The sequence below is a fragment of the Phaseolus vulgaris genome, chromosome 10 (assembly GCF_051622355.1).
Source record: "Phaseolus vulgaris cultivar YP4 chromosome 10, ASM5162235v1, whole genome shotgun sequence".
Classification (NCBI taxonomy): Eukaryota; Viridiplantae; Streptophyta; class Magnoliopsida; order Fabales; family Fabaceae; genus Phaseolus; species Phaseolus vulgaris.
In genome coordinates this window covers 4,214,804-4,271,007 of record NC_143507.1, presented here as the reverse complement: position 1 = coordinate 4,271,007, position 56,204 = coordinate 4,214,804, and the positions used below count along the sequence as shown (strand labels likewise).

General features: G+C 34.3%; 2 protein-coding genes across 2 annotated transcripts; one reads left to right on the top strand and one right to left on the bottom strand.

The window, feature by feature from the left end:
• Positions 1-36,102: 36,102 nt before the first annotated feature.
• LOC137818983 (DHHC-type zinc finger family protein) lies at positions 36,103-41,511 on the bottom strand. The gene is made up of 7 exons (XM_068622664.1): positions 40,986-41,511; positions 38,458-38,550; positions 38,275-38,376; positions 37,886-37,966; positions 37,701-37,799; positions 37,517-37,612; positions 36,103-36,766 (listed from the first exon to the last, which is right to left on the bottom strand). The coding sequence occupies exons 1-7, from the start codon at positions 41,268-41,270 to the stop codon at positions 36,656-36,658; spliced, it is 867 nt and encodes a 288-aa protein (XP_068478765.1). The 5' UTR covers positions 41,271-41,511; the 3' UTR covers positions 36,103-36,655.
• Positions 41,512-48,957: 7,446 nt separating this feature from the next.
• Positions 48,958-51,343, top strand: LOC137819133 (protein FAR-RED ELONGATED HYPOCOTYL 1). The gene is made up of 3 exons (XM_068622894.2): positions 48,958-49,111; positions 50,328-50,971; positions 51,119-51,343. Exons 1-3 carry the CDS (start codon positions 49,074-49,076, stop codon positions 51,190-51,192), a joined length of 756 nt encoding a protein of 251 aa, XP_068478995.1. The 5' UTR covers positions 48,958-49,073; the 3' UTR covers positions 51,193-51,343.
• The last annotated feature ends 4,861 nt before the right edge of the window (positions 51,344-56,204 follow it).

Here is a 56,204-nt window from a genome sequence, read left to right as displayed (position 1 = left end):
TTTGACCTCATGGACATCAAAAATTTGTTCACATTTAGCCTCCCAATCTAAGTATACATTTGGATCACTATCCCCATTAAAGCTAGGAACTTTTATAAAAGAAAATTGAGACTTGGCTTCTTGGTGATATCCATCTTCACGGTAATGTCTATCTCCATGAGCATGAGGTCTATATCCATGAAAATGGTGATGATGTCCCCTTCTTCTATGTTCCTCTTCACGGCCATGATCATTGGAAGAACCTCTAGATGAAAGTCTATGAGAATGACGCTCTCCATTGATAGAATTAGAGGACCTAGTTTGCTTCATGTCAACTCTTTGTAATTTTTCCTCCAACCTTCTTATAGCTTCATCTTTGAGAGTAATGGTTCGTTTTGCCTTTTTTAATTCACCAAGAACAGAAGCTTTGCTAGGAGAATTCTGTTTAGAAGAATCACTGCTGGAATATGAAGCCATGTATGAAAGAAAACAGCAAAGAAAATAGCACACAAATGTGAAGAAACAATGTTAGCAAACACAAATTGTAGACAAATGCCGAAGTGAAGTGTCACTTAAAACACTCCAAAGAAAGAATACTCCCCTTTACCAATCTGATCTTGAGGCCTTTAGTAACCTCAAGTGAAAAATGTCAAAGCAAAAGCACACAATCTCAAAGCTAATCACCACAAAACCAAAGAAACAATGAAGGACAAACAAGAAAAGGTATAAACAATAAAAGGCTATAACAAAAGGAATACAAGATGTATGACAAACTCAAAGAGTAATGAAGAAAAGACAAGCAATAAAATAAGGTATTCAATGAAAAAGAAGGCACACAAAAGAGACCTAGAGAAAAGCACTAGAGTAGATGAAGAAAACAAAAACAGAACTACTGGAAAAATATTTTTGTGCAAACTGTGCGTGATGTTTGCAGATTTATCTGGAATGATATAAAACGAACTGGATTATGAAATTGTAACCACAGAAAGTTCAAGATCTTAGCTCAACAATGGCACTGGAATTACTCAAAAACAGTAAGCCAATTAATTGAGATAAATTTTCCAAAATTACTGCCAGATTACCGTATTTTTTTGGGCAGAATTACACACTGTTTGTATTTGATTTATCATTTTTTTTGTACTTGGAATTTTGAAGTACTTTTTTTTTCTATGCTTTTATAACACTTTGAAGAACTCAAATCCAGAATTTCAGAAATTTCCAGTAAGTAAATCAATTACAATAAGGCAAAACAGTTTAGCACGTTTTCTGGAAAAACAGAGGAATCCTAATAGGAATGAAAAACAGAATTAAGAACTAGCAAAGACATAATAGAAATGATGTATAAGAACTTGTATAAATCTAAAATACAAGTATGAACTCAAAACTAAAAGGAAAATGCAACAAAGGATCAAGAATCAAACACAGAAAACTGTATGACACAAAATCAAGAAACAAAAATCACAACAAAAGGACTACAAAGAATTGATAACATTCTTGGAAAAACATGACTATGACAAAACTTATATGGATTGAAAAATGGAAAAAACACAAACACATGATAGGCATAAAAGGAAAACAGCAAGAAAAACTCAAAAATATCCTAAAAACAGAAAGGAAACAACAAGAATATAGAGTTCTTGAATTAAAAGTGCAAAACAACCCAAAACACAAACAAGAAGAAACCTAAACTCATGATACCACATGATATGGTATCAATAGCAAAATATAGATGATTCTTTGAAATTTTATGGAATCAACTTGAGTTGGAGAATGAATAGGCACTTTTAATAGAAATGGATCAATGTTCTATGTTTCAAGAACTCACCAAAACTTGCACCAAACACCAAACTCACTTGGAAGACCCATTTCTTGCAAATTGAACCGATTAAAAGAAGTAAGAAAACAAATGAACCGTTTAAAAAGCTTAGAAACTGAACTGCACCGAACAAATTAATAGGAAATGAAGAAGAACCAAATGAAACCAGCCAAAGAGAAGAAGAACCGAACCATAACAAGAATTAAGCTAAAGCACCGAATGAAATTGCAAGAATAGGAACCTAAGACATGTTTTAGCTTCGTATGAACATGGAAATGAAATGAAAATATGGAGAAGAGAGGAACTTATGTGAATGAAGAGCTTGGTTGATGGACACGCCACTTGAAGTATGAATGCTCCAAGATAAGTGTGAATTGCCGCCACTTGAGGGAACCAAGGCTCTCAAGATGAGACTAGGAAGAGGAGAAGACAAGTTCTCACACACTCAATCACCAATTTGGGAGAGTTTTGATACTATAAATTCAAAATCTGAATTATGAAGGACCTAAGCCTTCCTTATATAGGAGAAGGACCGGTCAAAGAGTACACAAAGCTTACATAAGAAGCTAACCAAAGGTCCCTTCTCTTTTACCTACTCTAGCGCTAATAGTGAAGACATGAAGAGTTACCTTCTAGAAAATTCTAAACTAATGCCTAAAGATGCTTTACAAAAGAGGTATCTTAAAGTTTCCCTCTAAGCACCTTCCTAAACACTATTCTATATTATTTACAATTTTATACAAAAGAAACTATAAAGAGAGATATTTAAATGAAGCCCATTCTTGAAAGCTTGTAGACTTCTTTGGCTTTAGGCTTCATCCTCTCTTTATTTTATGTCTTCTTTTAATTTTGAGAACACTAGAAGGAAGAACTTCAAATGTGTGGGTGAATGACCTCTTCCTTTATTAATAAAAGCCACTCTTATCTGTTCTTCATCACTATTTCAGGACAATTTTTCAGAAATTTTGTACAAACCAAGGCTATCCTCTACCAAAACTTGAGAAATTTCGCCCTACATTCTGCAATTTTATTCCGGGTCCGTATTGCGCTGAAAAAATTCACACAAGTACTTTCATATGTTGTTTGCACCCAGGTGAGAAGGCACGTCCATAAACAAATCATAAAAAGAACATACGGGGAAGAAAAGCCAGGACGTTTTGTTTTCGGAAAACCAGTTTTGTTCACTCTCAGTTTGAGACTTACCACGCCTTACCCCTTTGGTATTTTGGTCTGAAATTTTTACCAGACGTTCGTCATTGTGTCTGTTGAGTTTTGACTAAGATTTGAGCCCAAGATTCGTCCCACAAGATTGGCAATAAATTTTTTATTCATCACTGCCAGGGCTGAAAGGAAGGTTCATTTGTGTGCCAAACTTTTTGATTTTTTTCGTGGGTGAATACTCATCCGGTTGATATGAAATTTGTCGCGTTTTGTCCCAAATTCAGTGGAGATAATTACGTGGATTTTCAGGAAAAAACTATCTCGGGACAATTTTTCAGAAATTTTGTGCAAACCAAGGCTATCATTTACCAAACCTTGTGAAATTCGCCCCACTTTCTACAATTTTATTACGGGTCCGTATTTCGTTGAAAAAATTCACACAAGTACTTTCATATGTTGTTTCCACCCAGGTGAGGAGGCACGTCCATAAACAAATCACAAAAAGAATATACGGGGAAGAAAAGCCATGACGTTTTGTTTTCGGAAAACCAGTTTTGTTCACTCTCCGTCTAGGACTTACCACGCCTTACTCCTTGGGTATTTTGGTCTGAAATTTTTACCAGACGTTCGTCACTGTGTCTGTTGAGTTTTTGCTGAGATTTGAGCCCAAGATTCGTCCCAAAAGATTGGCAATAAATTTTTTATTCATAACTGCCAGCGCTGAAAGGAAGGTTCGTTTGTGTGCGAAACCGTTTGACTTTTTTCGTGGGAAATACTCATCCGTTTGACCTAAAATCTGCCGCGTTTTGTCCCAAATTCAGTGGAGATTCTTACGTGGATTTTAAGGAAAAAAATATTTCGGGACAATTGATCATAAAGTTTGTGCAAAGCAAGGCTATCCTCTACCAAAACATGTGAAATTTCTCCCCACTTTCTGCAATTTTTTACGGGTCCGTATTGCGCTGAAAAAATTCACACAAGTACTTTCATTTGTTGTTTGCACGGAGGTGAGGAGGCACGTCCATAAACAAATCACAAAAAGAATTTACGGGGAAGAAAAGCCAGGACGTATTGTTTTCGGAAAACCAGTTTTGTTCACTCTCGGTCTGGGACTTACCACGCCTTACTTCTTGGGTATTTTGGTCTGAAATTTTTACCAGACGTTCATCACTGTGTCTGTTGAGTTTTGGCTGAGCTTTGAGCCCCAGATTCGTCGCACAAGATTGTTAATAAATTTTTTATTCATCACTGCAAGGGCTGAAAGGAAGGTTCGTTTGTGTGCGTAACTGTTTGATTTTTTTCGTGGGAGAATACTCATCCGTTTGACTTGAAATTTGTCGCGTTTTGTCCCAAATTCAGTGGAGATTCTTACGTGTATTTTGAGGAAAAAACTATTATGGAAATTTTCTTCAGAAATGTTGTGCAAACCAAGGCTATCCTCTACCAAAACATGTGAAATTTCGCCGAACTTTCTGCAATTTTATTCCGGGTCCGTATTGCGTTGAAAAAATTCACACAAGTACTTTCATATGTTTTTTGCACCCAGGTGAGGAAGCACGTCCATAAACAAATCACGAAAAGAAGATACGGGGAAGAAAAGCCAGGACGTTTTGTTTTCGGAAAACTAATTTTGTTCACTCTCGGTCTGGGACTTACCACGCCTTATTCCTTGGGTATTTTGGTCTGAAATTTTTACCAGACGTTCGTCACTGTGTCTGTTGAGTTTTTGCTGACATTTGAGCCCAAGATTCGTCCCACAAGATTGGCAATAAATTTTTTATTCATAACTGCCAGCGCTGAAAGGAAGGTTCGTTTGTGTGTGAAACCGTTTGATTTTTTTCGTGGGAAATACTCATCCGTTTGACCTGAATTTTGTCCCGTTTTGTCCCAAATTCAGTGGAGATTCTTACGTGGATTTTACGGAAAAATCAATTTTGGGACAATTTTTCAGAAATTTTGTGCAAACCAAGGCTATCCTCTACCAAAACATGTGAAATTTCGCCCCACTTTCTGCAGTTTTATTCCGGGCCCGTATTGCGCTGAAAAAATTCACACAAGTATTTTCATATGTTGTTTGCACGCAGGTGAGGAGGCACGTCCATAAACAAATCACAAAAAGAATATACAGGGAAGAAAAGCCAGGACATTTTGTTTTCGGAAAACCAGTTTTGTTTACTCTCGGTCTGGGACTTACCACGCCTTACTCCTTGGGTATTTTGGTATGAAATTTTTACCAGACGTTCGTCACTGTGTCTGTTGAGTTTTTGCTAAGATTTGAGCCCCAGATTCGTCCCACAAGATTGGTAATAAATTTTTTATTCATCACTGTCAGGGATGAAAGGAAGGTTCGTTTGTGTGCGAAACTGTTTGATTTTTTTCGTGGGTGAATACTCATCCGTTTGACCTGATATTTGTCGCGTTTTGACCCAAATTCCGTGGAGATTCTTACGTGTATTTTCAAGAAAAAACTATTTCGGTACAATTTTTAAGAAATTTTGTGCAAACCAAGCCTATCCTCTACCAAAACTTGTGAAATTTCGCCCTACTTTCTGCAATTTTATTCCGGATCCGTATTGCGCTGAAAAAATTCACACAAGTACTTTCATATGTTGTTTGCACGCAGGTGAGGATGCACGTCCATAAACAAATCACAAAAAGAAGATATGGGGAAGAAAATCCAGGACGTTTTGTTTTCGGAAAACCAGTTTTGTTCACTCTCGGTCTGTGACTTACCACGCCTTACTCCTTGGGTATTTTGGTCTGAAATTTTTACCAGACGTTCGTCACTGTGTCTGTTGAGTTTTTGCTGAGATTTGAGCCTAAGATTCGTCCCACAAGATTGGCAATAAATTTTTTATTCATAACTGCCAGCGTTGAAAGGAAGGTTCGTTTGTGTGCGAAACCGTTTGATTTTTTTCGTGGGAAATACTCATCCGTTTTACCTAAAATCTATCCCATTTTGTCCCAAATTCAGTGGAGATTCTTACGTGGATTTTCAGGAAAAAACTATTTTGGGACAATTGTTAATAAATTTTTTCCAAAGCAAGGCTATCCTCTACCAAAACATGTGAAATTTCGCCCCACTTTCTGCAGTTTTATTCCGGGTCCGCATTGCGCTGAAAAAATTCACACAAGTACTTTCATATGTTGTTTGCACCCAGGTGAGGAGGCACGTCATAAACAAATCACAAAAATAATATACGGGGAAGAAAAGCCAGGACGTTTTGTTTTCGGAAAACCAGTTTTGTTTACGCTCGGTCTGGGACTTACCACGCCTTACTCCTTGGGTATTTTGGTATGAAATTTTTACCAGACGTTCGTCACTGTGACTGTTGAGTTTTGGCTGAGATTTGTGCCCCAGATTCGTCCCACAAGATAGGTAATAAATTTTTTATTCATCATTGTCAGGGCTGAAAGGAAGGTTCGTTTGTGTGCGAAACTGTTTGATTTTTTTTCGTGGGTGAATACTCATCCGTTTGACCTGAAATTTGTTGCGTTTTGTCCCAAATTCAGTGGAGATTCTTACTTGTATTTTCAGGAAAAAACTATTTCGGTACAATTTTTCACAAATTTTGTGCAAACCAGGGCTATCCTCTACCAAAACTTGTGAAATTTCGCCCTACTTTCTGCAATTTTATTCCAGGTCCGTATTGCGCTGAAAAAATTCACACAAGAACTTTCATATGTTGTTTGCACCCAGGTGAGGAGGCACGTCCATAAACAAGTAACAAAAAAAAGATACGGGGAAGAAAAGCCAGGACGTTTTGTTTTAGGAAAACCAGTTTTCTTCACTCTCAGTCTGGGACTTACCACGCCTTACTCCTTGGGAATTTTGGCTGGAATTTTTACCAGACTTTCGTCACTGTGTCTGTTGAGTTGTGGCTGAGATTTGAGCCCCAGATTCGTCCCACAAGATTGGCAATAATTTTTTTATTCATAACTGCCAGAGCTCAAAGGAAGGTTCGTTTGTGTGCGAAACTGTTTGATTTTTTCGTAGGTGAATACTCATCCGTTTGACCTGAAATTTGTCGTGTTTTTTCCGAAATTCAGTGGACACTCTTACGTGGATTTTCAGGAAAAAACTATTGTGGGACAATTTTTCAAAAATTTTGTGCAAACCAAGGCTATGCTCTACCAAAACTTGAGAAATTTCGCCCTACTTTCTGCAATTTTATTCCGGGTCCGTATTGCGCTGAAAAAATTCACACATGTACTTTCATATGTTGTTTGCGCCTGGGTGAGGAGTCACGTCCATAAACAAATCACAAAAAGAAGATACGGGGAAGAAAAGCCAGGACGTTTTGTTTTCGGAAAACAAGTTTTGTTCACTCTCGGTCTGGGACTTACCACGCCTTAGTCCTTGGTTATTTTGGTCTGAAATTTTTACCAGATGTTCGTCACTGTGTCTGTTGAGTTTTGGCGGAGATTTGAGCCCCAGATGTGTCCCACAAGATTGGCAATAAATGTTTTATTCATCACTGCCAGGGCTGAAAGGAAGGTTCGTTTGTGTGCGAAACTGTTTGATTTTTTGTGTGGGTGAATACTCATCCATTTGACTTGAAATTTGTCGCGCATTATCCCAAATTCAGTGGAGATTCTTACGTGGATTTTCAGGAAAAACTATTTCGAGAAAAATTTTCAAAAATTTTGTGCAAACCAAGGCTATCCTCTACCAAAACTTGTAAAATTTCGCCCTACTTTCTGCAATTTTATTCTGGGTCTGTTTTGCGCTGAAAATATTCACACAAGTACTTTCGTATGTTATTTGCACCCAGGTGAGGAGCCACGTCCATAAACAAATCACAAAGCGAAGATACGGGGAAAAAAAGCCAGGACGTTTTGTTTTTGGAAAACCAGTTTTGATCACTCTCGGTCTGGGATTTACCACGCCTTACTCCTTGGGTATTTTTGTCTGAAATTTTTACCAGACGTTCGTCACTGTGTCTGTTGAGTTTTGGCGGAGATTTGAGCCCCAGATGCGTCCCACAAGATTGGCAATAAATTTTTTATTCATCATTGCCAGGGCTGAAAGGAAGGTTCGTTTGTGTGCGAAACTGTTTTATTTTTTTTGTGGGTGAATAGTCATCCATTTGACTTGAAATTTGTCGCGTTTTGTCCCAAATTCAGTGGAGATTCTTACGTGGATTTTCAGGAAAAAACTATTTCGGGACAATTTTTCAGTAATTTTATGCAAACGAAGGCTATCCTCTACAAAAACTTGTGAAATTTCGCCCTACTTTCTGCAATTATATTACGGGTCCGTTTGCCACAAGACTGGCAGTAAACTTTTAATTGATCACTGCCTGAGCTGAAATGAAGGTTTGTTTGTGTGTGAAACTGTTTGATTTTTTTCGTGGGTGAATACCCATTCGTCTAACCTGAAATTTGTCACGTTTTGTTCCGAATTCAGTGGAGATTTTTACCAGGAATTTTAGGAAAAAACTATTTTGGCAGAATTTTTCAGAAATTTTCACGCGAACCAAGGATATCCTCTACCAAAACTTGTGAAATTTCGCCCTACTTTCTGCAATTTTTATTTAACGTCCGTATTGTGCTGAAAAAAATCACACAAGTAATCTCATATGTTTTTGGCACCCAGGTAAGGAGGCATGTCCATAAAAAAAATCACAAAAAGAATATACGGGGAAGAAAAGCCAGAACGTTTTGTTTTCGGAAAACGAGTTTTGTTGACTCTCGGTCTGGGACTTACTACGCCTTAATCCTTGGGTGTTTAGGTCTGAAAGATTTACCAAACATTTGTCACTGTGTCTATTAGGTTTTGGTTGAGATTTGAGCCCCAGATTCGTCCCACAAGACTGGCAATTAAAGTTTTATTGATAACTGCCAGGCCGTAAAGTAAGGTTCGTTTGTATGTGAAACTGTTTGATTTTTATTGTGGGTGAATACTCATCCGTTAGACCTGAAATTTGTCGCGTTTGTCCTGAATTCAGTGGAGATTCTTACGCGGAATTTCAGGAAAAATCTATTTAAGGAGAATTTTTCAGAAATTTTCGTGCAAACCAAGGCTATCGTCTACCAAAACTTGTAAAATTTCACCCTACTTTCTCCAATTTTTATTTTGCGTCCTTATTGTGCTGAAAAACTTCAAGCAAGTACTTTCGTATGTTGTTTGCACCCAGGTAATTAGGCACGTCCATAAACGAATCACAAAAAGAAGATACGGGGAAGAAAAACCAGAACGTTTTATTTTTGGAAAACCAGTTTTCTGCACTCTCGGTCTTGGACTTACTACGCCTTACTCCATGGGTGTTTTGGTATGTAATTTTTCCTAGATCTTCGTCACTGTGTCTATTGAGTTTTTGCTAAGATTTGAGCCCAGATTCGACCCACAAGACTAGCAATAAACTTTTTATTAAACACTGTCAGGGCTGAAAGGAAGGTTCGTTTGTGTGCAAAACTGTTTGATTTTTTTTGTGGGTGAATACTCATCCATTTGACTTGAAATTTGTCGCGTTTTGTCCCAAATTCAGTGGAGATTCTTACGTGGATTTTCAGGAAAAAACTATTTCGGGACAATTTTTCAGTAATTTTATGCAAACGAAGGCTATCCTCTACAAAAACTTGTGAAATTTCGCACTACTTTCTGCAATTATATTACGGGTCCGTATTGCGCTGAAAAAATTCACACAAGTACTTTCATATGTTATACGCACCCAGGTGAGGAGGCACGTCCATAAACAAATCACAAAAAGAAGATACGGGGAAGAAAAGCCAAGACGTTTTGTTTTCGGAAAACCAGTTTTGTTCACTCTCGGTCTGGGACTTACCACGCCTTAGTCCTTGGTTATTTTGGTCTGAAATTTTTACCAGACGTTCGTCACTGTGTCTGTTGACCCACAAGATTCGACTCACAAGACTAGCAATAAACTTTTTATTGAACACTGTCAGGGCTGAAAGGAAAGTACGTTTGTGTGTGAAACTGTTTAATTTTTTTCGTGGGTGAATACTCATCCGTTTAGCCTGAAATTCGTCACATTTTATCCTGAATTCAGTGGATATTCTTACGTGGAATTTCAAGAAAAAACTATTTCACGCAAACCAAGGTTATCCTTTACCAAAACTTGTGAAATTTTGCCCTACTTTCTACAATTTTTATTCTGCGTCCGTATTGCGCTGAAAAAATTCACACAAGTACTTTCATATGTTGTTCACACCCAATAAAGGATGCACGTCCATAAACGAATCACAAAAAGAAGATACGGGGAAGAAAAGCCAGGACGTTTTGTTTTCGGAAAACTAGTTTTGTTCATTCTCGATCTGGTTCATACTACGCGTTACTCCTTGGGTGTTTTGGTCTGAAATTTTTTCCAAACGTTCATCAGTGTGTCTATTAAGTTTTGGATGAAATTTGAGACCCAGTTTCGTCCCACAAGACTGCCAATAAAATTTTTATTGATCACTGTCAGGGCTGAATGGAAAGTTCGTTTGAGTGTGAAACTGTTTAATTTTTTTTGTGGGTGAATACTCATCTGTTTTGCCTGAAATTTGTCATGTTTTGTCCCGAAATCAGTGCAGATTCTTATGTGGAATTTCAGGAAAAACTATTTTGGGAGAATTTTTCAGAAATTTTCGCGCAAACCAATGCTATCCTTTACCAAAATTTGTGAAATTTTGCCCTACCTTTTGCCATTTTTATTCTGCGTCCGTATTGTGCTGAAAAATTCACACAAGTACTCTCATATGTATTTTGCACCCAGGTAAGGAGGCAAGTCCATAAACAAATCACAAAAAGAATATATGGGGAAGAAAAGCCATAACATTTTGTTTCCGGAAAATCAATGTTATTCACTCTCGGTCTAGGACTTACCACACTTTAGTCCTTGGGTCTCTTGGTCTGAAAGTTTTACCAGAGGTTCGTCACTGTGTCTATTGAGTTTTGGGAGTGATTCGAGCCCAGATTCATCCCACAAGACTGGAAATAATCTTTTTATTGATCACAACCATGACCAAAAGGAAGGTTCGTTTGTGTGTGAAACTGTTTCATTTTTTTCGTGGGTGAATACTCATCCGTTTGACCTGAAATTTGTCGCATTTTATCCCGAATTCAAAGGAGATTCTTACGTGGAATTTCAGGAAAAAAACTATTTCAGGAGAATTTTTCAGAAATTTCCGTGCAAACCAAAAACTATCCTCTACCAAAACTTCTAAAATTTCACCATACTGTCGCCAATTTTTATTTTGCGTCTGTATTGCGCTGAAAAACTTCAAGCAAGTACTTTCTTATGTTGTTTGCACCCAGGTAAGGCGGCACGTCCATAAACGAATCACAAAAAGAAGATACAGGGAAGAAAATGCAGAACGTTTTGTATTCGGAAAACCAATTTTGTTCACTCTCGGTCTGGAACTTACTACGCCTTACTCCTTGGGTGTTTTGGTCTGAAATTTTTACCAGATCTTCGTCACTGTGTCTATTGAGTTTTTGCTGAGATTTGAGCCCAAGATTCGTCCCACAAGACTGCCAATAAACTTTTTATTGATCACTGCCAGGTCTGAAAGGAAAGTTCGTTTGTGTGTGAAACTGTTTGATTTTTTTCGTGGGTGAATACTCATTCGTTTAGCCTGAAAGTTGTCACGTTTTGTCTCGAATTCAGTTGAAATTCTTACGTGGAATTTCAGGAAAAAATTATTTCGGGAAAATTTTTCAGAAATTTTTGCGCAAACCAATGCTATCCTTTACCAAAACCTGTAAAATTTAGCCCTACTTTTTGCAATTTTTATTCTGCGTCCGTATTGCACTGGAAAAATTCACACAAGTACTTTCATATGTTGTTTGCACCCAGGAAAGTAGGCACGTCCATAAAAGAAACACAAAAAGAAGATACGGGGAAGAAAAGCCAGGTCGATTTTTTTTTTCGCAAAACAAGTTTTGTTCATTCTCGGTCTGGGACATACTACGCCTTACTCCTTGGGTGTTTTGGTCTGAAATTTTTCCCAGACGTTCTTCACTGTCTCTATTGAGTTTTTGATGAAATTTGAGCCTCAGATTTGTCCAACAAGACTGCCAATAAACTTTTTATTGATCACTGCCAGGGCTGAAAGGAAAGTTCTTTTGTGTGAGAAACTGTTTGATTTTTTTCGTGGGTGAATACTCATCCGTTTAGCCTGAAAGTTGTCACGTTTTGTCTCGAATTCAGTTGAAATTCTTACATGGAATTTCAGGAAAAAATTATTTCGGGAAAATTTTTCAGAAATTTTTGCGCAAACCAATGCTATCCATTACCAAAACCTGTAAAATTTAGCCCTACTTTTTGCAATTTTTATTCTGCGTCCGTATTGCACTGGAAAAATTCACACAAGTACTTTCATATGTTGTTTGCACCCAGGAAAGTAGGCACGTCCATAAAAGAAACACAAAAAGAAGATACGGGGAAGAAAAGCCAGGTCGATTTTTTTTTTCGCAAAACAAGTTTTGTTCATTCTCGGTCTGGGACATACTACGCCTTACTCCTTGGGTGTTTTGGTCTGAAATTTTTCCCAGACGTTCTTCACTGTGTCTATTGAGTTTTTGATGAAATTTGAGCCTCAGATTTGTCCAACAAGACTGCCAATAAACTTTTTATTGATCACTGCCAGGGCTGAAAGGAAAGTTCATTTGTGTGAGAAACTGTTTGATTTTTTTCGTGGGTGAATACTCATCCGTTTAGCCTTAAATTTGTCACGTTTTGTCTTGAATTCAATAGAGATTCTGACATGGAATTTGAGGAAAAAACTATTTCGGGAGAATTTTTCAGAATTTTTCGTGCAAACAAAGTCTATCCATTACCAAAACTAGTGAAATTTTGGCCTACTTTTTGAAATTTTTATTTTGCGTCCGTATTGCGCTGAAAAAATTCACACAAGTATTTTCATATGTTGTTCACAACCAGGAAAGGAGGCACGTCCATAAAAGAAACACAAAAAGAAGATACGGGGAAGAAAAGCCAGGACGTTTTTTTTTTTCAGAAAACAAGTTTTGTTCATTCTCAGTCTGGGACATACTACGCCTTACTCCTTGGATGTTTTGGTCTGGAATTTTTCCCAAACGTTCTTCACTGTGTCTATTGAGTTTTTGATGAAATTTGAGCCCCAGATTTGTCCAACAAAACTGCCAATAAACTTTTTATTGATCACTGCCAGGGCTGAACGGAAAGTTCGTTTGTGTGAGAAACTGTTTGATTTTTTTAGTGATTGAATACTCATCCGTTTAACCTTAAATTTGTCACGTTTTATCCTGAATTCAATAGAGATTCTGACATGGAATTTGAGGAAAAAACTATTTCAGGAGAATTTTTCAGAAATTTTCGTGCAAACAAACTCTATCCAGTACCAAAACTTGTGAAATTTTGCCCTACTTTTTGAAATTTTTATTCTACGTCCGTATTGCGCTGAAAAAATTCACACAAGTATTTTCATATGTTGTTCGCACCCAGGAAAGGAGGCACGTCCATAAACGAAACACAAAAAGAAGAAAAGGGGAAGAAAAGTCAGGACGTTTTGTTTTCGGAAAACCAGTTTCATTCAAATCCTTGGGTGTTTTGGTATGAAATTTTTTCCAGACGTTTGTCACTATGTCTATTGAGTTTTGGATGAAATTTCAGCCCCAGATTCGTTCCACAAGACTGGTAATAAACTTTTTATTGATCACTGTCAGGGCCTCAACGAAGGTTCGTTTGTGTGTGAAATACTTTGATTTTTTTCGTGGGTGAATACACATCCGTTTAACCTGAAATTTGTTGCGTTTTGTCCCCAATTCTGTGGAGATTTTTATGTGGAATTTTAGGAAAAAACTATTTTGGGAGAATTTTCATAAATTTTCACGCAAACCAAGGATATCCTCTACCAAAACTTGTGAAATATCGCCCTACATTTTGCAATTTTTATTCTACGTCAGTATTGCGCTGAAAAAATTCACACAAGTAATTTCATATGTTGTTTTCATCCATGTAAGGAGGCATGTCCATAAACAGATCAAAAAAAGAATATACGGGGAAGAAAACCCAGAACGTTTTGTTTCGGGAAAATCTGTGGTATTCACTCTCGGTGTGGGTCTTACCACGCCTTAGTCCTTGGGTGTTTTGGTCTGAAATTTTTACCAGACGTTCGTCATTGTGTCTATTGAGTTTTGGGTGAGATTTAAGCCCAAATTCGTCCCACAAGACTGGCAATTATCTTTTTATTGATTATTGTCAGGACCGAAAGGAAGTTTCGTTTGTGTGTGAAACTGTTCGATTTTTTTCGTGGGTGAATAATCATCGCTTTGACCTGAATTTTGTCGCGTTTTGTCCCGAATTCAATGGACATTCTTACATGGAATATCAGGAAAACACTATTTCAGGAGAATATTTCATAAATTTTCGTGCAAAACAAGGCAATCTCCTTACTCCTTGGGTGTTTTGGTCTGAAATTTTTACTTGATCTTCGTCACTATGTCTATTGAGTTTTTGCTAAGATTTGAGCCCCAGATTCAACCCACAAGACTGGCAATAAAGTTTTTATTGATCAATGCCAGGTCTGAAAGGAAAGTTCGTTTGTGTGAAACTGTTTGATTTTTTTTGTGGGTGATTACTCATTCGTTTAGCCTGAAATTTGTCACATTTTTTCCTAAATTCAGTGGAGATTCTAAAGTAAAATTTCAGAAAAAAAACTATTTCGGGAGAATTTTTCATAAATTTTCGCGCAAACCAAGGCTATCATTTACCAAAACTTGTGAAGTGTTGCCCTACTCTCTGCAATTTTTATTCTGCGCCCGTATTGCGCTGAAAAAATTCACACAAGTACTTTCATATGTTGTTCGCACCCATGAAAGGAGGCACGTCCATAAACGAAACACAAGAAGATACGGGGAAGAAAAGCCAAGACGTTTTGTTTTCGGAAAACCAGTTTTGTTCATTCTCGGACTGGGACTTAGTACACCTTACTCCTTGGGTGTTTTGGTCTGAAATTTTAACCAGACGTTCGTCACTGTATCTATTGAGTTTTGGAAGAAATTTGAGCCCCATATTCGTCCCACAAGACTGCCAATAAACTTTTTATTGATCACTGTCAGGCCGTAAAGTAAGGTTCGTTTGTATGTGAAACTGTTTGATTTTTTTCGTAGGTGAATACTCATCCTTTAGCCTGAAATTGTCACATTTTGTCCCGAATTCAGTGGAGATTCTTACGTGTAATTTCAGGAAAAACTAATTCGGGAGAATTTTTCAGAAATTTTCGCGCAAACCAAGTCTATCCTCTACCAAAACTTGCAAAATTTCGCCCTACTTTCTGCAATTTTTATTCTGCGTCCGTATTGCGCTGAAAAAATTCACACAAGTACTTTCATATGTTGTTTGAACCCACGTAAGGCGGCACGTCCATAAACGTATCACAAAAAGAAGATACAGGAATAAAAGCCATGACGTTTTGTTTTTGGAAAATCAGTTTTTTTCACTCTCGGTCTGGGACTTACCACGCCTTAGTCTTTCGGTGCTTTTGTCTGAAATTTTTACCAGACGTTCGTCACTGTGTCTATTGAGTTTTGGGTGAGATTTGAGCACCAAATTCGACCCACAAGACTAGCAATAAACTTTTTATTCATCACTGCAAGGGCTGAAAAGAAAGTTCGTTTGTGTGTGAAACTGTTTGATTTTTTTCGTGGGTGAATACTCATCCGTTTAGCCTCAAATTTGTCACGTTTTGTTCTGAATTCAGTAGAGATTCTGACGTGGAATTTGAGGAAAAAAACTATTTCGAGAGAATTTTTCTGAAATTTTCGTTCAAACCAAGTCCATTACCAAAACTTGTGAAATTTTGCCCTACTTTTTGGACTTTTTATTCTGCGTCCGTATTGCGCTTAAAAAATTCACATAAGTACTTTCATATGTTGTTCGCACCCAGGAAAGGAGGCACGTCTTTAAACGAAACACAAAAAGAAGAATCGGGGAAGGAAAGCCAAGACGTTTTGTTTTCAGAAAATCAGTTTTCTTGAATATCGGTCTGGGACTTACTACACCTTAATCCTTGGGTGTTTTGGTCTGAAATTATTATCAGATCTTCGTCACTGTGTCTATTGAGTTTTTGCTGTGATTTGAGCCCTAGATTCGACCCACAAGACTGGCAATACACTTTTTATTGATCACTGTCAAGGCTGAAAGGAAAGTCTGTTTGTGTGTGAAACTGTTTGATTTTTTTCGTTGGTGAATACTCATCCGTTTGACCTAAAATTTGTCGCGTTATGTCCGGAATTCAGTGAAGATTCTTACGTGGAATTTCAGGAAAAAACAATTTTGGGAGAATTTATCAGAAATTTATGCGCAAACCAAGGCTATCCCTACCAAAACTTGTGAAATTTCGCCCTACTTTATGCAATTTTTATTCTGGGCCCATATTGCGCTGAAAAAATTCACACAAGTATAGGTTGTTTGCACCCACGTAAGGACGCACGTTCATAAATGAATCACAAAAAGAAGACACGGGGAAGATAAGTCAGGACGTTTTGATTTAGGAATTCATGTTTTGTTCACTCTCGGCCTGGGACTTTCTACACCTTACTTCTAGGGTGTTTTCGTCTGAAATTTTTACCAGACGTTCGTCACTGTGTCTATTGAGTTTTGGGTGACATTTAAGCCCCAGATTCGTCCCACAAGACTGGCAATTATCTTTTTATTGATCACTGCCAGGACCGAAAGGAAGGTTCGTTTGTGTGTGAAACTGTTCGATTTTTTTCTTGGGTGAATACTCATCCGTTTGACATGAAATTTGTCGCGTTTTGTCCCGAATTCAGTGGAGATTCTTACGTGGAATTTCAGGAAAAAACTATTTCAGGAGAATTTTTCATAAATTTTCGTGCAAAACAAGGCAATCTTCTACCAAAACTTGTAAAATTTAACTCTACTTTCTCCAATTTTTATTTTGCGTTCTTATTGCGCTGAAAAACTTCTATCAAGTACTTTCGTATGTTGTTTGCACCAAGATAAGGAGGCACGTCCATAAACAAATCACAAAAAGAAGATACGGGGAAGAAAAACCAGAACGTTTTCTTTTTGAAAAACCAGTTTTGTTCACTCTCGGTCAGGGACTTAGTACACCTTACTCCTTGGGTGTTTTGGTCTGAAATTTTTACTAGATCTTCGGCACTGTCTCTATTGAGTTTTTGCTGAGATTTGAGCCCAGATTCGAACCACAAGACTGCCAATAAACTTTTTATTGATCACTGCCAGGGCTGAAAGGAAAGTTCGTTTGTGTGTGAAACTGTTTGATTTTTTTCACGGGTGATTACTCATTCGTTTAGCCTGAAATTTGTCACATTTTCTCCTGAATTCAGTGGAGATTCTTATGTGGAATTTCAGGAAAAAACTATTTCGGGAGAATTTTTCACAAATTTTTGCGCAAACCAAGCTATCCTTTACCAAAATTTGTGAAATTTTGCCCTACTTTCTGCAATTTTATTTTGCGTCCGTATTGCGCTAAAAAAATTCACACAAGTACATTCATATGTTGTTCGCACCCATGAAAGGTGGCACGTCCATAAACGAAACACAAAAAGAAGATATGGGGAAGAAAAGCCAAGACGTTTTGTTTTCAGAAAACCAGTTTTGTTCATTCTCGGACTGGGACTTAGTACGCCTTACTCCTTGGGTGTTTTGGTCTAAAATTTTTACCAGACGTTCGTCACTGTGTCTATTGAGTTTTGGATGAAATTTGAGCCCACGATTCGTCCCACAAGACTGCCAATACACTTTTTATTGATCACTGCCACGGCTGAAAGGAAAGTTCGTTTGTGTGTGAAACTGCTTGATTTTTTTCGTGGGTGAATACTCATCCGTTTACCCTCAATTTTGTCACGTTTTGTCCCGAATTTAGTGTAGATTCTTACATGTAATTTCAGGAAAAAACTATTTTGGCAGAAATTTTCGTGCAAACCAAGTCTATCCTCTACCAAAACTTGCAAAATTTCGCCCTACTTTCTGCAATTTTTATTTTGCGTCCGTATTGCGCTGAAAAATTTCACACAAGTATTTTCATATGTTGTTTGAACCCAGGTAAGGAGGCACATCCATAAACGTATCACAAAAAGAAGATACGGGAATAAAAGCCATGACGTTTAGTTTTTTGGAAAATCAGTTTTGTTCACTCTCGGTCTCGGACTTACCACGCCTTAGTCCTTCGGTGTTTTTGTCTGAAATTTTTACCAGACATTCATCACTGTGTCTATTGTGTTTTGGTAAGATTTGAGCCCCAAATTCGTCCCACAAAACTGGCAATAAATTTTTTATTGATCACTCCCAGGGTTGAAAGGAAAGTTTGTTTGTGTGTGAAACTGTTTGATTTTTTTCGTGGGTGAATACTCATCCGTTTAGCCTAAAATTTGTCACGTTTTGTCCTAAATTCAGTGGAGATTCTGACGTGGAATTTCAGGAAAAAACTATTTTTGGAGAATTTTTCATTAATTTTCATGCAAACCAAGGCTATCCATTACGAAAACTTGTTAAATTTCGCCCTACTTTCTGCAATTTTTATTCTGCGTCAGTATTGCGCTCAAAAAATTCACACAAGTACTTTCATATGTTGTTTGCACCAAGGTAAGGAGGCACGTCCATAAACGAATCACAAAAATAAGATACGGGGAAGAAAAACCAGAACGTTTTGTTTTCGGAAAACTAGTTTTGTTCACTCTCGGTTTGGGAGTTAGTACGCCTTACTCCTTGGGTGTTTTGGTTTGAAATTTTTACTAGATCTTTGTCACTGTGTCTATTGTGTTTTTGCTGAGATTTGAGCCCAGATTCAACCCACAAGACTGGCAATAAACTTTTTATTGATCACTGCCAGGGCTGAAAGGAAAGTTCGTTTGTGTGTGAAACTGTTTGATTTTTTTCGCGGGTGATTACTCATTCATTTAGCCTGAAATTTGTCACATTTTTTCCTGAATTCAGTGGAGATTCTTACGTGGAATTTTAGGAAAAAACTATTTGGGAAGAATTTTTCATAAATTTTCACGCAAACCATGGCTATCTTTTACCAAAATTTGTGAAATTTTGCCCTACTTTCTGCAATTTTTATTCTGCGTCCGTATTGCGCTGAAAAAATTCTCACAAGTACTTTTATATGTTGTTCGCACCAATGAAAGGAGGCACGTCCATAAACAAAACACAAAAAGAAGATACGGGGAAGAAAAGCCAGGACGTTTTGTTCTCGGAAAACCAGTTTTGTTCATTCTCGGAATGGGACTTAGTACGCCTTACTCCATGGGTGGTTGGTCTGAAATTTTTACTAGACGTTCGTCACTTTGTCTATTGAGTTTTGGAAGAAACTTGAGCCCCAGATTCGTCCCACAAGACTGCCAATAAACATTTTATTGATCACTGCCAGGGCTGAAAGGAAAGTTTGTTTGTGTGTGAAACTGTTTGATTTTTTTCGTGGGTGAATACTTATCTGTTTAGCCAGAAATTTGTCACGTGTTGTCCCAAATTCAGTGGAGATTCTTATGTGTAATTTTAGGAAAAAACTATTTCGGGAGAATTTTTCAGAAATTTTCGCGCAAACCAAGTCTATCCTCTACCAAAACGTGCGAAATTTCGCCCTACTATTTACAATTTTTATTCTGCATCCGTATTGCGCTGAAAAAATTCACACTAGTACTTTCATATGGTGTTTGAACCCAGGTAAGGAGGCACTTCCATAAACGTATCACAAAAAGAAGATACGGTAATAAAAGCCATGACGTTTTGCTTTTGGAAAATCAGTTTTGTTCACTCTCGGTCTGGGACTTACCACGCCTAAGTCCATCGGTGTTTTTGTCTGAAATTTTTACCAGACGTTCGTCACTGTGTCTATTGAGTTTTGGGTGAGATTTGAGCACCAAATTCGACCCACAAGACTAGCAATAAACTTTTTATTCATCACTGCAAGGGCTGAAAAGAAAGTTCGTTTGTGTGTGAAACTGTTTGATTTTTTTCGTGGGTGAATACTCATCCGTTTAGCCTCAAATTTGTCACGTTTTGTTCTGAATTCAGTAGAGATTCTGACGTGGAATTTGAGGGAAAAAACTATTTCGAGAGAATTTTTCTGAAATTTTCGTTCAAACCAAGTCCATTACCAAAATTTGTGAAATTTTGCCCTACTTTTTGAACTTTTTATTATGCGTCCGTATTGCGCTTAAAAAATTCACACAAGTACTTTCATATGTTGTTCGCACCCAGGAAAGGAGGCATGTCCATAAACAAAATACAAAAAGAAGAATCGGGGAAGAAAAGCAAAGACGTTTTGTTTTCGGAAAACCAGCTTCGTTTAATCTCGGTCTGAGACTTACTACGCCTAAATCTTTGGGTGTTTTGGTCTGAAATTTTTTCTAGACGTTTGTATCTGTGTCTATTGAGTTTTGGATGAAATTTGAGCCCTAGATTCGTTCCACAGGAATGGCAATAAACTTTTTATTGATCTCTATGAGGGTTCAACTAAGGTTCGTTTGTATGTGAAACTGTTTGATTTTTTTCGTGGGTGAATACACATCCGTTTGACCTGAAATTTGTTGCGTTTTGTCCAAAATTCAGTTGAGATTTTTATGTGGAATTTTAGGAAAAAACTATTTTGGGATAATTTTCATAAATTTTCGCGCAAACCAAGGATATCCTCTACCAAAACTTGTGAGATTTCGCCCTACTTTTTGCAATTTTTATTCTGCGTCCGTATTGCGCTGAAAAAATTCATACAAGTACTTTCATATGTTGTTTGAACCCAGGTAGGGAGGCACGTCCATAAACGTATCACAAAAAGAAGATATGGGAATAAAAGCCATGACGTTTTGCTTTTGGAAAATCAGTTTTGTTCACTCTCGGTCTAGGACTTACCACGCCTTAGTCCTTCGGTGTTTTGGTCTGAAATTTTTAGCAGACGTTTCTCACTATGTCTATTGAGTTTTAGGTTAGATTTGAGCCCCAAATTCGTCCCACAAGACTGGAAATAAACTGTTTATTGATCACTCCCAGGGCTGAAAGGAAAGTTCGTTTGTGTGTGAAACTGTTTGATTTTTTTCAGGGGTGAATACTCATCCGTTTAGCCTGAAATTTGTCACGTTTTGTCCTGAATTCAGTAGAGATTCTGACGTGGAATTTTAGGAAAAAATTATTTCGGGAGAATTTTTCATAAATTTTCATGCAAACCAAGGCTATCCACTACGAAAACTTGTGAAATTTTGCCCTACTTTCTCCAATTTTATTCGGCGTCAGTATTTTGCTCCAAAAATTCACACAAGTACTTTCATATGTTGTTTGCACCCAAGTAAGGAAGCACGTCTATAAACGAATAACAAAAAGAAGATACGATGAAGAAAAGCCAGGACAGTTTGTTTTCCGAAAACCAGTTTTGTTCAATCTCGGTCTGGGACATACTACGCCTTAATGCTTGGGTGTTTTGGTCTGAAATTTTTATCAGATCTTCGTCACTGTGTCTATTGAGTTTTTGCTAAAAGGAAAGTCCGTTTGTGTGTGAAACTGTTTGATTTTTTTCGTTGGTGAACACTCATCCGTTTGACCTAAAATTTGTCGCGTTATGTTCGGAATTCAGTAGAGATTCTTACGTGGAATTTCAAAAAGAAACAATTTTGGGAGAATTTATCAGAAATATATGCGCAAACCAAGGCTATCTCTACCAAAACTTGTGAAATTTCGCCCTACTTTATGCAATTTTTATTTTGCGCCCGTATTGCGCTGAAAAAATTCACACAAGTACTTTCATAGGTTGTTTGCACCCACGTGATATGATAAAAATAACAAGATATAAATGATTCTTTGACATTTTATGGAATCAACTTGAGTTGGAAAGGTAATAGGCACTTTTCTGGAATTGGATCAATGTTCTATGATTCAAGAACTCACCAAAACTTGAGCCAACACTCCAAAACTCATATGGAAGTCCATTTCTTGCCAATTGAACCGATTAAAATGCTTAAGAATTCAAATGAACCGATTAAATTGCTTAAGAATTCAAATGAACCGATTAAATTGCTTAAGAATTCAAATGAACCGATTAAAATGCTTCACAAATGAAATGCACCGAGCAAAAGCAAGGAAGAAGGAAGATGAATCGATTATATTCAGCAAAGAAGAAGATGAACCGAACAAAACATAAAAGTAAGCTAAAACACCGAATAGAAAGGACCTAAGACATGTTTTAGGAGTTCATATGGACATGGAGATGAAAGAAATAGATGGAAAAGAGAGAAGACTTATGTGGTTGAAGAACTTGGTTGCTGAACACGCCACTTGAAGTGTGAATGCTCCAAGATAAGTGTGAATTGCCGCCACTTGAGGAACCAAGGCACTCAAGATGAGACTAGGAAGAGGAGAAGGCAAGTTCTCACTCACTCAATCACCAATTTGGGAGAGTTTCATTACTTCAAAAATCAATTCTATTATTTGAAGGACCTAAGCCCTCCTTTTATAGGAGCAAGGGTCGGTCATGAGGCTACAAAGCTTGCACTACAAGCTAACCAAAAGTCCCATTTCACTCACTTCTAACGCCTATAGTGAGTCATGAAGAGTCACCTTCTAGAAAATTCTAAACTAAAGCCTAAAGATGCTTTACAAAAGAGGTATCTAATGTTTCCCTCTAAGCACCTTCCTAAAAACTATATATTTAAACATTCTACAAAAGACACTATAAAAAGAGAAAACATTCTACCACTACTTCCTAATTCTTAAAACTTGCTCCTTGTAAGCCTTTGAGGTAGGCTAATGTCTTCTTGAACCTCTTCAACTTCGGCCTCTACCTCCTCTTGATCTTGATCTTCGGCCTCTACCTCTTCTTGATCTTGATCCTCATCATACTCCCCGAGTTGGAGAGAATTCGACCACGAATTCTAGAGACCTACAGAAAAAGGAGTTAGATCACTGATATTAAATGTATGACTACCAAAGTATGTATCAGGCATATTTAACTCATAAGCATTTACATTAATCCTCGTTAGGACTTGGAAAGGTCCATCACCACGAGGCATTAGTTTGGACTTCCTTTGAGTAGGAAAACGATCTTTCCTCAAATGAAGCCAAACCCAATCACCTTCATCAAATAACAATGCTTTTCTCCTTTTGTTGGCAAGTTCAGCATACTTGCCAACCTTCTTCTCAATTCTCAAATTGATGTCTTTATGCAAATTTTTCAAAAAAGAAGCCTTTTCATCCCCATCTTTGCACAAGACATCATCAAGTATGGGAATAGGAAAAAGGTCAAGAGGTGTTAAGGGATTAAACCCATAGACAACCTCAAAAAGAGAATGTGAGGTGGTAGAATTTACTACACGATTATAAGCAAATTCAACATGTGGTAGTAAATTCTCCCAAACTCTAGGATTCCCGGAAATAAAGCATCTCAGCATTTGTCCCAAAGTTCTATTTACCACTTCGGTTTGACCATCGGTTTGTGGGTGACAAGTGGTAGAAAATAAAAGTTTAGTACCAAGCTTACCCCACAAGGTCTTCCAAAAGTGACTCAAGAACTTGGAATCTCTATCGGACACAATAGTTCTAGGAATACCATGTAAACGAACCACTTCTTGAAAGAAGAGGTTTGCAATATGACATGCATCATCCACTTTATAGCAAGGAATAAAGTGAGCCATCTTTGAAAAACGATCCACAACCACAAAAATGGAATCCTTTCCCTTTGATGTCTTGGGTAATCCTAAGATGAAATCCATAGAAATGTCAACCCAAGGCATTGAAGGGATAGGAAGAGGAGTATATAAACCATGGGGATGCAATCTAGATTTAGCTTTACGGCAAGCTATGCATTTTTCACACAAACTATGAACATGTTTATGCATATGAGGCCAAAAGAAATGTTCATGTAACACATCCAAAGTTTTTGCAACCCCAAAATGACCCATTAATCTTCCCTCATGTGCTTCTCTAACAAGAGATAATCTAATGGAGCTTTGAGGAACACAAAGACGTTTTCCTTTAAAAAGAAAGTCATCTTGTATAAAAAAATCTTTTTGTCCTCCTTTGATACACTCTTGATAGATAAGAGAAAAATCAAAGTCATTATGATAAAGATCCTTAATGTGATCAAAGCCAAGAAATTGAGAACCCAAAAGATTGAGCAAGGCATAGCGTCTAGAAAGTGCATCGGCCACAACATTATTTTTGTCTTGCTTATGTTTGATCACATAAGGAAATTGCTCAAGGAATTCCATCCACTTAGCATGCCTCTTGTTAATTTTGTTTTGGCTTTTCAAATATTTAAGAGATTCATGATCACTATGAATCACAAACTCTTTAGGAAAAAGATAATGTTGCCAAGTAAACAAAGCTCTAACAAGTGCATATAATTCCTTATTATAAGTGGAATAGTTGAGATGACTTCCTTTCAATTTCTCACTAAAATAAGCTATAGGGTGGCCCTCTTGAAGGAGAACAGCCCCAATGCCTATACTTGAAGCATAACATTCAATCTCAAATGTTTTAGCAAAATTAGGAAGGGCTAAGATGGGAGCATTAGTCAATTTTTCTTTTAAAACATCAAAAGCTTTTTGTTATGTTTCTCCCCACTTAAAAACCACATCCTTTTTTACTATATCATTGAGAGGTGCAGCTATGGTACTGAAGTTGGGTACAAATCTTCTATAAAAAGAAGCAAGACCGTGGAAACTTTGGACATCATTCACATTGGTAGGTGTTGGCCAATTTTGAATGGCCACTACCTTAGATTGATCTTCATGCACCCCTTGTTTACTCACAACAAACCCTAGGAATTCTATATGATCAAGTACAAACATACATTTAGCAAGGTTAGCATACAAATGTTCTTTCCTAAGGGTTTCCAAGACTTGTCTAACATGCATCCTATGGTCACACAAAGACAAGCTATAAATGAGGATATCATCAAAATAAACAACAACAAACTTGCCAAAGAATGGTCTTAAAACATGATGCATGAGGCGCATGAAAGTACTTGGAGCATTAGTTAAGCCAAATGGCATAACCAACCACTCATACAAACCAAAGTTGGTCTTAAAGGCCGTCTTCCATTCATCACCCGGTTTTATACGGATTTGATTGTAGCCGCTTTTAAGATCAATCTTTGTAAAAATTTTGGAACCATGCAATTCATCCAACAAATCATCAAGCCTAGGTATGGGATGCCTATACTTAATTGTAATGTTATTTATAGCCCTACAATCCGAACACATCCTCCATGTGCCATCTTTCTTAGGGACAAGGATAATAGGCATAGCACAAGGTCTCATGCTATCTAGAACCCAACCTTTAGCAATTAATTCCTCAATTTGTTGGCGATTTTCCCTAGTCTCACTTGGATTTGTCCTATAGGCCGGACGATTGGGTAAAGAAGATCCCGGAATTAAATCAATTTGGTGCTCAATCCCTCTCAAAGGTGGAAGGCCTTTTGGAGGATCTTGAAACACATCATGAAACTCCTTTACAAAATTATCCAAACAATGAGGACTATCTACAAGTGGTTCTAACTTAAGAGGTCTAGGAATAGCTAAGAAGATAGGATTGTGAGCCACTATATCCCTTTGGACCTCATGCCTAGAAATAAAAAGTGTAGGCTTATGACTCTTTTCTTTTTCATTCTCCCTCTTTTTCTTCATAAGAATTTGGTCCTCATGGACTCCTCTTGGAGAGGGAGATTTCAAAATGACCTTGTGACCATGGAAATCAAAAGAGAGTTTATTGGTAAAGCCATCATGAAAAACTTTTCTATCATATTGCCAAGGCCTTCCCAAAAGAACATGTGTTGCTTCCATGGGCACAACATCACATAATACCTCATCCTTGTATTTTCCAATAGAGAAATGAATGAGGACTTGCTTATTCACAATGATTTCGCCTACTTCACTTAGCCATTGCAACTTGTAGGGCTTTGTATGAGAGATAGTAGGCAATCCAAGCTTATCTACTACTCTTGTACTAGCCACATTAGCACAACTACCTCCATCCACTATTAAAGAACAAATGTTGTTTTGAATAAGACATCTTGTATGAAAAATATTTTCTCTTTGACTTTCATCAAAAGGTTGTAAAACTTGTCCAAGAAGTCTTCTCACAACCAACAAATCTCCTTCAAGTGGACTCTCACTCTCATGCTCACTAGACGATCTAGAATGTGAAGAATGCTTAGGTGAATCTGAATCATGCTCACTAACTACAATGCCATTATGCCCAAACATATTCCTTTTAGAAGGACAATTAGCCGCAATGTGACCATAACACATACACTTAAAGCATTTCTTACTAGACGATTTGATTGGAGATTTAGGAGTAGAAGTCGAAGGCCTAGATTCCTTAGGTTTGAAAGAAGACTCTTTAGAAGGGTTTTTGGAAAAAGATTTTCTATTTTTCCAAGAGTTGTTGTAGTAACCATCATTGGAAGAATTTTTAAAAGCATTTCTTTTAGCAATTTGGGCCTCAACCTTCATTGCAAGATGAACCAAAGATCCCAAAGATGAATACTCTTGAAACTCAACAACATCTTGAATATTCATCCTTAGACCACTTACAAACCTAGCTATCAAGGCTTCCTCACTCTTTCTCAAATTAACCTTAAGCAAAAGTGTTTCCAATTCCTTGAAATATGCATCCACACTTAGCATGCCTTGTTGAAACCGTTGGAGCTTCAACATGAGGTCTTTCCTAAAGTGTGGTGGTACAAACCTAAAGTGCATACACTCAACCAAATTGTTCCAAGAGACCACGGGAGGTCTCTTGTTATAGCAAATGTCTGTTACATAACTATGCCACCATTTCATGGCATAATCAACAAATTCTAGGGTGGCTATCTTCACCTTTTGGTCCTCCTCAACCTCATAGGTGATAAAGATTTGTTCACATTTAGCCTCCCAATCTAGATATACATTTGGATCACTATCCCCATTAAAACTAGGAACTTTGAGAAAAGGAACTTGAGGCTTGGACTCTTGGTGAGATCTTTGGTCACAGTGATGGTGTCTTTCATTGGAATGATGATGATGCCTCCTTCGTCTATGATCATCTCTAGAGCCGTGAGCAGATGCAGAACCTTTTGAAGAATGTCTAGGAGAAGGTTGCCTCTCATGCAAAGAATGGACAACTCCTTCTTGTTGCAATTCAATCTTAGCCAAACGTGCTTCTAATCTTTGCAATTCTTCATCCTTTTGAGCAAGAGCCTTCCTTGCTTCTTTCAATTCATTAAGATCATAAGCTCTATGAGTAGAGCATGGCTTTGAAGATTCAGCACTTGAATAGGTATCCATTTAGAAAAGAAAAAAAACAGCAAACACAAGAACAAACAATGTTAAGAAAACAAAGTTAGCAACAATCAATTAGAGCAAAATGCCGAAGATAGGAGTCACTCAAAACACTCCAAAGAAAGAATACTTCCTTTTACCAATCTGATCTTGAGGCCTTTAGTAACCTCAAATGAAAGATGTCAAAGCAATAGCACACAATCTCAAAGCTAAACACCCTAAAACCAAAGAATCAATGAAAGACAAACAAGAAAAGGTATAAACAAGAAAAGGCTAGAACAAAAGGAATACAATATATATGACAAACTCAAAGATTAGTGAATAAAAGACAAGCAAAAAAATAAGGTACTCAATGAAAAAGAAGGCACACAAAAGAGACCTAGAGAAAAGTACTAGAGTAGATGAAGAAAACAAAAACAGAACTACTGGAAAATATTTTTATGCAAACTGTGAGTAATGTTTACAGATTTATCTGGAAAGATATAAAGCGAACTGGAATATGAAATTGTAACCACAGAAAGTTAAAGATATTAGCATAACAATGGCACTGGAATTACTCAAAAACAGTAATCCAATTAATTGTGATAAATTTTCTAAAATCACTGCCAGATTACCGTATTTTTTTCGGCAGAATTACACACTGTTTGTATTTTATTTATCATTTGTTTTGTACCTTGAATTTTGAAGTACTTCTTTTTTTCTACTTTTCTACAACACTTTGACGAACACAAATCCAGAATTTCAGAAATTTCCAGTAAGTAAATCAGTTGCAATAAGGCGAAACAGTCAGCACATTTGCAGGAAAACAGAGGAATCCTAACAGAAATGAAAAACAGAATTAAGAACTAGCAAAGACATAATAGAAATGATGTGTAAGAACTTGTATAGATCTAAAATACAAGTATGAACTCAATACTAAAAAGAAAATGCACCAAAGGATCAAGAAACAAACACATAAAACTGTTCTTAACACAAAATCAAGAAACAAAAATTACAACAAAAAGACTACAAAGAATTGATGACATTCTTGGAAAAACAAGACTATGACAAAACTTATAAGGATTCAAAAATTAAAATGACACAAACACAATGTAATATAAAAAAGAAAACAGCAAGAAAACTCAAAAAATAACCTAAAAACAGAAAGGAAACAACAAGAATATTGAGTTCTTGAATTAAAGAGCCTACAAACAACTCAAAACAAAAACAAGAATAAACCTAAACTCTAGATACCACATGATATGATTCCAATAACAAGATATAGATGATTCTTTGACATTTTATGGAATCAACTTGAGTTGGAAAGGTAATAGGCACTTTTCTATAATTGGATCAATGTTCTATGTTTCAAGAACTCACCAAAACTTGAGCCAACACTCCAAAACTCATATGAAAGTCCATTTCTTGCCAATTGAACCGATTAAAATGCTTAAGAATTCAAATGAACCGATTAAATTGCTTAAGAATTCAAATGAACCGATTAAAATGCTTCACAAATGAAATGCACCGAGCAAAAGCAAGGAAGAAGGAAGATGAATCGATTATATTCAGCCAAGAAGAAGATGAACCGAACAAAACATAAAAGTAAGCTAAAACACCGAATAGAAAGGACCTAAGACATGTTTTAGGAGTTCATATGGACATGGAGATGAAAGAAATAGATGGAAAAGAGAGAAGACTTATGTGGTTGAAGAACTTGGTTGATGAACACGCCACTTGAAGTGTGAATGCTCCAAGATAAGTGTGAATTGCCGCCACTTGAGGAACCAAGGCACTCAAGATGAGACTAGGAAGAGGAGAAGGCAAGTTCTCACTCACTCAATCACCAATTTGGGAGAGTTTCATTACTTCAAAAATCAATTCTATTATTTGAAGGACCTAAGCCCTCCTTTTATAGGAGCAAGGGCCGGTCATGAGGCTACAAATCTTGCACTACAAGCTAACCAAAAGTCCCCGTTCACTCACTTCTAACGCCTATAGTGAGTCATGAAGAGTCACCTTCTAGAAAATTCTAAACTAAAGCCTAAAGATGCTTTACAAAAGAGGTATCTAATGTTTCCCTCTAAGAACCTTCCTAAAAACTATATATTTAAACATTCTACAAAAGACACTATAAAAAGAGAAAACATTCTACCACTACTTCCTAATTCTTTAAACTTGCTCCTTGTAAGCCTTTGAGGTAGGCTAATGTCTTCTTGAGCCTCTTCAACTTCGGCCTCTACCTCCTCTTAATCTTGATCTACGGCCTCTACCTCTTCTTGATCTTGATCTCCATCACGTAAGGAGGCACGTCCATAAATGAATCACAAAAAGAAGACACAGGGAAGATAAGTCAGGATGTTTTGATTTCGGAATTCATGTTTTGTTCACTCTCGGTCTGGGACTTACTACGTCTTACTTCTAGGGTGTTTTGGTCCGAAATTTTTACCAGACGTTCGTCATTGTGTCTATTGAGTTTTGGGTGACATTTAAGCCCCAGATTCATCCCACAAGACTGGCAGGAAACTTTTTATTGGTTATTGTCAGGGCTGAAAGGAAGGTTCGTTTGTGTGTGAAACTGTTTGATTTTTTTCATGGGTGAATACTCATCCGTTTGACCTTAAATTTTTCGCGTTTTGTCCCGAATTCAGTGAAGATTCTTACGTGGAATTTCAGGAAAAAACTAATTTGGGAGAATTTTTCATAAATTTTCACGCAAACCAAGGTTATCCTCTACCAAAACTTGTGAAATTTCGCCTTACTTTCTGCAATTTTTATTCTGCGTTCGTATTGCGCTGAAAAAATTTGCACAAGTACTTTCATATGTTGTTTGCACCCAGGTAAGGAGGCACGTCCATAAACGAATCACAAAAAGAAGATACGGTGAAGAAAAGCCAGGAAGTTTTGTTTTCGGAAAACCAGTTTTGTTCACTCTCATTCTGGGACTTACTACGCCTTACTCCTCGGGTCAAATGGATGAGTAGTCACCCACGAAAAAATCAAACAATTTCACACACAAACGAACCTTCCTTTCAGCCCTGGCAGTGATCAATTAAAAATTTATTGTCAATCTTGTGGGACGAATCTGGGCCTTAAATCTCAGCCAAAACCTAATAGACACAGTGAGGAACGTCTAGTAAAAATTTCATACCAAAACACCCAAGGAGTAAGGCGTAGTAAGTCCCAGACCGAGAGTGAACAAAACTGGTTTTCCGAAAACAAAACGTCCTGACTTTTGTTCCCTGTATCTTCTTTTTGTGATTTGTTTATAGACGCGCCTCCTTACATGGGTACAAACAACATATAAAAGTACTTGTGTGGGTTTTTTCAGTGCAATACGGATTCAGAATAAAATTGCAGAAAGTAGGGCGAAATTTCACAAGTATTGGTAGATGATTGCCTTGGTTTGCACAAAATTTCTTAAAAATTCTCCCGAAATAGCTTTTTCATTAGATTCCATGTAAGAATCTCCACTAAATTTAGGACAAAAGGAGGATCATTATTCTTGTGTGAGTTACTAAAAAAAGCTATTACTCACACTTGAGGGACCATGATGTGTAGCATTATTCTTGTGTGAATTCAAAAGCTATGTAGAATCTTAAACTTGTTAAGGATAACCCTATAATATGTAGAGCATAAACTATGGTTTTCTTACCCGAATTAGAGGACCATTTTGTCCCAAATACCTGTTCACAACAAAATAAAGAGAGTTTTAATATATTTATACTATAAAAATATTAAATAAAAACTAATTATATAGATTACAAAATAATTACTTAATGAGTAAATTAGATATTATTTTAATTACTAAAAAAATTATTAATATTTAAAATAATTTTTAATATTAATAAATAGTTTTTAAATTGGTATCTAATTAGTTACTAAGGTTTAGTTACCAATTTTATAGTTGTTAACTAGATACTAATTTAAAAATTATATTAATAATATAAATTATTTTATATACTAATATTATTTTTTTAAATTAGATATCAATATATTAATTAATTATTATTTTTATCCAAAATTATTTTTTATTTAATAATATTTTTTAGTGCATTGTGCATAAATACCTTTTAGGAGAGAAAAAAGTGAATGAAATTCTATAAGTTAAATATATTTTCTACAATTTAAAAATATGAAATAAATATATAAGGTAGTTTCTATCAATTAATTTTAATTTATAAAATAAATTATTCTATTTTTTTAATTTTCTCCCTGACTTAGATAAAAATTTATCAAAACATATCCTTAATCGGTTGTTTAAGAATATTCTTAGTTTAGGTGTATGTAATAATTTTACAAGTAATTTTTTTCCAGCATGTCATTGATATCCACCTCATTTTACCACTCTTCTAAAAAATCATTTTTAATTTATTTTGTTATTATAAATTAATACAAATTAATATATATATATATATGTGTATCAACTTATATTAAATATTTAAAAATACCTTAAACTATAATTTTATAAAATTTAACATAAATAATTATGATAATGTGAAATTAATATTTAGCAATTAAATTTAAAAAATTAACATATACAACACAGGTTTGTTCTTATTATTGATGCAATGATAAATCTGTATGATGCATAGGGTTGTGACATAGACAAAGATCTCATCAGTCAAAGATAATGAGTTGCAGTCAAAGCACTGAATGGCCCAGATTCCATCCTAGCCTTTGCTCCTTCTACCAGTTGGATTAAAAAGCAGTAAATATTCTTTTAAATATATTAATAATTAAAAATATTAAGTGTTTTTATGATTTTTTTGTTAATCTTTTATTGAAAAATATTATAAAGACATTGGTTAGTATAATTATTCCCCCTAAAAAAATCTTTTAGTGTTTGTTTTGCAGGTAACATTATATTTTTATACACTTTTTTTTTTAATCAGCATATTCTTATACACTTATTTTTATTATTTTTAATAATTTGATAATAGATATGAAATAAATAAAATTACATATATATATATATATATATATGTGTGTGTGGAAACGTATGAGAATCTATAAATTATATATTTTTGTTAATTAAAGAAACTAAATTGAAATAAGTGTACCTACGGTTTCTTGTTCAATGGTACTGGACTTAAACATTATGAAATAAAATAAATAAATTATTGATCCGTTGAATACTTTGTAACAAAAAATTATTAAAAAAATTAAAATAAATGTCTAATTATGAAAGTGTGTATGATATACATAATATCTAATTTTTTTGTATTTATTAATGAAATAAATGTTTGATTTTTTAATTTAATAAAATATTATTTTTTAAACAATTCATTATGTATGTCGTTCAAAATGTTTATCCTTTGGTATATATATATATATATATATATATATATATATATATATATATATATATATATATATATTATGCATATGTAAATTAAATAATAAATTACTTTATATATATATATATATATATATATATATATATGTGTGTGTGTGTATTAAATATTTAACTTAAAGGAATAGCTTATTAATATAATATAATAGAAATAATTAGTATTACAATTGTTGTTGTTTACTATAAATTAATAAAAAACTAATTATTTATCTATCATCATTTTTATTAACAATTTATATTAAATCTAAATTAAGATTTCCGTTCGTGATTTATTTTTTTGTCGTTAAGTGATAAAATATATTTTGTAAAAATAGGTCAAATAGATAATAAGGATGATTGAGTTGTTTTTTTTTTTAATTTTAAGAACTGTTTTTGCAAAACTTCATCTATTAGATGGGAAGAGAAGAAGTTTATACTTAGTATATGCACTATCAAGCAAGTTTGTTAAGAGCCATATTTGATAAAGTGTCGTCAAATATGCAATTTCAATAGAACATATGCATTGGGTAAAAAGTTTTTTTTTAAAGATCATTTTCGTAAACTCTCCTTTCAAAATTAATTACAAATTAATAACATATAATGTTAGGAAATGAGTATTAATTCACAAAAAAAAAACAAATAAATCCACAAGTGCTAAAAGATATAAGGTAAACAGTAAAAAAAGGAAGAAAAGAAAATCACATACATAAACTTAACATGGTTCAATCGAAGTATTAATGAACTTCAACATATTTCCACACAAAAATTCATTATAAGATAGATATTACAACTTAACAATTTCTTTATAAGTTAACTCTCACTCATAATACAACTTTAACGTTTTAACTCTCATTTGATTTCTACTGAAGGTACAAGATCCTATTTATAAAACAAAAATTGTTATAACTGACACACATGACGATCTACTAAGATCATTTGGTGCAAATTAACACTAAACAATCTAAGCAATTCTTCATAAATCTCCATCTTAGTTCAGCACAAACCTTCTAAGCAAGAGTTGTTATCTACCACTAAGCTCATTACAGGCTTAATCTTAATATCCAGTCAGTTTGATCAAATCCAAGCAATGAAAGAACTTGTTGCCCGTCAAAACCTTCATAATCATATCGGAGGGATTAGGATTTCTTGAGACCTTCATCACCTGCACAGACCCTCTTACAATCTTGATGTAGACATATCATTGCGAGATCTTATTGAGATGGATGAATAGTCAAACATTTTCTCCATAAAAAGAATAAGTTTTTATAAATCTTTTATATGTACTATAAATGTTCAAGGCTTATCAGACGAAGAACATAAGCAAGTCACTTGCATATATTAGGCTAAAGAAAGTACTTGCGTCTAACGGGAAAGACATGTTTTGCACTTTATTTTTTAAGCACACAATCAAAATCAAACAAAATGGTCATTTGAACTTTGATCTAACATATTTTTACATGTCCAAATATTTACTAAATAGATTTTTTTACATAACAAGAATTCAATGTTAAAAATGCACACATCTTCTTCTCTTCATTACCAAATATCCTCGCTCCCATTTTCGTACTGAATTTAAAAAGTTGAGTATTATCCATACCTACACTCAATTAATCCAAATATGCAGATATACATTTATTAGTAACCTTATTTAGATAACAACTATTATTATAAAAGGTCCAATTATAATGGCTAGACCCTCTCGATAATCTATTCAAAATGGAATAAAGTTATATTTCTTTTATTACAATCCCTTAACAAGTGAGTTCCTCTATATACATAACATCCAACAAGATGATCTTGTCTATTAGTCAAATATATAGAAAAAAAAATATCTTAATTAATAAAAACACTTACCACATGATGCTAAAAAAAGAAATCAAATATAATTTGTGATGTTATATATTGCATATTATTTCCATTTTCGTCAACACAAGTTAAAAAAAGAAATACAACTTCTATATAAAAGAAACAAAAACATGTATGCTCAAATATTACATTATGAAGAATTACAACAAAGATAGAGTTTGCTCCACAATGATCATATTTTGAGCACTTATATGTAGGAAACAAAGACGCATACAAAGACACAAAATATCTGTTACAGTCTACCCTATGATAAAGCTTTGTTGGTATATTTTCTTTGTATCTTAGTGTTTACATAAGTGAGAGTGAAAAACCTATTATATCCTTCATTTTTGTGAACTAAACACCTATGTAACAAAGCCTTATTATGTATCTCTCTATGAGATTTATTCCTAATGTCCTGCCATTACTTTTTGTTTGTAGCCAACAAATAAAAATACTTGTAGTTCTTATTTTCCGGAGAGATTGAAAAGGAATAAAATTATGTAGGACTTTCTTAACAATGACACTATATACCACAAATTTTTTGTAAAAATCACAACAAAAAATAACTTAAGAAATCCTTCTGAAAATGTCAACAAATAATAATTTTAAGAAACTCATTTATAAAATCTAAAATACCTTCTAGTGCACTTTTTTCCTTTCTTCATTTATCTTATTTTATACCACGACTTGGTATTATAATGGCACAATAGAAATGCTTATGCTAAACTTTCTTTTCACGTTTGTCCTTGACCCTTCTATTCTAATGGCATCAACTCCAAAACTAAAAGCAACCCTGTTCTTAAGATTGAAGTTAGGATAGGCTTGTTGAATCTCGTGGACATCCTACTATGTTTGATGGGTTTAAGGCATTTTCTACTGTAGTAACATAGCAGCACCTACGGAATATGCTGAGAATCTCGAATGATGGTTCTGTTTTGAAAGACTGATTGAGGTGATAATACTGATCCCAATTAAGTTGTGATGAAAAAGCAATGGAACGCAAGGTTGCTTGTTCTCTCCTTTGCAGGGCTTCAATGGATAAAATTAGGTGTGTCTTGACTGATGGTGATGCAGCAATCTGTAAGCAACTTGTTCAATTTCCTGAATTATTGAGAAAGAAAAAAAAAACCTTTTAATCCCCCATCTCAGATCCTTCCTCTGTTTTTGTGAGTTTGGAATTCGAGCTTGCACCAAATCTCCTTGTTGAAAGTCTTGGTGCACCTTTTTCTAACTTGCAGCATACTTCATGATTGCTTGAACTTGCATCATACTTTGCATTGGATGGAGACACTAGAAGCCATTTCTTATTTACCTATGAATATTAACCAATTGACAAATCCACTTGTAACCCCAAGAAATGAAGGCACTGTCTAACACTACTTTCTCTGCATGTTTACTGTTTTGCTAGTGCCATGTTCAATGTAGTACGACAGTTTAAGGATTAATTGCCACGGTATTAAATAGGAAATGGAAATGTTTCTCAGCAAAATGATTACAGAAATAGAGAAAAACAACTAGATTGTTAACATTGAGTTATTATTGTTTCTTTTACTGCAACTACCGAAATTAATGTTTTGAAGACCAAACCTAACGATGCCGAACAACAATGACAATACAGCTAACACGTGCTAAGGTTGTATTTGTTGATACACCTGTTGCAACGACCGCTAAGAAAGCAAGGATTAAAATCCAGTTCATATCCTCCCCCCACGTGGCACGAATTAAAAGACACAAATTACGAAAAAATATGAATAACTGTCGAAAAGCAAACAAAAATGTATAATACATGTATTAAAAAAATGGATAATACAAATAATATCTCATCCAAGATACAGAAATACAGTTCTAGAATACAGAAGTACAACTTTTCACAGGGGTTAAGGAGTCCCTTTAGGCACTTCCTTGCCTGTTTCAGAATTTCTATTTGTACAATAGGTTTATCCGCAGATCTCTACAGCTGTAACCCCACATCATCCAAACCGTAACAAGACCGGAAGAAGGGGAAAGCAAGAAAGAAAGTGTATATTCTGAGCCTAGCAAATAGGCAAAGCAAGGAAGGAAAAAGAAAAAAGTAAAATATCCACAAGGGCATAAGCATTATGCAGTCAATTTCATCAGTTATATGCAGCAGCAAGCAGCTCTTGACCAACTACACTTCAGCAATTGAGGGTGATTGACATCAAGAAAAGCATATACTTTGTATTGGACTAGAGATAGAACACTACCGGTCATTCAGTATTGTCATCATTCAAACTATTCATCACAAGGGTTATACGAATAACATTGCAAATGCCCACTGCAAAGAAATGCCAAAATTTCATTTGGATGTTGAACCTTTTGGGAGATCAAAGATGGTCCGGTATCTAAGTCCAGAACCTATATGATTTGCAGAAGGCCACAGCCACCTAAGGATATTCGGTCCCAAAACCTGCAGCAATTAAACAGAAACTCAAGTCCATAGTTCATACAAGCAGCTTCCAATTTCGTTTATGATAGAAACAGAAAAACACCCAACAGAAAAACAATGCAATAGTAGGGACTGACTCGTCCTATTTTCACATAAACAGAAAATATTTTACAGCCTTAATGACCAAAAAGTAGAGATTTTGATCATTACTGCCACTATTCTTATATTAAAACAGTTAAACTTCAGCATATAGTAAAAATGGAGTTATGTTTCAGCATTGTCGTTGAAGAACAGCCAGGGTCCACCCTTACATAAAAAATTAAATGTAATTGGGGCTAATAAAACAACTTATGAACCATTTAGTTGAGGGTTGACTTTGGTCACGAACCAACAAAAAATCTTATGATGTCGAGGTTGATAAACTTTCTTTTTCCCTGATAACTAAATTGAACCCACATGCAAAAGGAAAGAGAAACATTGCATATTTCAAAAACAATGTGTGGTAACAGCTGTTAGGGAAAAAACAGTTCAAACCAAAATGAATTCTGGATATCAATTCTAGAATCTTAATATCATCTATATTTAAGATAGCTTAGTTCCTTAACAGTTAACACCATATAAGGCAATATTTAAAACATACACTTCTAGGTAAACGTAAAGAAATGCATGATAGTTAATAAATGTAAATACTAAATATCATATGGTTCTTTGTGCAAACCTAGAAAAGACACTAAACAACAAAGACGGTGCATTATAGTCTTCAATTCTTACATATGTCAAATTCTCATACGGGCCAAGGTCATATGGATGTTTGTAGATACTCCCACCTTTCTCTGCAAGCCATAGAGCTCTCACTCCTTCGTGATACTGCTAACACAATTTCTTATTTCAGAAAGTTGACATCAACTTGGTCAAATAAACTACAGTTTTTAACTAAACTTCTAACAAGTATAACCTCTATTGTGGTCTTGTTATGCAGGACAAGATAAATATGCCACCCTAAAAGCACACATAATGCTATGGATAAAGGGACCAGCAAGAGCCCAGAAACAACCTGCAAAAATAAAGAAAAAAATTATGAAAAAACAAATAGTTGAGTTTGCTTAATCAAAATAAGTAGTCATTTTTAACAGAACTTACATATACAGTACGGAAAGAGCTTTTTCCAATTTTTTCTTCATCCTGTATGCCATCATAAGCTAGACTACCCACTAGTAAGACCTAAAGCAATAAAGAAATGAAAAAAAAAAAAAAAGATTGTCAGCACAAGCATAACCATTAAATATAGCTTCCTGCTTTGACAAATACAGAAAGAAAGAAAAATAAATAAATAAATAAGGCTACAGATTTCATTCATGCAAATGTAACTTTTGGATTAGCTTATTTTAGAGAAATAATTGCTTCTTTGGAAGCTTTTAAAGAGAACTTTTGAAAAAAGAAAAACAAAGTAACTATTTCCAAATATGCACTACAGGGAAATCACAATAACAACCTAATCATAGTGATAATGAAAAAAGATTCAAACATACCAGGGAGTAGATGCAGGAAATTACAGCGTACAGGACAAAAATGAAGAAGACTTTATAGTTGGCATGACCCACGCAGTTATTTATCCAAATGCAGTGATGATCCTTACAACCAAGTGACAACAGATTTGTCATTATCATGAAATCCAAGATAACATTGATTAATAATTTAGAGATCATGCATACCATTCGTAGAACACATCTTTTACAAACCCGGCAATGATGTGCACGAGGAGGCTTATAGTGAGAACATTTTTGGCAGTATCGTAAATCACCGCCCTGCATGCAGATCCAAAAGCAAATTACTTGAAAAGTTATTTTTCATGATGCTCAAAATTAATATACAAACAAACATTTATGGAAATCTTTTGTAGATCAGAAAAAATACATCCTTTTAAGCCAAGGGATTAATTCAAACAAGTTGCTAAATAAAATAAGCCATCTTAATACAGTATGATATGCAGCAATTTGAGTATACAAATTCACTTAAGAACCCAGAAGAACCTGACTTAAAAAACTCCACAATTTCCATACAGTTTATAAGTACATTGATCATAAAAAATTAAGAAAGAGACGGGACAAAGACAACTCAACAAGGCTAGGCCAAAAACCAAAGCATTAACCCACTTAAAAACCAGTGAAATTCTATAGCTACATCAAACTTGACTGAATAAAGGATACAAGCAATTTTAAATCAGCATACAAGGTTGCAAAACCATCAAGTTCTTATGACTCCAGAAGATAGTTTTTCTAATTTCAGAACTAAAGACAAAGTAGGTATTGGAAAATATCAACAGCATGCACACAATCCAGATTTCTGAGTTTGTGGTTGCATTGCAGCTGTTGCTTGCAAATTGATGTGGGTCAATTGTGACTGATGTGGTCCCAACCTCAGCCTAACGTGGTGTGGCTGCATCATGAGATGTGGGTGCACACTTTACATCCTTGACTAGGATATTTTATAATACAAATTTCACAACCCAGGGTCCCAAACAACTCAGGCTAGAAACAAATAGAACCAGAAGATTCAAATTGACATGAGTATTAAAACATAAGTGAAATGTTAATGATTCAAATGAACAAAATAAGCTTCACAGACAAACGTGAAAACCAGCATAGGCCCTTCTTTTTCATCTTAGCCTCTCAAACTTTTGGCTTTAGAAGCAATAAACAAGAGAAAACAAAGAAAAAAGAAACTTAGTTCAAATTAGCCAGACCCATAAACTAGCCTTCAAACCAGCAACTTTACCTGAGTTTATGACAAATCGTTCAATTCTCTACTTAAGACCTAAGATTGTATACCTGTAAGTTCTAGGAGTTAACTCGAGTTTGAAGAATATGCCAATGAGATGCTGGTTAATAGTAAAAGACAATATCATTCAAAGGAAGACAACCATATACAATATAGTCTACTTTAAAATGAGTAGGTTTTGATGTTCTATATTCCACCAAAGCAAGCATATTTTCAAAATTATAATGCCAGTCTATATACACCATTCAAGACAATGAAAAAGAACCATAGCTTAAGATTTAACCTCTTGGAAATTAAATCCAAAAGGGGGAAGAAAAAAACTTGGCCTGCTAAACAATATGGATCAGTTCATAAGAAAAAGACTATAAATTTTAGTTCCTACCCAATGTATATATCGTATTCAAGCTTATTTTCAAATTATAATGCCAGTGTATTTACAGTATTCAAGAAAATGTACAAGCACCATAGCTTAAGCATTTTAACCTCTTGAAAATTAAATCCAAAAAGTAGAGAAAGAAACTTAGCCTGCTTAACAATATCTATCAGTTTATAAGAAAAAGACTACAAATTTTAGATCCTACCCAATCTAATAATCTTGATATCAACTGAATTTCCATCTTAATAGTCACAGCTCATAAGGAAAATCATTCATTCTAGACATCAACAAACCATCGCAACTGCAATGCAAGCTTCTTATACAGATAAAACATTACTACCACAACACCAACCTTTCTTGCTTTACAAACACAACAATGAGAATATTAAAGTTCACAAAAAACTCATACTTTTAATCTAGAACAACAAAAAACATAAACTTCATCATATAAACCTTCATCTTAACCGCCACATACACCGAAACCCTCAAGCAAACACAAGGGACGGTTTCAGAAAACCACAAAACTCTCCAGCTAAAGGTCAAGTTGGCTACATGAATCACAAGACACTATTCAACTCGGCTAAAAATCGAAGTTTCAGCAATGTTATTCATCATGGGATCTCTATTGATCCCTTTTTCCCAATGTCGTTTGTTACCTTTCTCTCTCCCCCTCTTCTCAGAGGACCACAAACCATACCATATTCATTCTTCAAAGGGGCCTCCTCGTTGTAAGTGTTCAAACTCTCCTACTGAAAACAAAGCTCTAAATACACTAGTCTTGTAACAGCACAACACACAGACACAGACACTACACCTCAAAACGAAAAATCAAAATGCCACTCTTTCCGCAGCCCCCAGATCACAGAACGACACGAACAACAAACCCCTACGTAACCAAGCTAAGTGTCAACCCCAACAGATTCCATTCAATTCAAGCTCCTAACAATGCAGCATCAAAACAAACACGCCGAACACAAAAACAAAAGCAAGCAACAACGAACGACAAACGAAACCCCCAAACGCAGAAGCCATTATCACTTTCGTGTTTTATATTCTAAAGTAAACGACAGAGAAAAGAAAGAAGACCTTGCGTTTGATCTCGTGGATGGGGCTCTCGGCGTCTTCTACGTCGGGCATGTAGGTGGCGGGGACGCGACCCGGATCCGTAGAGATGGCGGCGCGGTAGGTGATGCCGCAGACGGCGGCGAGCGCGGTGAAGACTGCGGCGTTCATGATCCCCGGTGAGGAGAAGAGACCGAGCCAGCGGTCGATGAAGACGAAGACGGTGGAGACGTAAATGTATGCGATGGCCAAAACGACGACGCTCACGGGGAGCGATAAGGCGAAGGGCTTCCCCTTGTCGACGGCCATCGTGGGGAGAGGCGGAGGCGCCGCCGGCTAGGCCAAAACGACGGCGTCTCCGGTAACGCGCGCGAGAGAGAGAAAGCGCTTTGAATTCGCAGGTTTGTTTGTTGGGTTGTACGAGAATTCCAGTCGCTTCCTTTGCCTTCAATTTTACCTCTTCTAACGATTGGCCAACAAACATAAATAATAACTTTTCTCTCTCTCTATATTCTATATCTGTCTAATTCCTTTTTCTAACTATAATTTCTGGATGTTTTTTTTTTCTTTTCCATTAATATGTGCTTTAAGGTGTTTTTTTTCAACAAATCAAATTATATAAATAAATAAATATTTTTCAAAATTATAATCAAAATTTAACTATCTTTATTGTGGGTGTCTGGAAAAACTTTTACCTCAACCCACTTGTTCAAAGTTTAAATAAATTTAATTAAAATAGCAGAATAATTTGGTATAAGATGAAGGTGTAGAAAAAAATTTAAAAGAAAAGAAAAAGTATTTGTTAAACTATTGATTTTGTTGTTAAAGAATTCTTAGTGTTAAATTTTAAAAGCAATTTAAGTTTTAGATTTTGAATTTTTTTGGTGTGATTTATTATTTGTAGTTTCATTCAGCAATTCTATTTATTAATTAATAGTCTATATATATAAAGGAAGAGAGTGTGAAGAAATAATTAATGTATCCTCTTTTGGAAGCATTTTGCAAATTAAATTGCGCTACTATGTTAATTAATTACAAATTAAAAATCATTGATTATATTAAATTTCCCTACTGTGTTAATTAATTACAAATTAAAAATCATTAATTATATTCTTAAATACAATGAATGTATTCAATTGAAAAATAAGTTGAAGAAATATCAGTTACCATCCGCACCCCACTCTGTCACTCTTTTTTTACTTCTTCTTTCTTTTCCCAGTCAAATCTCTTCTCTTTTTTCTTCCTATTTTTTTTTATATTTTATCTATTTCAAACTTTAATTGTATTATGTACTATAGTTAAAAGCCATGGATCATTTCTACTTTATAAAAAATTTAAATAGAGTAAATTTATGTTTATTCTAAAGATTTTCTATTATTTTTATTTTTTTATTATTTTTAAAGGGGTCAGTTGAGTAAAATGTGATCTCAATTTAGTTAAAGTTATATTAAAATTTGATTATAAAGTTGTTTATGCTTTTTTTATACAACCATAGACAAAAAGTTAATCTAGTAACTGAATTATCATGTTAAAGTTTAAAGTTAATTAAAGTGAGTTTTGATTATGGTTTGATGAGGAAATGAGTTTTAATAATTTAAATTGAACTAAAATGATTGGAGGATAATGTTTCAACAAATCATAGTTTGGATTGATCATTTTGAAATGTTTAGAAATTGTACTATTGGAATATTTTTGAAAAGATCCTTGAAAACACATTTGATTATGTTATTGAGGTTGATTTTCTATTATTTTTTCTCAAGCAAGACAATCATCGTTCAAGAAAAAAATAGACCTAGTCAAACTTGTTATCAACCCTATTTTCGCTCAAGCGAAAACAACACTAAAAATCAACCTTCTCGGCCAATTTTTTGCTCAAGCTAAAAAGAAAACCTTCTTTCTTTCTTTCTTTTCTTTTCTTCTTGTCTCTTCAATGTATTGGATTATGTATGAACGTTTTTATAAATGAAGTGAATATTACTTTGTATATTCAATTGATTTGTAAAAGTTTTAAATGATAAGTATTGTATGAAAATTGTCACTACGAAGGATGAAATTTGTATGAAATTAAGGTCATATATTTGAGATATTGTATGGATTATTGTTTGATTTGTTTGTTAAGTATTGACACATATGTTGTAACATACATCCTCTAACTTCAGTAATGGTCTAAGTCATATAAACTAATAAGATATCGGGTAGTGAGAAGTTGATGAGGGAGTTCTTACACACCGCAACCATATGTAGATACACAACTTGGGTTGTAATGAGATTATCCTTATCCTTTCTCTTGTAAATCTAAGTCTTGGGTATTGGATTAGATGTTAGTCTTGGATGAGGATACTACTTAATAAGATTCTTTCAGAAGACGTCAATTGATATTTTGTTTGTTAAATATCTTTGATGTATAGACTCACGTGTGATCTATATAGTTGTTGAATGTTATGGATGTATAGATCCATATGTGCTATATATGGTTGTTGTATATTAGTAATTGAATGAAATTGGATTATTGTGGTTAGTACACGAATTTTGTATGTCTATGATTGATTGGAAAAATTTAGATTATTTATGAATTACTAATCTAATTGTTTATTTATACTTATATTTTTGTATTTTAAAAATTTATTTTAATAGCATATTCTTGCCTGTGTTTGTTTTTATGATGAACTATGGTAATGGTATTATGTATACGAATAAATATGTTTATGTCTTTACAATGGTTTTACTCGACATAACATTTATATGTATTAATAGTCCTAACACATAATATATATATATATAAATAAAGAGGAAGAGTGAGTGCAAAATTTAATTATCCACTATAGACACTCGCAAAGAATGTTTGTCTCTTCATTTCTTATAAGAAGATCTCACAACGAAGTGTTAACATTAAAGATTTCTCTAAGAAATCGTCTAAAGTTGTTCCATGTAAGCAACTTTTATGAAAAGGTGAAATGTTAATTAGTGAAGACAATCATTCTTGTTAGGCTCTACAAGTGGTTGTGTTCTAAAGAATATGTGTTAGCCAAAAGTGGTTGATGTTTAAATAATATTTGCGTTGTTATCTAAGGAGTAGTTGTGTTTCAAATAATACTCATATTAGTTGGAAGTGGTTGCGTTACATGTAATATTCAATCTTAGCCAAGAATGGTTGCATTCCAAATAATATTCCATCTTAGCCATGAGTGACTACAAACCAAATAATACTCAGTGTTGAGTTATGAGTGGTTAAGTCCAAAGCATACTCGTCTGGTATGTTGCAGTGTTAATCTATCAATGAAACTTGACAGTGATGATTTAGAATTGAGCGTAGAATGGGTTTTCAGACAAATCAATATAAAAATTTTAGTGTAAATGATGGAGGAACATTTACCAAAACACATATAGGATCACTCACAAATGGCACACTATTCACCCCATTTCTCGAAGTTTTCTACGACAAATCATCCTTTCGTTCACATCATCTAGCGTTGGACATTAATCATTATACACTGTCATAAGGTTTTATTTGAGATTTTAAAGTGAACTTCCGAAACAATAATTTGAACTTTAGACACCAACTAGAAAGTTTTTTTTATTAAATATTAGCACATGAACCACAATTATTTCTTCACATTTTTTTATAATAAAATATAATGAATATAGTTTGATATTTGTATATAACTATTATATAATAAAAATAAATTACTAAAATATAAAATAATAACAATAATAACAATAATAATAAAATATGTATACAAAGTAATTATTTGTCTATAAAAACTATTTATTAAACTACAGAAAAATACATGTTTTTTTTCTCATTTGTCTTATTTTTATTCTTTAAACAAATATACATGTATAGTGCTGATAAAATAAAGCTTAATTTTCAAAACATGTAATTATTATTAATAATCATTATTATTATTATTTATTTCAATAAGTAAATAACTATCATAATTTTAATTAAAAAATTGTAAAGAAATGTTGTACATTAAAAAAAACGTTTTGCATTAATAAAAATATTTTCAATGTTTTTTAAATCAGTAGAATGTGATGAAGTGAGTTCTAATAACGTTGAAACACCAGTTTTTGTGGTGAACTGTTTACAAAAAAAAACTATCATTATTATTTATTCAATTTTTAGAAGATTTAATTGACAATTTATATTTTTTTAAGTAAAATAAATTTATATCTATGAATTTCGTCAACAAAACATAAATTTGTAAATATTTAAATAATGAAATATCTTTCGATATTCATTTCATCCTTTATGATCACGAGCTTATATATTAATTTTTCATAGACTAAATATTCATAAAAATAAATATATTACTTAAAAATAATTTAAACATGTACAAAATAAAGTAGAGAAATCTAGTAAAACGAATATGTAAAATGCTTAAAATAAATTCTTGGAAATGAATTAGTTCAAAGAGATAAAATGCAAGAAAATAAAATAAAATAAAATATTAAAGTATTAAAAGTAAATTATTAAATCAAATATCTAAAATAAAAAAAGTTCTAAGAAAGTGAGAAAGTGTTGAAACGATATTTTAGCATAATGCCAAAGAAGTGTGGAGGTATGACAAAAAGCATGGTCTTCATTCTCATCCATCCCTATCACTTCCATTCCATACTTAGTGTCAACCATTTCTCTTTATTAGTTTGGTGCCAAGAGTCATATTTAATTTTCAAAATCCATACAATATTATGATATTAAAATAAAATGTAATGAAACTCTCTTTTTTAAATCAACATATAAATTGAGACTAAAACAAAATAATATTATGAAAAGGAAAATATAAAATATAAAAATTTAAAAATTTAAGAATTTTTTTATAAGTAAACAATTAAATAATTTAATTATTATATATTTAATGTAAATGAATAAAAAAATTGAAAATTTCATTTAAAAAATACAAAAAATTTCATCCATTTTTAAAATTTAAAATTAAAAGTTTACTTAATCTACAATTTATACTAAATAAAAATATTAACATACATGTATACGTGTGTATGCATTATGTATGCATTGTACAAACTTGTAAATCGAGAAGATTTAGGAAAACACAGATTACAACCTCATAAATTGAGATGATTTAGGCTAATGTATCGTATGAACTCAAACTAAGGTGTAAAATAGTCTTGTTGAGAAGTATCAAGCAAGAATAAGAAGTATCAAGAAAGGTCGAGATCGTCTCGCACAATCATATACAATGTTTATATAACCAATCAAACAATAATAAGCATATAAAACTAATCATTATGCCTAAACAACAAAGTAGAACAAGACTAAGAATGACATTGGTCATCCCCAAGGGGTCACAAAGGTAAAAATTCATTAAGAATAGTATAATTAGACAACTATCCTAAGGTATTTATTATTGATATGATTGCTAATTTATTACTGTAGTAATTGTGATCCCTAATTACTGACTTGATGGTCAAAGTGTCTTTGTAGGTACACCATTCTTATAGGGTCAAATTCAAGATTTGTAAAAGAAGACTGAAAATTTCCAAGCATCCTAAGACTAATAAATAAGAGATCTCATGGTTTAATAGCAACCTTGTCAGAACATTTTGGCGCCACCATAAGACTAAGAAAGACTTTATTGAAAGACCACATGGTTACCACGCACAAAACAACAAGCAATAGAAAACCTCCAATAAAAAGTATAAGAAAACCACATAGACCAAACAGTGTTATTGGTGGAACTCTAGAAGTGAATGGAAAACCTAAAGAGAAAAAACACTGAAAAAATGGATACGTTGACAACTTAAATTCTCGTATGAGGCAAAAGTTGGAGGAAGGCAACATAATATCATACACTTCGACCAAAAAACATAAAGAACCTATTGGCTCCAACTTGCCACCCCTTTTTAGGTATATGAAGTTGATAGCTACTTGAGAGTACAAACCCATCCTCAACCCTCCATCCACACATATTTCGGTGCATCTTCCCGCCGACGTCTCTTCATGGAGGGAATTAGGGAGACCTCTCTCTCGGAGAGCTAGAAAACCCCACTTTAGATAGGTATGATGACACCATAGACCTAAACAAACATGTTGACATATACTCCACAAAAATTAGTATGTACATGATGGAGGACCATCCGGAAGGACACATATTGGACATTTAACAAGGGTCATTGCTAAAAGAATGGAAGAAGAAAAAGGAGTCTAGAAAACTCTATTTTTATGGAGAATTAATTTTTAATTAGGCTTCATTTTGGGCTTGTATTTCAGCCATTTCTTGGGCCATGTTTTAGGCCAATTTCATGGGCCATGTATTGGGCTAATTAGAGTAAGGTGTAAATAGAAAAATAAAGAGTCTATCTAGAGTTACAATTGGGTCTCCTTGGACCCAATGCAACTTTAGACCATCTGAAGAGTTTTTATCGTTAAAGCTTGCACCTTGGCTGCTCATAGCACTATAAATACAAGTGTTAGCCCCCTTGTAAAGGAGATTTGAATTGATAATGGAATGGTGCCCATGTTGCTAGCTCATTTGTCTTCAAATTCTCACTCTCAAGTTTGCACTTCTATTAGTGTTTTGCTTGAATCTTCTTAAGAGTTGGCCTAACCTCTCTTAAGCTTCATCATCATTCTCCAGATACCAATACTTTAAAATTTCTTTCACTAATTTTAGCCACCCAATCCCTCCAAATTCCGCACCCCAAAATACAAAACAAAAGACTCATAGCAATGCAAGCTAGGAAAAAGTCTTTTGACAACAAATTGTAAAGAATATGGAAGTATATGTTGATGATATGGTGGTCAAATTCAACATCGTGGAACAACATCTAACATATCTAACCGAAATATTCGCACAAATAAGAAAACACGATATGAGACTAACCTTGAAAAATGGATCTTCGAAGTAAAAGGGGGAAGTTCCTAAAAGTAAACCTTAACAAGTGTCAAGCGTTGAACACCATGAGGAATCAAAAAAATGTAAAGGAGGTTGAAAGGATAGTAAGAAGGCTTACTTGCCCCTCCATTTCCTTTTTAAGGTAGTTGATATTGCATTTGAAGAGAAAAGTGAAAGCCTTCAAATGGGAAAATGACTGGGATAAAACATTCCATAATCTTAAAAATTTCATATCATCACCAAGACATTTTATATCCTCAACCTTCATACAAGAATATAAGGAAGAACAAAGACCTACTTACTTCATTAGCCGACTATTATAAGACACCAAAATAAGATATTAAGTGAAAGAGAAAGTTATCTATCTTCCATTATCCATTAACTTGATAGGGAAATTATGTACACTATAAATAAAAATATTTGTAATATTTTTTCAAAATAATGATTGTGAATAATTTCTTTACTTATTATGTAATCAATAAAGTTAATTATATTTACAAGAATAGAAAAGCAGAATGTAAACATAATAAAATTAAAAAAAAATCAACATTGTTAATGGCTATAAAATAGTTGTGTACAAGCAAATCTATATTATTAATTGTTATTAATATATATATATATATATTAATAAATAAGCTCAATCATTTTTATTTATTATTTGTAAATTTAATTTAATTTGATCTTTATTAATAAATTCAAGTCCCTGAATATTGAAAATATAATAATATATATCTTTCAAAATAAATCATGCCCCCAAATTCTTTAAATGTAACAAATTGTGGTATTTGTTATAAATTGTATTATATTTGTTATTCATTTTACTTCTAATTGAATAAAAAATATTAAGGTTTTATTAATAAATTGAAGAATTTGATGTAACATTTTATTACCTGAAAAACCAAATTAAAATAAAGAAATAATAAAATTATAAAATAATTTAACCTAAATAAATAAATAGAATGAAGTATACATAAAATAAGTTACAGTCAAATAATAAGATTTTGTGTTAAATTTATTCTTAAAACTAAATTTTTTATGCATTGAATTTCACAATATTTCACACCTTCATACATATTTTTCTTATATAAGCCTAGTGCACATGATACTCAAATTAATTTATGTGGAAAAATGCATAAGAAAAGGACAATATTAAAAAATAGTGTGGATATTATATCATGGGAAGTAGTAAACATGAACATGCTGTGTCTCTCAGTCTCTTTCTGAGCTGTGAAGACCCTCTTTGATATTCTTGATAAAGATGGACGCAGATATTCAGAACCCATCTCAAGGTTACAGGTTTGGCAATCTGGGTTTTCCCAATTTTTTGTTCTTCTTCTCGTTTGCTATCGTTTTTTATCTCTGGATTGTTTAAACCCTTTTCAGCTTTTCATGTCAGATTTGATGATACTGCTCCTGTGATCATCCATGTACTTTTGCGTTTTGTTTTAAGGATTTGAGGAACATGTACTAAGACATCTATAGAAGAAAAAATGGAATAAAAATTTGAAATTTATTGTTTTATCTTTTTAAAACTAATTTGTGGACTATCATGAAGTTTTTCCAATTTTTATTTTAAATTATGCACTTTGCTCAATTTTCTTTTAAATTATGCACTTAGTTTATAAGGAACTTATTTTACTTTTTTAGAAACTTTTATGAGAAAACTCCTCCAATCAACCCTAAAAATCAGATTTTTGTGGCTTGTAAACTGATAAAAAGGTTGGGGCTTTGGTTTGGTTAAATACACTGAAGAATACTAAGGCTTTGAGTCATTCAGTTCGATTGAGTGCAAAAGCAATGAACTCTGTTATCTGTGTGTTTGGATAGTGATTTAGATGATTATATGTTGAAGTGTTCAGATTTTGTTGCATACAAAGTGGAACAGGGCTATACTGGAAAGTTCTAAACTAGACTAGTGATTGAAGTTTTTTTTATGGAAACACAGGAAATTGGATGCAGAAATGGCTTCCTCCACTCTCATTTATGTTTTCTTTTTTTGCAATTTTTATGGACATAAATACAAGATCTTATTGTATATTTTAGTTCAAGAATTCTTCAAATTTTAGGGTTGAACCATGTAAAAAGCTGTTACATTCAAATTTGACCTGTGATGTATAAGGGTATACATGAATATTATCTGACTTATCATTAGGACATGAGATACCACTATAAGAATTTTGTTGAATCTCCATGCCATTGATCATCATGGTACACAAGACAAGACATTCCTTTTCAAACCTGTTGAAAATTTTAATTTTTAAACTGTAATTACAAAACATTCCTTTTCAAATCATCACTATGTGCTTCATAAGGCCAAAGGACTCTTGAATCTAGTGCATCAGTGAACACTCTTAACATTGACTTTAATAAGGGAAATACTGTACATAAGGAAATTTTTCTACAATGGAACTAATGGTTCATTATGTTTAAGCTCTAACTATGCCTATTCTTTTGACTGATTGTGATTGCTTCAAATTCCACCCTCTCTTAATGATTAATTTGTTCTTTTCAGATTTTGTGTTGATGGAGTGCACAAGGTCAACATTATTGAATGGAACAAGAAAAGAAAATTCCAAAGTAATCAATTGGATTTGCTTAGACCAAAGCATAAATGCTGGGTTGGGAATTCCTCTTCTGAACATGCTTCATCGTTTGATGAAAATCCTGCATTAGAGAGCATGCAGATTTATGTACTCAAGGGTAGAAGAGATGCAGAAAGCTCAGAAGCTAACTCTGTCAAAGACAGCAACTCTTTATCTCAAGATTCCATTACTGCCATGTCTGTAAATGAAGAAGGTAAACTTGTAGCTGATTCTGCAATGACATACCAAGATGGGAGGCCTGCCACTTTGCTTGGTTGGGATGATGACTATAAGGCAAAGGATAATCACCACACTCTAGATGATTCTGCAGTTGATAAGGGATGCACAGGTGAAGCTGACACATTTGATGACAAAGAATGTAATCCATCTTATCATTATGCTGATTTACTGGCTCTGAAGAATCTTGAGGAAAAGATTATAGAAATAGAAAGCTCCAGAGAGGCTAAAGACAGTACTGAGGAGTCCACAGATATGGAATTTGAAGATCTTTTTTCTAAAAGAGAAAACAGTCACAAGTATGTCCTATCATCTGGAAGATGGGATGTGAACCAAGGTATGCTGCATTGCATTCTTGACAGTGAATGTTTGTGAGGATAGGATCATTTTTATGTTCATTGAAATTAGTTGCTAGAATATGTGTTCTGAACATCAAATGTTCAGTTGATAATTCCTAGGTTGACATGTTATATTTTGGTTGCAGAGGCTCAATCAGGCACAAAGGCACCAACAATTGATCAAGAATTTGAGCAGTACTTTTCCATGCTTATGCTTTAGCAGATATTACTTACAATGGAGAGCAGGTGTATATATATTTTTTATATGTCTATCTATGTATTGCTTTATGAAGATTTACTGAACTTGTTATTCTTCAGGCTTTGAACATCATAAGAAGTAATATGTAAAAGGAGTTTTTTTTTTTTTTTTACTTGTTTGGATTTATTTTAGGCTTAATTAGTTTTTGGGTGCTTTTTGCTAATTGTTTGGGTTTATTTTAGGCTGTCTTAGAAGCACAAATTGCTTAACTAATGACCAGAGCTTGTATTTTTATAATTTAAAATAAATGTTATACAATATTTTTTGTTAAATGTCATAACATTTATTTTCATAACATCAAATAAATACTATACTACAATTTAGATAATTTTTTTAAAACTATTTAGCAAAATAATAATATAAATAAATCTCTAAAATTTTATATTTTATTTATTCTACAAATAAAATAATTATAACTCAATAAATAAATTATTGATGAAATGTAAAAGTGTAAGAATTTTTTTTGGGACCAATATAAGAATTCAAAGAAAGATTCTGGACAGAGAGAAGAATACTTGTAAAGAAGCTTAAATTGAAAAAAAAAAGTAAGAATCAATGATGATGTAAAAGAATTTATAGATATTTTCAATATTCATTTTGTTTGTAACTAAACCCCTCGTTTGTTAAACCTTTATATATTTATCTAATTGGTTATTAATTGAGCTTAATATGAACTTGATAAGTTCAAATAAATCTAAATTGAAAATTTTGGATCAGTGCACTAAATTCAAATCCGATCAATTCGATAGCTTTTGATATTCAGAACCAATCCAATTAAATAATATATTCTTTATAATTCATTTTCATAAATTGATTTTAGATAATTAATATTTTGACAAAAATATCAAATAAGAATTGTACTTTGATTACTAAACTATATAATAATATTTTGTTTGCAACACCCATATAATCTAATATAAAATATTTCAAAATATATATATATATATATATATATATATATATATATATATATATAAACAACAGTTTCTAGAAGTGTCTATAAGTACATTTTGTACTTGCAGTCTCATCTATTCATATACCAAACACAATCAGAAAATTGTAAAATAAATTCAAGATGGGTAAGCTATCAAATATAATATTAATATATAAAATTAATCATAATTCAAATATATATAAGATAAATAATATCAAACAAACACAATTTAGAATACTTGTATTGATATATATTACAAATACTAATACCTCACCATACTAAATACTTTTGATTTGTGCAACTTTTGCACAAGGGGAAAGTTCATTTCACAAATCACTATATACTAAAAAATATGTTCCTGGTGTAAGAACTCTTTTGCAATTTCTTAATTTGAGATACCTTAATCTACATAATTTAGATCATAGGTTCTTGTATTTAATATTACAAACCACAAATTCACATAATATACCATCACTAGTATGTGGTCTTAAATAATCCAATTCCAAAATATAATGCATTCACACTGATTTGTTGAAGATATGATCCAAACATACCTCCCTATAAATCAGGGTTACCTCCCGAGAAATTAGCTAATACTGATTTAGTGCAGATATATGTCAGATACGACGCATCAATCAAATGGATCATTATTAAATGTTATAAATAAGCCCTCTACAATGGAGTAAGGTAAGCTTTTATCAATTTTAGAATACACTCTCTTAACACAGGGTACTTACTTGATCATTGGAGAACTTTCTGGAGGTTTATTCCCAACCGAGCACTAAGGAGCTAGGGAGAAGAAGTCTTGAAATATGAAGGAGTGAAGTATTAAAGTATAAGGTAGCAACCAAGAGACTGACACCTACACCGATTGTTACAGCTCATCTCAAGTACTATCTAAGTCCACTTTGTCTATACAAGTACACAAACCTTATTTTGTTAATTGGGGAAGCAATTTCCTTTAACCAATCAATGACAATAAAATTCAGAAATGTGAGCAGAATAATGCATATGCATGAACTCTCTATTCAATAAAGTTTGCATTAGGGTCAACCTCACATCCTTTTCAATACCTAATTTCCTTTGTTTCTTATCAACATCCCTATTATTGTTAGCACACTAAAGTCACACAACACATGTTGGTTTGCTTTAAGCTTGCAACGAAGAGCTTGCATTTTTTTAAATTATAAGAAAGACAATGACACAAAGATAAAAAGTGACAAAGAAGAAAGATAATGTTTTCATTTAAAAGAATGGAAAATTAAAATGTAAAAAGTTTGACCTGAAATAGAGGTAGAAGATAGGATTGGTTGGAGAAGAGGAAAAATAGATGAACAATAGAGAGAAATGATAGAAGCAAACAACACAGAGACAAATAACAGAGGCGAAAGGGGAAGGTGAAAGTCAAAGGAAAATAATGGAGGCGAATGGCAAAGGAGAATGACAAAGGTGAGAATGTTGGGATTAGTGTGAAGAAGAAGACACACTGCAATAATAATTAGGTTTGTTTGCCCAATGTTATTGTTAGAGATGTGACGGAGGCGAATGATAGATACGAGAATTTATGTTTGTTTATCTAATATTAGGTGAAAGAATATTCTCTGTTTTATTCAATCTGTCTCTCATCTATAGCAATGATACATATATATATAACCATAGCATTAGAACCGTACAGAACCGTACAGATTCTTTTTCTCCCATAACATCTGTAATTAAGACTAATTATAGACCTATTAATAGTGATTATATTCCTATAATTAAGTCTAATTATAGACTCATTAATAGTGATTATATTCCTGTAATTAAGTCTAATTAAGTCTAATAATGATTTTGTCCGGTAATATCCCCTCAAGTTGGAGCATGTAAGTCTTGAATGCCCAACTTGACCAAGATGGCTCCAAACTTTTTAGCACCGAGAGCTTTGGTGAAAAGGTCAGCTAGTTGTGTATGTGTGGGCACATAGGATGGAAGAAGGTGCTTGTGAATGATTTCATCTCGAACAAAGTGGCAGTCAACTTCAATGTGTTTGGTGCGTTCGTGGAAGACCGGGTTTTTAGCAATGTGAAGTGCTGCTTGACTATCACAATAAAGACGAATTGGGTCAGGATGAGGAACATGTAGAGAAGCGAGAATGTCTTTAATCCACTTTAATTCTCGGGTGGTCTTAGCCATTGATCGATATTCAGCCTCAGCAGAGGAGGCAGAAACCGTTTGTTGTTTCTGGGTTTTCCAAGAGATTGGGGAAGTGCCGAGTTGAATAAACCATCCGGTGAGAGATTTCCGTGTCAGTGGACAACTTGCCCAATCAGAATCACACCACCCAAAGAGTTGTAAGTTGTTCTCTCGAGGTAGGAGTATTCCTTGTCCAGGATGCCCCTTTAAATATCGAACAACACGAAGAGCAGCTTGCCAATGCTCGGAGCGTGGATTTTGCATAAATTGAGATAAAGCTTGGACACTGTAGGCAAGGTCAGGTCGAGTGAAACACAGATAAATTAACCTCCCAACAAGTCTACGATAAGTAGCCGGGTCAGAAAGAAAAGAACCAGTAGCGGAGCTCAATTTGTGATTTTCTTCACATGGTGTAGTGGCGGGCTTCGCACCCAACAATCCGACTTCAGTAATGATATCTAAGGCATATTTCCTCTGACAAAGGAAGATTCCGTTGGGGAGCGAGCAACTTCAACCCCCAGGAAGTACTTGAGGCGGCCTAAATCTTTCATATGAAAGCATTGATTTAAGTAGCCTTTAAAACATTGGATGGCAGTACCATTATTCCCTGCAATCACAAGATCATCAACGTAGACTAGCACAACCAACTGTATGTCATTATTATTGAGAGTAAACAGGGAATGATCCTTCGGGGATTGTTGGAAGCCGTAACGAGTGAGAGAAGAAGATAGTTTAGCAAACCAACACCTGGGGGTCTGTCGGAGGCCATATAGAGACTTTTGAAGCTTGCACACTGCCCCTGGTTGAGATTCTTGGAAGCCAGGAGGGAGTTTCATATAAACCTCATCATTAAGATCACCATGGAGAAACGCATTGTGAACGTCCATCTGATGAAGCTCCCAATCTTTTGCGGCTGCTACTGCTAGAGTTGTGCGAATGGTTACCGTCTTTACGACAGGAGAAAACGTCTCGTTGTAATCCAAACCCTCCACTTGATGATTGCCAAGAATTACCAATCGAGCCTTGAATCTTTCAATTGTTCCATCCGAGTTGTATTTGATTTTGTAGATCCATTTACACCCAAGTGCCTTCTTTCCAGGAGGGAGAGCGGTGAGTTTCCAGGTGTCATTGAGTTCGAGAGCATGAATCTCCTGTGCCATAGCATCACGCCACCGGGGTTCTCGGACCGCTTGAGAAAAGAACAGGGGTTCCTGCTCGGTGTGTAAAGAGGCAAGAAAACTTTGATGATGGTTAGAAAAGGAATCACAATTCACAAAATCATGTATAGGATACGAAACACCTGAGGATTCTATTGAAGGAGGTGACGGAACAGAGGGGCTTGACGGTATCGTGGTGGCTGCGACAAAATCGCGTAACCGTATAGAAGGCAGCTTCGCGCGATGTCCTCGCCCAAGGGGAACCGCGGCCGTCAGCGGTGGTGAAGAAACCGACGGCGCCGTCTCCGTCGGACGCGGCGGTGGATCCGCAGGTAGCGTCGAGGCTTCTATACACGGATCGGAGTCGTTGATAGTGTGGTCGAAGTCATCTGTGAGGGTAGCATCCTCCTTGGCTGGGATGGGAGATGCAATGGGTTGGTTGACGATGCAGTCATCTAGGTTTGAGGAGGCAACTTCATGAAGAAAATGTGGGTCCGTTCCAGTTTCTAAAGAGTTGGCAATAATTGGGTTTTGCAATGGTGGTGCAGTGTCCATCTTTTTGGCTTCAAAATATGGAAATTTATTTTCGAAAAAATGTACATCACGAGAGACAAAGAAAGTTTCTGTTTCCAAATCAAATAATTTCCATCCTTTTTGGCCATATGGATACCCGACAAACACACATTTTCGGCTACGACTATCAAATTTAT

Coding starts and splice junctions, on each gene's coding strand:
- LOC137819133 (XM_068622894.2), top strand. CDS start 49,074: ATGGACGCAGATATTCAGAACCCATCTCAAGGTTACAG. Junction 49,112..50,327: donor AACCCATCTCAAGGTTACAG/GTTTGGCAATCT, acceptor TGTTCTTTTCAG/ATTTTGTGTTGATGGAGTGC. Junction 50,972..51,118: donor AAGATGGGATGTGAACCAAG/GTATGCTGCATT, acceptor TTTTGGTTGCAG/AGGCTCAATCAGGCACAAAG.
- LOC137818983 (XM_068622664.1), bottom strand. CDS start 41,270: ATGGCCGTCGACAAGGGGAAGCCCTTCGCCTTATCGCTCCCCGTGAGC. Junction 38,551..40,985: donor TCCACGAGATCAAACGCAAG/GTCTTCTTTCTT, acceptor ATCTGCATGCAG/GGCGGTGATTTACGATACTG. Junction 36,767..37,516: donor CGTATGAGAATTTGACATAT/GTAAGAATTGAA, acceptor TAATTGCTGCAG/GTTTTGGGACCGAATATCCT.